Source organism: Perognathus longimembris, chromosome 6 (genome assembly GCF_023159225.1).
Source record: "Perognathus longimembris pacificus isolate PPM17 chromosome 6, ASM2315922v1, whole genome shotgun sequence".
Taxonomy (NCBI): domain Eukaryota; kingdom Metazoa; phylum Chordata; class Mammalia; order Rodentia; family Heteromyidae; genus Perognathus; species Perognathus longimembris.
In genome coordinates this window covers 1,986,558-2,058,276 of record NC_063166.1, presented here as the reverse complement: position 1 = coordinate 2,058,276, position 71,719 = coordinate 1,986,558, and the positions used below count along the sequence as shown (strand labels likewise).

Genomic DNA, 71,719 nt, shown 5'->3' with positions numbered 1-71,719 from the left:
ATGAAAAGCTGCCAATCACCAGGAAAATGCAAATTAAAACCACAAAGAGGTATGACCTCACACTAATTAGGATGGCTATTTTCGAAATGTCAAGAAACAGCAAGTGTTTGCAAAGATTTGGAGGAAAAGGGACCCTCCTATGTTGTTGGTCGGAATATAAATTGGTACAATCCCATTTCTTCATCAATATTAATAATATAACTGCTACCTGAACCAACAATCCCCAAACTGCATAAATGTCTGTCTGTGCTCATGCACAAATATACACACATGCACAAGGGACTAAAAAACTAGTATATCAAAGAAATAGCTGCCCTCACTTTGCAGGATTAATTCATAAAACCCAAGCTATGGGATCAACCTATGTCCTTCAACAGACGAATAGATTCTAAAAAAACAACACAAAAAACAAGGTATAAATGTGTAATGGAATGTTAATCCGCCTTAAATAGAAAAGAACTTCTGACCTTAATAGAACTCAATGAATCTTGAAGACCTTATTTGTTATGTTAAATAAAGTAAACAAAGGAAGAAAATGACTGCATGATCTTGTTTATAAGAGGAATCTAGACATGTGAAATAGAAGCAGGGCGTGGAGGGGCGATTACAGGGAGCCAGGGTTGCTGAGGAGTGAAATGTTGATTGAGGGGTTCACAGTTACTGTTTCTAAACCTATCCAGCTCTGTGCCTAGCTCAGAGACCGTAGTTAGTGATCTGTTGTGCACTTGGCATTTGCTCAGCTAGTGTGTCTCAAATATCTTAGGTGGTAGGGAGGGCTCGGGTACATGCGTGTGGTTCTCGTTTCCTAATAGATGCATACATCAGAATGTCGTGCTGGGTATTACTGCTGATGCTATAGCAGGTTGATAGTACCAAAAGCACCCACATCTTAGAGATACGTAAAGCTCAAAAAGCTGAAAAATGGAAGCCCCAGAAAGCACAAAACAAACGGTAACATTCCTGAGTTTCAAGACTATTTCAAGAATTTTTGATAGCATCCCATCCCATAAAACACGCTTCCCTGATTTCTGTCATTATCTTAATGACGCTATCATCTCACCAGATGGGCTGGCTTCGTAGGACAAAAGGCCAGGGGAGATTTTGTTCTGTTGTCACTGGTTGGGGCTGGGGGGAGGGGGGCGTGCACTTCAGGAAGATGCCGGCTAGGGGACTCCTGGGAATCATAGCTGTCTCCCCGAGCTTTACATTTCCTCTGATCACATTTTAATTTGGGGTATCTGTTCCTAACATCCGGTAGCCATTCAACAAAGCACTAGGAAAAACTAGGTTCCATCTCTAGAGAACAGTAAAAAATCACCACAAGAGTCGACGCAGGCAAGGATGGGGTGGTGTGATTGGAGGGCACACCCCAGGTTGAGGGGGGGCCCCCTTCTTCTTCCTCTGCTTCTTCTAGATGCAGGCCCAAGAATCCGAGCCGGGGAACTCGTTTAGGGGAAAGATGGTCCTTTGGCCCATTGTCATAAACAGGCTCAAATACCTTTGAGTGCCAGGATTCCATTTGGTAATATGAACCTGCTATTAATATCGGTAATTTTCACAGTGATGGTTTGAGTCATTGTAAAAGGTTTTCCTTCCTCCCGTGTGGCTTTTATTTAATATGCCACATCACGTGCACTAAAACGTGGCGTTTAATAAGAGGCAGCCTTGAGCTGCTAAGCTGCAGCAGAGGTGGCTGACGACACTCTCCGTGTCTACGAGGTGGCTGTGCGGTGTCGTCCACACGAGTGGGTTCTGGTCAGTGTGGTGTGTTGGGCTGGGTGGCCTGGAGGGCGGAGGGCAATGCACACAGCGCCCTGCACGGGCAGGTGCCACGCGGGCGTGCCGAAGGACTCATCGCCGCGATTCACGTTACCAGGCCGCGACACGGAGGCGGACTCGGCTCCCAGGCCTGCCCCACGGTGTCCAGGGCGTGGCGGGGCCTCGCTCCTGTCCCCTTTCCTGTGGCCTCGGCCTCTGTCGCTGTGATTTGGGGTGAACGCGTGCTGAGCCCCTCTGTGCCCAGCAAGCGTCGGGATGGGCGGCCATGCCGGCCGCAGGTCCCCGTGAGCGGAGGGAAGGAGGGCCTGGGAGGAGTCTGCGTTTCACAATCGCACTCGAGTCTCGCGTGGACGTGCAGCCGGAGAGCAAGCAGGCCCTGGGTGTCACGCTCGGAAGGGGTAAACTCTGGCTGTCATCTCGTGTGCCTTCACCGAGGTCCTGTCCCGGTGCCGGAGTGGGCGTGGGCGCGGGGAGGCGCGGGGAGGCGCGGGGAGGCGTGGGGAGCAGGGCCCCCCCCCCGCGTTGACTGCTTTGTCTCTGGGTGGCGGGTCATGGGGGACCAGCGCCTCCCCGGCGGCCAGAGCTCGTCCGTGCGGAGACTCGCCCCCTCTCGCGCTCGCGTGGCGTGGGGATCTGAAGGCCGAGTGGATCCGGAGGGTTTCGCGTGGCTTGTTCAAGGCCTCCAGGAATTCCTCTGCGCCCGGGCAGCTCCGGGGTGCCCCCCGCCCCGGCCGGGCCTCCGCCTCAGGCCCGGCTCCGAGGCTTCTGTTCTGGGGGGGGGGTCATGCTCGGGTCTCCTTTCTCCACAGAGCCCACGCGGCGTGTCTCCCGTTCCAACGTCCCGCCTCGGTGTCACTCACCTGCGCACTCACGAAACTCGACACGCCGCACCAACTTCAGGTGTGGGAAAAGCTGGTCAGTCCGGAAGAAAGTGAATTTTGCGGCTTGTACCTTGTGAGAAGGGGGGAAGACAGCCGGCGCTTACAGCAAGGCTTTGGTTTTGAGTAATAATACCAGGAACCAAATTCCAATTTCCGTCTTTCAGGTTTTCAGCTCAATTTCTTTGAAGTTGGTTCTTTGCTCCGAGGCCTTGAGTACTAAAAACCATTTTCCTAATTCATTTGCCTATTCACTTATTGGATTACTTTTCTTTGGTACTTCATGTTTTTCAGTTCTTGTATTCCAGGCATTAATCTCTTCTCTGATGAATGCTAATAAACATTTCCTTCCCATCCTGTGAGATTTTCTTCCTGTCCTGTGAGATGCGTCTCCTGGATAATTGTTCCCTTTGCCGTGCACAATTCTAAAAGCTGAAACAAATTAGTTCATTCGTTCTTGGTTTTATTTACTGTACTAGAACTCTATTTAGAAAGCTACTGCGTATCCTACACCTATAGTTTCAAAGCTTCAGGTCTGACATGGAGGTCTCGGATCCATTTTGAATTGATTTTTGCCTAGTCAGTTCTTTTGAGCAGTAGATATAAAAAGCTCATGCTGAAACCCATCTTTAAAAATGCAAAGAAGACAAAAGGGAGTGGGAGGGAGAACCAGAAAGACACTGCTCAGAGGACCCAGGTTCTTCCAGGCTTCTCCTTGCACCCATGGCTCCGTCATCACCCCCTCCTCAGTCCACAAGATGTCGGCACTTCTGGTGCCTTTCTCTGAGATGAATGCAGGAAAACGTTCTTAACGCCAACGTTTCTACAAGAACGGTACTAGTTATAGATAAAAATCTTCCCACAGCAGACTTCTTCCTGCTACGTTCACTTAAAATCTGACCAGAACTAGTGTGTTTTCCTTCCCAGCCATGAGGATATGAGCTGAGTCTTAATGGAATAAGGAGACACCGGCTGCAGGAAGTCAGCTTGCCTCTCTCGTGATGCTCACTAATGTTCAGTTTAACTTAATTCTCCTGAAGCTCTACGTACACACACCAGCTTCTCTACAGCTTTAAGTAAATGTTCCCCATGATTATAAGCTGGGTAAATTAATACACCGACTGCATGTTTCCCCTTCCTTTTGGGTCACTTATAAAGGTTTTCAATGTGCCATTTTACCACGGGTGAAAATCTCAGAGTGGCACAGAAACTCCCCCATCATTCGGAGAGTGATAATTCTGCCTCATGTGGGTTTCCTAGGCGACTAGCTTTTTCTTCTGGAACACAGCTTAGTCACAGTTTGAGCCTCTTCTATCACTTTTGACATCTGGATCTGGGAAATATATTTTTTTCAGGGGTTTGATTAACACCAGTCCCGAAGCAGGCAAAAAAAAAAAAAAACAAACAAAGATAAAAGACTGCCTTCTGGAAATTTGTTCCCACACTGACATTATTTTTTTTTTCAAATTTGGGATGTTTGTCTCTAATTGGGAAAGACAATCGCTGCTGGTTAGGTTCATGAGGAAGCCCCCAGATGCGAGCTAATCCCTGGTGCTTAAAGGTTCAGGATGATGGTTTCATCTACACTTGATCTGAGCCACGAAGGCTCGCAGTGACAGGGCATCTTTATCCTCCTCCACGCTGTCTGTCTCTTCATTGAGGTATTCCGCTGTTAATCATGGGCACTGGGATTGCGTTCCTCAGTTCCCCCTTTTGTGTCTCAAAAGGACTAGAATTTGAAACTCCCGTGCGGAGCTTTGCGAGGATCCGTTCCCGCCTGGGCACAGAGCGGCCGAGCGGACCCCGCAGCTGCCTTTCTCTGGGAGGCTGGGGTGAGAGGCAGGTGGGGATTTGATCTCTATGGAGATGAGGCCCCGCTGACTGGAAGAGTCGTTGAGTGTCTGTGCATAGAACTAGAGCCGACAAGAAACGCCAAAGGTTCAAGGCTAGTCGTTCTGGCCGGCTCCGTGTCGATCACACCGGCTGGTCGGCAGACGTGGAGGGGGCCTCAGAGGGGCTGGGCGGGCTGGGCGTGCGCAGCCCGCCCTGAGACAGGTGCGTAGGGCTGTGCAGCTCTCCCGCCTGTCAGGGTGTCCCCCTCGTGAGGGGGTCGGGCGCGAGGCAGACCTGTCTCCCTCACAATCCGTCCATCCGTCGTCTAGAGTTTGAATCTTTGCAAATCGCAGTTCCTAGCAGACTCAAACAGGTTTGTCATGGCCGTCGGGAACGTTTACGACGACGGGGATTCTGCGTGTTCTTGTCACCGCTGCACCCCGGTCAGTGCGTAGAACTGGAGCAGCGCGCATACCAAATCAATATTGTGCGTGAATGCAGGGGCGTTTGGCCCTCCTCCCACCGAGTCCCGAGGAGCCGTCGGCTCTGGCTCCACGTCTGTCCCCGGGGCTTCCGTAGGCGGCTGAGGAAAACTGTCCACGCGTGGATCCGAGGGGCGGGCGGTCACAAGGTCCTCAGAACCCCGGGGGCCGGGAGCCGGGGCCGGGCCGGATCGCAGGCAGCCCCTTCCTCAGCTGGGCCTGGTTCTCCTGGAGGGTCTGTTGTTGTTGTTTTTTTAACGAAGCCTGGTTTCCCAGCTTTCCTGTTTTGTCTCTTGGATACCTACGATTATTACCTTAGTCTTAATATCTTGGTCTTATTATCTTGTTAGTCTTAACCTTAGTCTTTGTATCTTAACGCAAGTCTTAATACTAGTCTCGGTAGCTTAGTGTTATTATTGAGTCTCTCTGTCTGTCTGTTCAGCTGCTGTGACTCAGCCTGGCGGTAGCTTCCAAACTCCAGGCCTTCGGCCTTCATTCCTCACCGTGCTGGACCTGGGGAGTCCACCCGCGAGTAGACTCCGTGTCACGCGTGGGAGCTTCTGGGGCTGGGGGGAGGGGCAGGCTCGCGCCCTCCCAGGCCCCCTACAGAGGCTTCCGTTCTGCTCACAGGAGGGCTCCGCCGTCATGGGGCCGGGCCCCAGCCCCTCCCCCCGCCCCCGCTAGGGCCGTAGCCGGGGAGCCGGGAGTAAGTGCTGGGCTCCCGCGTGGACGCGAGCATGCGGACCACAGAACCAGAGGTGCCCCAACTTCTCCGTCGACGACAAAGCCTAGAGGCAGCACTCCCCCTTGCCATCGGGAGAAAGCCAGACGTGCCCTGCATCCAGAAGGGACGGCTGACCGGCCCGTGGCGAGGGACGGGCCAGCGGGGACACTGGCCGCTGACTCCGGGCTGCAGCCGGCAGAGCCAGAGGAAGACTGACCGGCCACTTCCCTCGTCGCTTTCCTAGCCTGCGGTTGGCTCAGAGGACTTGTGTCCTCCACGTCCTCCAATTCAATCTGCCATGTTCGGAAGAAGGACTCAGCACGCAGCATGCTTTCAAAACCTGCTTCCTCCCTGCAACCCCGGCGCTCAGGAAGACGAAGCAGGAGAACCACAAGTTCGAGCACAGCTTGAACAATGTCCTGAGATCTTGTCTAGTCCCCCCCCCCCACAGACCCCGTGCCAGTGTTTAATTCTACTGAACATATACAGACTTTTTCCTTGTCATTATTCTGTACATCATACAGTAACACAACTACGTCATGGCACAAACATTGTGTCAAGCGTTGCATAAAATCTGGAGAGGATTGCATAGGTGATATGCAAATGCTAGCCACCTGCTCAGGAATGGAGGCCTGGAAGGATCGAGACCTGGGTGGACCTGGGCCGGGTCCCCAGGGGGCCGGGGCTCCACTGGATTTGGGGTCCGAGAGTTCTCACCCAGAGACGCCTCAAATAAACCCCTGGACAAGATGCATTTTTCATTTTCATCTGGCATGGTAATTAAAGCGACTGTCACCTCCTAGGAGCTCATGGTGGGAGCCCCAAGATCATCCCGTGCAAATTCTAGCTTCCACCATGTCCCTCCTCTCCCCCAACAAGCCATTTCCCCACCCCCGCTCCAAATGCCTTAGGTCAGCGAGCAGCTAGCAAGCGTCTCACCTCCTAGCAAGAATCCACACACCTTCCGATAACCATTCTCACACGCATCGTGTGTTCTCATCAGTTCCAGATTCATTATTCTACAGCCGTAACGAGGCACTTTCTTAATGCATTCATTCTTTTCAAAGGCTGTTTATCTTTCTTTTCTTTTGAATAGAAACCAGTAGGAACGCTTCATTACGACGTTTCACACTCCAATTCTCCCCTTCTCCACGGATAGGACCAGCAGAGCGCTTGCCCTGGTGAAGCGCGCGCGTGCTTTGCCCGGGACTGACAAGGACAAGCATCTTCCGCGTGCTGTCTGGGCTCGAGTTAGAACCGGCAGCCTCCTCACCTCCGAGGACCCGTCCCCGCCGGTCCACCGCACCGCGCGTGGGCAGGAGACAAACCGGAGCTGCCCTACGGCTGAGAAGACTGGCCTGTGGGGGATACCTGCCCCCCTGCCCCCTCCCCCGCCCATGGCCGCCGTGGCTAAGTCATTGGATCCTGGAAGTCTGTCTTCCTCGATGGACTAGCGCCCTGAGGGATTCACCAGGGGAATCACTGGGGGGGGGGGGCGGGCATGGAAGGACGCTGTAGGTCACTGGTGGCTTGGTGGGAAGGGAGTGCCTTATCGGTGCTCCCTCCATCGCTCTCTCTGCTTCCTGGCCACCATGAGGGAGAGGGGGCCCTTCCTCCGCCCTTCCCTTCCGCCATGACGGTCTCCTCACAGCACCACACACCGGGAAATGCCAGTGCCAGGCAGCCACGGACCTGAAGTCTGAACCCCTGAGCCTGAGCGCATCTGTTCTCCCTCATAAAAGAAGCATTTGTCCAAACTCATGTAAGTATCTTCCGCCTTCGTGAGCCTCATATCTAAAATAAAACAACCGGAGTGCTGGGAATTGTGAGGTGGCAAAAGCGCTAAGAGAGGAAGGAACAAAATTCTGAAGTAGAGGTGACCTTACTGATAGGAATTAGAATCCAATATACAATTATAAAAGAAGGCGCAGGATTATAGGATGGAAAAGAAGGTACGGGGAGCCAAGAATAAAATTACAGATAAAACTTGTATAACAAAGAAGGTAGGACTGAAATAGCCAAAGCAGAGCTGACAGAGGCACAAAGGCTGGCGATGTAATTATCCTATGGGGAGACCTAGCGCTGCTCTCCGAGGTTAAAATGCCTGAGAAAGCATAAAGAGCACTTGACTCCGTCTTCTTTAAGTTCCGATACTGTTAGAGACTGTGAGCTGTGTTGGTACAAATATGTTTGTTTTCCACACTTGTGTCCTTCAGTGCGGAAAAATTGCTTTGAGTGATTCGCTTGCTAGCTGGAGACTCGTGTTGTTTTGTGAGGGTACTGGGGCTGGGATTCAGGCCCCCCAGCACCTGCTTGGGTTTTTCACCTGAGGCTGGTGCTCTACCACTGGAACCACACCTCAACTTCTGCTTCTGCTTCTGGGTCATGAGGTTAGAATCTCACAGACTTTCTTGTCTAGACTGGCTGGCTTCAAGCTGCAGTTCTCGGTGTTAGCCTGCGTGGCAAGGATGATAGACACGGATCACCAGGCCTGAGGAATAACAGGCACTTTAAATACATCGTGGGTGCCTTAGTCTTATTGGTACACATCCCTATCTATTTTCATTTCCATATTTGCTGTAATTTATCTGTTCTACTTCCCGATTGAAATTGTTTTGTCTGAATATTGTATCTTAACTCTATTTCTTTTTTTTTTTTTTTTTGCCAGTCCTGGGCCTTGGACTCAGGGCCTGAGCACTGTCCCTGGCTTCTTCCCGCTCAAGGCTAGCACTCTGCCACTTGAGCCACAGCGCCGCTTCTGGCCGTTTTTCTGTATATGTGGTGCTGGGGAATCGAACCTAGGACCTCGTGTATCCGAGGCAGGCACTCTTGCCACTAGGCCATATCCCCAGCCCCTTAACTCTATTTCTTGACCTTGAACATCTATTTAAAAAGTAATCTATTTGTGTTTTATAAAATTAACCATTTTTCTGCTCTGCCTGCCTGCCTGCCTGCCTCCCTCTCTTCCTCCCTCCTTCCCTTCCTTCCTATACTTTCTAGGAGGTGGGTTACCACTGAAGTCATGTCCTGAACCATTAGAATGTCTTCTCAACAAGTATATTTATGAATGCGTGTGTACATGAATACATTCATATATGTATGTTATATCTATCGATCTATCCATATAGTTACACTTGTAGATAAATAAATAACATTCCAAATCATTTGACACTTTCAAAACACCAACAGCAAGAATGAATAAAATTATCCACAAAGAATTGGCCAAAGTATAAACAAATGTATGGACATTTCATATTTACCTGGTTTGTATTCATATATATATATATATCCTTTATATTATATAATATGTATAATATATTATGATAATATACATATTATATACTATGTATGACATAACATAAAGGCATTACAAATTACCCTGTGATCTTGGGACAAGTCCCTTCACGGGCTTAAAAACCTTCCCTTATGGTGAAACCTAATGTGGATGATTAGCTGTGCTAATAGGAGGAGCATTCTTAGGAAGGGAGTCAGCCATTCTTACATCTGCTAGTGTAACAATGTATATATCTTAGAACTTTTAGGGAAACAAGTAAAACTGAGATAAAAGGGTTACGTTCCATGGGGATTATCTTTTATGATTTTCTAGACTCAGAGATTTCTTAGGCTTGCTTTATGGCCTTAGAATTATAGAAATACCTCCAGAAAAGTGCAAGCTGGCAAAAAAGTCATAGAGTACATGAATAATTCAGGAGATCCAATTTCCAGTCTCATTCTTCACTGATTTAAGTCATTTTATAACCTGATAAATTAAAACAATTGTGCACTGAGAAAACGCATGCTATTCTTTGCCGTATTTGTGAGAGCCTTACTATGTGTGAGAGAGAAAACAGCCTCCACAGTTGCATTTCTTCTCCTCCTCCTCTTCCTCCTCCTCCTCCTCCTCCTCCTCCTCCTCCTCCTCCTTCTTCTTCTTCTTCTCCTTCTCCTTCTCCTTCTCCTGCTCCTCCTCCTCCTCCTCCTCCTCCTCCTCCTCCTCCTCCTTCTCCTCCACCCCCTGCTCCTCCTCCTTCTTCTTCATTATTGTTTTACATTTAAAGAACATGCTTTAAAGTTAAGCTTATTAATGTGTGCGCACATGCTTCCTTTTCATCTTGGTACTGATAGCAATGCACCCTTTAACACAGAAATTGAGTTAGTGGCACCATGCTTGGAATAGCAGAAGACAAAGGCCACAACTATTGTCTTGTCTAATTTTATGGGAAAAATCTTTAAAAAAAAAAAAAAGAATGTAACCTCACAACTAAAAGTAACTTTTCTTGGTTCTTGCACCTAGTAGTCTGTCGCTGAGGAGTTAGGTTGGAAGGGTAACACTGGCACTGCTGACATGGTCTGAGTCCTTGCTCACCAGTCACATTTCCCTGCGTGTATGTCCTGTTGGAACCTAATGAAATGTCTGCCTGGTGCGAGTCAGGCGTGGAGAATAAAAAGATACCCCGGAGAAGCGTAGACTCTGACCGCAGAGAAAAATCGTCCACTGGAACCATCAGTAGCAATTACAGAAGCTGCTGAGAACCAACAGACCGGGAGGAGCTTGTACCTCATAGGGATTGTCCACTCTGCTTGGGGCTATTGTAGTTCCGTCATGTTTTACAATTTTGGGTTTCCTGTACTTAATTTTAATGCTTACATTCAATTATCAGTGAGATGTTACAAAATGCAAAATTACATGAATGGCTGTCTTATCTCAAATGACAGAATATACTCGTGCATTTATTTATAAATCTGTTTCTTCAAAGAACTGAAATGTCTGAGATACTATGTGGATTATATATGTATCCTGTATGTTAAAAGGCTTTCAATAGCTTTCTGGTATATTTTGTTGAATAACTGTGTATTTTTTTTTATGCTGGATGTCGTGAAGTATTAGCTGCGCATTTGTTATGAGTGAGTGAATAAAACTTGTACCTTCTCTGCACTCTAATTTACCAGAAACTTGGAACCGTTTGGGATTTAAATTGTGTAATTAGTTTGGCTCTAGCATAAGCACGTTTCAGACACGAAAGCACCGAGCTCACCACGAGCAGCGACAGGCCGGGGAGCGGACAGATGGCGGTAATTCCGCTTAAGTGTCCTCTCTTGGCTGGCTTGGAAACCCAGCAGGGCCACGGTCCAGAGGCGGGTGGAAGCGCACCATCGCAGAGCTGCCCATTTGGTGAGAGTAACAAAGCAGGCGAGGAGGAGGCCACGTTTAATTTATAGGTAACTTTTGTGTCAGACCGAGCAATGGAGGGCTGCTTGGCTTGCAGCGGTTCCCGGAGTTGGATTTAGGGGTGGCTCAGTTTTGAAATGTCTCTCTGAATCTAAACCCTTAGACGACGACGTTGACCTTGCTCCCTCGCGTGTGCTCGCCGAGAAGCGTTTGGAATTGCCTCAGTGCGGCAGGTGTGGCCTGTGGGGCTGCGTGGCGGGGGACGGGCCCGGTCCTGTCTCCCTCTGCCCTCTTCCCTGCCTTGCACGCGGCCCCGGACAGTGTCACTCGGTGTGAGCAGACGCCACACCCCCAAGGTTTGGGGTCCACAGAAGGCTCAACCACGCGCCATAGCAGGCCGTCGGTCACATTGGTCAGCGTGAGGTTGTTGGTGACATGGATGGTCCCTGGAGCCGTGGGGGAGGGCCCGGGGGGGAGGAAGGGAGGTCCCAGGGCTCCGGCGGGGTTGGGGGGGGGGGTAAAGAGGGAGGGCAGGAGGAAGGCACTCAAACGGCGGGTGTGTTGCCCTAATCTGGATTAGAACACGGGCTCGAGCGGGCAGAGTCGGCTGAGCAGGAGGAAAGCCGCAGCCACGGAGCCTGGCTGGGGCCGAGCGGAGCCAGCAGCCGAGGGGCCACGGGGCTTCCTCCCGGGCACTGTGGGCCGAGGCCGAGCCTCTGCCCCTCCAAAGCACAGCCGCACGTGCAAAGCTGCTGGGCTGGGGGCCGCGCGTGAGCAGAAGCCCTGTGTCACACTCACGGGCGCCCTGTGAGTCCACTGGACTACGCCCTGTGTCACACTCACGGGCGCACTGTGAGTCCACTGGACTACGCCCTGTGTCACACTCACGGGTGCTGAGTGAGTCCACTGGACTACGCCCTGTGTCACACTCACGGGTGCTCTGTGAGTCCACTGGACTACGCCCTGTGTCACACTCACGGGTGCTCTGTGAGTCCACTGGACTACGCCCTGTGACACACTCACGGACGCCCAGTGAGTCCACTGGACTACGCCCTGTGTCACACTCACGGGTGCTGAGTGAGTCCACTGGACTACGCCCTGTGTCACACTCACGGGTGCTGAGTGAGTCCACTGGACTACGCCCTGTGTCACACTCACGGGTGCTCTGTGAGTCCACTGGACTACGCCCTGTGTCACACTCACGGGTGCCCAGTGAATCCACTGGACTACGCCCTGTGTCACACTCACGGACGCCCAGTGAGTCCACTGGACTACGCCCTGTGTCACACTCACGGGTGCTGAGTGAGTCCATTGGACTACGCCCTGTGTCACACTCACGGGTGCTGAGTGAGTCCACTGGACTACGCCCTGTGTCACACTCACGGGCGCTGAGTGAGTCCACTGGACTACGCCCTGTGTCACACTCACGGACGCCCAATGAGTCCACTGGACTACGCCCAGTGTCACACTCACGGATGCCCAGTGAGTCCACTGGACTATGCCCTGTGTCACACTCAAGGGCGCTCTGTGAGTCCACAGGACTATGCACTGTCACACTCACGGGCGCTCTGTGAGTCCACTGGACTACGCCCTGTGTCACACTCACGGGCGCTCTGTGAGTCCACTGGACTACGCCCTGTGTCACACTCACGGACGCCCAGTGAGTCCACTGGACTACGCCCTGTGTCACACTCACGGACGCCCAGTGAGTCCACTGGACTACGCCCTGTGTCACAATCACGGGGGCTCTGTGAGTCCACTGGACTACGCCCTGTGTCACACTCACGGGTGCCCAGTGAGTCCACTGGACTACGCCCTGAGTCACACTCACGGGTGCTGAGTGAGTCCACTGGACTACGCCCTGTGTCACACTCACGGACGCCCAATGAGTCCACTGGACTACGCCCTGTGTCACACTCACAGATGCCCAGTGAGTCCACTGGACTATGCCCTGTGTCACACTAACGGGCGCTCTGTGAGTCCACTGGACTATGCACTGTCACACTCACGGGCGCTCTGTGAGTCCACTGGACTACGCCCTGTGTCACACTCACGGGCGCTCTGTGAGTCCACTGGACTACGCCCTGTGTCACACTCACGGACGCCCAGTGAGTCCACTGGACTACGCCCTGTGTCACACTCACGGACGCCCAGTGAGTCCACTGGACTACGCCCTGTGTCACACTCACGGGTGCTGAGTGAGTCCACTGGACTACACCCTGTGTCACACTCACGGACGCCCAATGAGTCCACTGGACTACGCCCTGTGTCACACTCACGGATGCCCAGTGAGTCCACTGGACTATGCCCTGTGTCACACTCACGGGCGCTCTGTGAGTCCACTGGACTATGCACTGTCACACTCACGGGCGCTCTGTGAGTCCACTGGACTACGCCCTGTGTCACACTCACGGGCGCTCTGTGAGTCCACTGGACTACGCCCTGTGTCACACTCACGGGTGCCGAGTGAGTCCACTGGACTACGCCCTGTGTCACACTCACGGGTGCCCAGTGAGTCCACTGGACTACGCCCTGTGTCACACTCGCGGACGCCCAGTGAGTCCACTGGACTACGCCCTGTGTCACACTCACGGGTGCTGAGTGAGTCCACTGGACTACGCCCTGTGTCACACTCACGGACGCCCAGTGAGTCCACTGGACTACGCCCTGTGTCACACTCACGGGTGCTCTGTGAGTCCACTGGACTACGCCCTGTGTCACACTCACGGGCACCCTGTGAGTCCACTGGACTACGCCCTGTGTCACACTCACGGGGGCTGAGTGAGTCCACTGGACTACGCCCTGTGTCACACTCACGGGTGCCCAGTGAGTCCACTGGACTACGCCCTGTGACACACTCACGGACGCCCAGTGAGTCCACTGGACTACGCCCTGTGTCACTCTCACGGGTGCCCAGTGAGTCCACTGGACTACGCCGTGTGTCACACTCACGGGTGCTCTGTGAGTCCACTGGACTACGCCCTGTGTCACACTCACGGGTGCTCTATGAGTCCACTGGACTACGCCCTGTGTCACACTCACGGGTGCTGAGTGAGTCCACTGGACTATGCCCTGTGTCACACTCACGGGTGCTCTGTGAGTCCACTGGACTACGCCCTGTGTCACACTCACGGGTGTTGAGTGAGTCCACTGGACTACGCCCTGTGTCACACTCACGGGGGCTCTGTGAGTCCACTGGACTACGCCCTGTGTCACACTCACGGGTGCCGAGTGAGTCCACTGGACTACGCCCTGTGTCACACTCACGGGTGTTGAGTGAGTCCACAGGACTACGCCCTGTGTCACACTCACGGGTGCTCTGTGAGTCCACTGGACTACGCCCTGTGTCACACTCACGGGTGCTGAGTGAGTCCACTGGACTACGCCCTGTGTCACACTCACGGGTGCCCAGTGAGTCCACTGGACTACGCCGTGTGTCACACTCATGGGTGCCGAGTGAGTCCACTGGACTACGCCCTGTGTCACACTCACGGGTGTTGAGTGAGTCCACAGGACTACGCCGTGTGTCACACTCACGGGTGCTCTGTGAGTCCACTGGACTACGCCCTGTGTCACACTCACGGGTGCTCTGTGAGTCCACTGGACTACGCCCTGTGTCACACTCACGGGTGCTGAGTAAGTCCACTGGACTACGCCCTGTGTCACACTCACGGGCGCTCTGTGATTCCACTGGACTACGCCCTGTGTCACACTCACGGGCGCTCTGTGAGTCCACTGCACTACGCCCTGTGTCACACTCACGGACGCCCAGTGAGTCCACTGGACTACGCCCTGTGTCACTCTCACGGGTGCCCAGTGAGTCCACTGGACTACGCCCTGTGTCACACTCACGGGCGCTCTGTGAGTCCACTGGACTACGCCCTGTGTCACACTCACGGGTGCCCAGTGAGTCCACTGGACTACGCCCTGTGTCACACTCACGGGTGCCAAGTGAGTCCACTGGACTACGCCCTGTGTCACACTCACGGGCGCTCTGTGAGTCCACTGGACTACGCCGTGTGTCACACTCACGGGTGCTCTGTGAGTCCACTGGACTACGCCCAGTGTCACACTCACGGGCGCTCTGTGAGTCGACTGGACTACGCCCTGTGTCACACTCACGGGCGCTCTGTGAGTCCACTGGACTACGCCCTGTGTCACACTCACGGGTGCCCAGTGAGTCCACTGGACTACGCCCTGTGTCACACTCACGGGTGCTGAGTGAGTCCACTGGACTACGCCCTGTGTCACACTCACTGGTGCCCAGTGAGTCCACTGGACTATGCCCTGTGTCACACTCAAGGGTGCTCAGTGAGTCCACTGTACTACGCCCTGTGTCACACTCACGGGCGCTCTGTGAGTCCACTGGACTACGCCCTGTGTCACACTCACGGGTGCCCAGTGAGTCCACTGGACTACGCCCTGTGTCACACTCACGGGTGCCCAGTGAGTCCACTGGACTACGCCCAGTGTCACACTCACGGGCGCTCTGTGAGTCCACTGGACTACGCCGTGTGTCACACTCACGGGTGCTCTGTGAGTCCACTGGACTACGCCCAGTGTCACACTCGCGGGCGCTCTGTGAGTCGACTGGACTACGCCCTGTGTCACACTCACGGGCACTCTGTGAGTCCACTGGACTACTCCCTGTGTCACACTCACGGGTGCCCAGTGAGTCCACTGGACTACGCCCTGTGTCACACTCACGGGTGCCCAGTGAGTCCACTGGACTACGCCCTGTGTCACACTCACTGGTGCCCAGTGAGTCCACTGGACTACGCCCTGTGTCACACTCACGGGTGCCCAGTGAGTCCACTGTACTACGCCCTGTGTCACACTCACCGGCGCTCTGTGAGTCCACTGGACTACGCCCTGTGTCACACTCACGGGTGCTCTGTGAGTCCACTGGACTACGCCCTGTGTCACACTCACGGGTGCTCTGTGAGTCCACTGGACTACGCCCTGTGTCACACTCACGAGTGCCCAGTGAGTCCACTGGACTACGCCCTGTGACACACTCACGGACGCCCAGTGAGTCCACTGGACTACGCCCTGTGTCACACTCATGGGCGCTCTGTGAGCCCACTGGAGTACGCCCTGTGACACACTCACGGGTGCCCAGTGAGTCCATTGGACTACGCCCTGTGTCACACTCATGGGTGCTCTGTGAGTCCACTGGACTACGCCCTGTGTCACACTCACGGGTGCTGAGTGAGTCCACTGGACTACGCCCTGTGTCACACTCACGGGTGCTGAGTGAGTCCACTGGACTACGCCCTGTGTCACACTCACGGGTGCTTAGTGAATCCACTGGACTACGCCCTGTGTCACACTCACGGGCGCCCAGTGAGTCCACTGGACTACGCCCTGTGTCACACTCACGGGTGCTGAGTGAGTCCACTGGACTACGCCCTGTGTCACACTCACGGGTGCTGAGTGAGTCCACTGGACTACGCCCTGTGTCACACTCACGGGTGCTTAGTGAGTCCACTGGATTACGCCCTGTGTCACACTCACGGGCGCCCAGTATGTCCACTGGACTACGCCCTGTGTCACACTCACGGGTGCTCTGTGAGTCCACTGGACTACGCCCTGTGTCACACTCACGGGTGCTGAGTAAGTCCACTGGACTACGCCCTGTGTCACACTCACGGGCGCTCTGTGAGTCCACTGGACTACGCCCTGTGTCACACTCACGGGCGCTCTGTGAGTCCACTGCACTACGCCCTGTGTCACACTCACGGACGCCCAGTGAGTCCACTGGACTACGCCCTGTGTCACTCTCACGGGTGCCCAGTGAGTCCACTGGACTACGCCCTGTGTCACACTCACGGGCGCTCTGTGAGTCCACTGGACTACGCCCTGTGTCACACTCACGGGTGCCCAGTGAGTCCACTGGACTACGCCCTGTGTCACACTCACGGGTGCCCAGTGAGTCCACTGGACTACGCCCTGTGTCACACTCACGGGCGCTCTGTGAGTCCACTGGACTACGCCGTGTGTCACACTCACGGGTGCTCTGTGAGTCCACTGGACTACGCCCAGTGTCACACTCACGGGCGCTCTGTGATTCGACTGGACTACGCCCTGTGTCACACTCACGGGCGCTCTGTGAGTCCACTGGACTACGCCCTGTGTCACACTCACGGGTGCTGAGTGAGTCCACGGGACTACGCCCTGTGTCACACTAACGGGTGCCCAGTGAGTCCACTGGACTACGCCCTGTGTCACACTCACTGGTGCCCAGTGAGTCCACTGGACTACGCCCTGTGTCACACTCACGGGTGCCCTGTGAGTCCACTGTACTACGCCCTGTGTCACACTCACGGGCGCTCTGTGAGTCCACTGGACTACGCCCTGTGTCACACTCACGGGTGCTCTGTGAGTCCACTGGACTACGCCCTGTGTCACACTCACAGGTGCTCCGTGAGTCCACTGGACTACGCCCTGTGTCACACTCACGGGTGCCCAGTGCGTCCACTGTACTACGCCCTGTGACACACTCACGGACGCCCAGTGAGTCCACTGGACTACGCCCTGTGTCACACTCACGGGTGCCCAGTGAGTCCACTGGACTACGCCCTGTGACACACTCAGGGATGCCCAGTGAGTCCACTGGACTACGCCCTGTGTCACACTCACGGGCGCCCAGTGAGTCCACTGGACTACGCCCTGTGTCACACTCACGGGTGTTGAGTGAGTCCACTGGACTACGCCCTGTGTTACACTCACGGGTGCTCTGTGAGTCCACTGGACTACGCCCTGTGTCACACTCACGCGTGCCCAGTGAGTCCACTGGACTACGCCCTGTGTCAAACTCACGGGCGCTCTGTGAGTCCACTGGACTACGCCCTGTGTCACACTCACGGGGGCTATGTGAGTCCACTGGACTACGCCCTGTGTCACACTCTCGGGCCCTCTGTGAGTCCACTGGACTACGCCCTGTGACACTCTCAGGGACGCCCAGTGAGTCCACTGGACTACGCCCTGTGTCACACTCACGGACGCCCAGTTGTCCACTGGACCACGCCCTGTGTCACACTCACGGGTGCTGAGTGAGTCCACTGGACTACACCCTGTGTCACACTCACGGGTGCCCAGTGAGTCCACTGGACTACGCCCTGTGACACACTCACGGGTGCTGAGTAATTCCACTGGACTACGCCCTGTGTCACACTCACAGGTGCCCAGTGAGTCCACTGGACTACGCCCTGTGACACACTCAGGGACGCCCAGTGAGTCCACTGGACTACGCCCTGTGTCACACTCACGGATGCCCAGTAAGTCTACTGGACTATGCCCTGTGTCACACTCACGGGCGCCCTGTGAATCCACTGGACTACGCCCTGTGTCACACTCACGGGCGCACTGTGAGTCCACTGGACTATGCCCTGTGTCACACTCACGGGTGCTGAGTGAGTCCACTGGACCACGCCCTGTGTCACACTCACGGGCGCTCTGTGAGTCCACTGGACTACGCCCAGTGTCACACTCGCGGACGCCCAGTGAGTCCACTGGACTACGCCCTGTGTCACACTCACGGGTGCTGAGTGAGTCCACTGGACTACACCCTGTGTCACACTCACGGGTGCTCTGTGAGTCCACTGCACTATGGCCTGTGTCACACTCACGGGCGCTCTGTGAGTGCGCTGGACTACGCCGTGTGTCACACTCACGGACGCTCTGTGAGTCCACTGGACTACGCCCTGTGTCACACTCACGGGTGCCCAGTGAGTCCACTGGACTACGCCCTGTGTCACACTCACGGTGCTTAGTGAGTCCACTGGACTACGCCCTGTGTCACACTCACGGGTGCTGAGTGAGTCCACGGGACTACGCCCTGTGTCACACTAACGGGTGCTCTGTGAGTCCACTGGACTACGCCCTGTGAAACACTCACGGGTGCCCAGTGAGTCCACTGGACTACGCCCTGTGTCACACTCACGGGTGCCCAGTGAGTCCACTGGACTACGCCCTGTGTCACACTCACGGGTGCTGAGTGAGTCCACTGGACTACGCCCTGTGTCACACTCATGGGCGCTCTGTGAGCCCACTGGAGTACGCCCTGTGACACACTCACGGGTGCTGAGTGAGTCCACTGGACTACGCCCTGTGTCACACTCACGGGTGCTGAGTGAGTCCACTGGACTACGCCCTGTGTCACACTCACGTGTGCTTAGTGAATCCACTGGACTACGCCCTGTGTCACACTCATGGGCGCCCAGTGAGTCCACTGGACTACGCCCTGTGTCACACTCACGGGTGCTGAGTGAGTCCACTGGACTACGCCCTGTGTCACACTCACGGGTGCTGAGTGAGTCCACTGGACTACGCCCTGTGTCACACTCACGGGTGCTTAGTGAGTCCACTGGATTACGCCCTGTGTCACACTCACGGGCGCCCAGTGAGTCCACTGGACTACGCCCTGTGTCACACTCACGGTGCTTAGTGAGTCCACTGGACTACGCCCTGTGTCACACTCACGGGTGCTGAGTGAGTCCACGGGACTACGCCCTGTGTCACACTAACGGGTGCTCTGTGAGTCCACTGGACTACGCCCTGTGAAACACTCACGGGTGCCCAGTGAGTCCACTGGACTACGCCCTGTGTCACACTCACGGGCGCCCAGTGAGTCCACTGGACTACGCCCTGTGTCACACTCACGGTGCTTAGTGAGTCCACTGGACTACGCCCTGTGTCACACTCACGGGTGCTGAGTGAGTCCACGGGACTACGCCCTGTGTCACACTAACGGGTGCTCTGTGAGTCCACTGGACTACGCCCTGTGAAACACTCACGGGTGCCCAGTGAGTCCACTGGACTACGCCCTGTGTCACACTCACGGGTGCCCAGTGAGTCCACTGGACTACGCCCTGTGTCACACTCACGGGTGCTGAGTGAGTCCACTGGACTACGCCCTGTGTCACACTCATGGGCGCTCTGTGAGCCCACTGGAGTACGCCCTGTGACACACTCACGGGTGCTGAGTGAGTCCACTGGACTACGCCCTGTGTCACACTCACGGGTGCTGAGTGAGTCCACTGGACTACGCCCTGTGTCACACTCACGTGTGCTTAGTGAATCCACTGGACTACGCCCTGTGTCACACTCATGGGCGCCCAGTGAGTCCACTGGACTACGCCCTGTGTCACACTCACGGGTGCTGAGTGAGTCCACTGGACTACGCCCTGTGTCACACTCACGGGTGCTGAGTGAGTCCACTGGACTACGCCCTGTGTCACACTCACGGGTGCTTAGTGAGTCCACTGGATTACGCCCTGTGTCACACTCACGGGCGCCCAGTGAGTCCACTGGACTACGCCCTGTGTCACACTCACGGTGCTTAGTGAGTCCACTGGACTACGCCCTGTGTCACACTCACGGGTGCTGAGTGAGTCCACGGGACTACGCCCTGTGTCACACTAACGGGTGCTCTGTGAGTCCACTGGACTACGCCCTGTGAAACACTCACCGGTGCCCAGTGAGTCCACTGGACTACGCCCTGTGTCACACTCACGGGCGCCCAGTGAGTCCACTGGACTACGCCCTGTGTCACACTCACGGTGCTTAGTGAGTCCACTGGACTACGCCCTGTGTCACACTCACGGGTGCTGAGTGAGTCCACGGGACTACGCCCTGTGTCACACTAACGGGTGCTCTGTGAGTCCACTGGACTACGCCCTGTGAAACACTCACGGGTGCCCAGTGAGTCCACTGGACTACGCCCTGTGAAACACTCACGGGTGCCCAGTGAGTCCACTGGACTACGCCCTGTGTCACACTCACGGGTGCTGAGTGAGTCCACTGGACTACGCCCTGTGTCACACTCATGGGCGCTCTGTGAGCCCACTGGAGTACGCCCTGTGACACACTCACGGGTGCCCAGTGAGTCCACTGGACTACGCCCTGTGTCACACTCATGGGTGCTCTGTGAGTCCACTGGACTACGCCCTGTGTCACACTCACGGGTGCTGAGTGAGTCCACTGGACTACGCCCTGTGTCACACTCACGGGTGCTGAGTGAGTCCACTGGACTACGCCCTGTGTCACACTCACGGGTGCTTAGTGAATCCACTGGACTACGCCCTGTGTCACACTCACGGGCGCCCAGTGAGTCCACTGGACTACGCCCTGTGTCACACTCACGGGTGCTGAGTGAGTCCACTGGACTACGCCCTGTGTCACACTCACGGGTGCTGAGTGAGTCCACTGGACTACGCCCTGTGTCACACTCACGGGTGCTTAGTGAGTCCACTGGATTACGCCCTGTGTCACACTCACGGGCGCCCAGTGAGTCCACTGGACTACGCCCTGTGTCACACTCACGGGTGCTGAGTGAGTCCACTGGACTACGCCCTGTGTCACATCACTGTTAGCGCAGGTAGCTCTCCCGATAATTACCCGATGCTGAATACCAATTCTTAGATCTTTCTCTTGCGTAAACCTCATTAGTACAATGAGTAAATGTTTTGCTTTAAGGCTGCATTTTACATAATAAAATAGAAGTGGAAGTATTTGTGGAAGAACCTATTAGGCCACAAGGTGGAATGGCTTCTTTAAAAATAAAAGTTCAATAGCAGAAGTGTGTTCGTACAGAAAAATTCTCAGCAGGCACTTCACTAGCAGACGTGCCTGTTCTTGACATGTAAGGTCCCTTCCTATTTAAAATTTGAAAGACCTATTTTTATGCCCTTTGGGATATTACTGCAAGTCTCACTTAATGAAAATTAAATGGTCCATCATGAACTGATAGGCTGCAAGCAATATTATTTCAGCCGCAAATTGCTTTTTTTGTGAGTTAATATCTAAGTGGTGTGTTTGTGTGAAGCTACTAATTAAAGCAGGCCATTTTGATTTACATGACGATTACAGCTAGTGAGATTTATTATTTCTCTTAATCAAGCTAATGTCACAGCCTTGACCTTAGCACTAGAATGCCGGTCAGTCCTCAGCATGCCAACAAGAACCCCAAAATTCCAGGGCAAGGTCTTGCGTACGACGATATACATGGGGGTACAGACCCGGCTCTATGTCCTCCCTGATGACTCAAGGCGCCTCAGGGCAGCCTCTGGCCTCAGTTCCACCCGCAGGGAAATCCTCCCTCCCCGGTGACCAAGTTCTTTGTAACACGCACTCTCCGCGCGCGCTGTGCTCGGCCCGTTGTTCCCTCCGCGAGCTGTGTCGGACCTGTGAGGACACTTGTCCTGCACGCGCAGTGGAAAGCCTTCTCCGGAGTGCTCATTTCTATTCATTAACGTTAATTACTATGAAACCTTTCGAGCGATTGAGGATCGCTCACGCCGGGGCCCGCGCACACCTGTGCTCCTCCCTTTCCCCCTGTGGCTCTTCACGCGCTGCACCATCTCGCTTCCCCCACCTGTCATTTAGGAAAGAATCTCCCTCGGCCCCCGCGGCCCTGGACTAGACACAACCCCGAGGAAACAGCTCCTGAACTCGCGCCGACCACATGGCGCTCTCTCCAGTCCGTGGGTGAGGAGATGGGCGGGCAAGACTTTCTGACGCATAATTGCACGCAGGACTCACGTGCAGAAGGGCTCGCCCGGGCTGCACCGTCCCGCTCCGTCACGGCAAGCCGGCCGCCGGCCCCTGAGCTCCGGGGGGGCTGTGGGGCAGACGGGCGTTTGCCCGGGCCCGTGACGCCTTTCGTGGCTAATGCAATGGGGACCTCGCCGGAGGGGACGCTGGGCGGTCTCTTTGCCACGTGATCAGAGAGGAAAGCCCGAGGCCGAGCTGAAGTGAGGACTATGCAAACGCCGTTTCTACCTCACCCCCACACACTTGACACAACCGTGTCATCCAAGGTGGCCGCCAAGAAGGGCGTGGCTTACACCAACCCTGCAGAGGCGCAACACGGTCTCTGTTAGTACAAGAAGAGCCTCAAAGATTTGAGGGCGATCACAGCACTCAACACTCACCCCATCATTTCTGAAGTTGGTTTTCTTTTAAATTGCTGAAAATAGCAGCAAAAGCCTCCACGCCAGGCAAATCCAATTTATTTTATTTGTCTCTAGCCATCCATGCTTCTCTGACTACCCATCTTTGGCCCACAGTTAAGTGCCAATTATTTTATAGTTTTTCATTTATATATTTGCTATCCAACCCACTGTAATAATATGTAAATCAACATTATTTGACCAGCGTCCGCTGAGATCTCTGAAGTCTGACTCCCTCACTAGACTGTCTTTTCAATTTTAAAATGATTCTCTGACTACATTATGAGCAGTAACATTACTAGAAGTCTTGTTAAAGTCCAGATTGCTGAGGATTATTCCACAGAGCAGCTTTAAAATGTCTGAAATAAAGCCTAAAAATTCTCATTTGTAACAAAATTTCCAGATGTTGCAGATCTGACATGAAAATAACCATTGCTAAATTAACTTCATTGCTTTTCTACAAGGGACTATTTTAAAACAAATTCTGGTCAGCAGTGCAATAAAAAGAATTTGGCTACTAAAATCTATCTTAAAAATATGATCTGATGGAAGGAAGTTCCTGTAATGATAATAAGAGTTAATATATACTTAAAATTTCCATATGCTGCAAAGTGTTCTTAGTATCACATCTGCATTTTTACAACGATTCTGAGGTTGGTACCATTGTCTCATGTCATGGCCGAGGGAAGGGTATCACGGGGCATTTGCAGCACGCAGCTAAGAGGCAGAGGGATTATTGACCCCAGAGCTCCCATTTAACCCTGCTGAACTTGCTACATTATGTCCCCTCAAACTTCATTCACATGTTGAAGCCTGGACTCTTCACGCGGTTGCATTTGGGGATAGGACTTCCGGGTGGTAATTAAGAGCGTTCTGATGGATGGACCTCTAATTTGATAGGATGGTCAGACTTAGAAGGAAAGGAAAGGAGGGAAGAAGGAAGGAAAGAAGGAGAGAGGAAGGAAGGTGAGAGGGAATAAAGGAAGGAAGCAGAGAGGAAAAGAGAGGAGAAAGAGGGAATGAAAAGGAGGGAGAGGGAGAAGTGGAGAGAGAGGAGAGTAAAGATAGAATCCGCTCTCTTCATACCCACCCGGACACCTGGGAACACACAAGAAGTTGGAGGATTTGACTTATCTAGAGAACTAAGAAACACCTGCATTCCTCTTGTTTAAGCCATTCAACCTCTGATGACTTTTACATTTTGGATTGTAATTTAGCCTATCGGGCAGAGTCGTATTTGGCAGCCGTGCTGAACGGCATTCGTGTGTGTCTCGTTTCCGTGTCTGCGTCTTCAGGGGCGTGTGGCTGCCCGGCCCCGAGAGGCGGGGACCCGAGAAAGGATGGCATTAGGAGCACTTGGGTCTCACACTGCTGGGGAAAGATCAGGAAGAGATAGTACGGGGCTTGTCTTTTCTCTGTGATTAAATAGTGTCATGTGTACATTATGATTATAGGCACTGCATATATCACGTGGCGTTTTGGTAATTTTTACTCTCTGTGTTTACGTCTGATTCTTCGGTTGTTGTAGAAATGCTGGTTCATTCCAATGGATTTTATTGAGCTCAAAAATGCTGTCTTGGTTTCGGCAAATTTATTCAGTCTATTTAGAGCTCTAAGTGCTCCTTAGGTGGTTCAGAATTTGAGCAGAGCTGGGTAATGAAGTAGCAAAATGGCAGGTAATTAAAAAGTCTGGTTTTTATACTCAACTGAGTAGGAGGAAGAAGGCCCTCTGTAAAGTACAGATGGAAATTACTTAGAGACAATATAAAATGAGTACCTGCGTAGAGCAACAGGAAAGTTTAAGTTGATACTCTATTGGTCATAGATATGTGTGTTTATATACATACGTACACATGTTTACTATGTACACTAGTGTTTATGTAATGCCATTTAATATGTATTACAATACAATTTAATATGCACATTGTATATAATGAAACTATAGCACGTGCATCCCATTATGTAATGACATATGTCTTTATATGTCATTACAATGCGTGCATTTTTATCTATGACTATCTCATTTCCATAGTAATGTCAGTAAACCTTCAGTATAAGGATCAATTGATTTTGTGCCCAGAATGACGAAGGACACGTCCACAGAGTTACATCCAATAGGATCGTTCTTGTCACTGCTTTATGTCTTCACGCAGGAATGTTCAATTATTTGTATTTTCTCTGTTCCCTTACATTGGACTGCCTGGTTTTTCACTCTTTTCTTTTTCTTCCTTTAAAGTTTTTTTTCATACTTTTGCTGATATGTCTGGGTTCCCCATGGTGGGGAACTGCCAGCCCCCTGCCGGGTTCCACCCCACCCTCACCCTTCTCGGACTCACTCACCGGAAGTGAGCAGAGGCGGGGCAGCAGCACGGCCGCAGACGCAGGCCTGCGTGGCAGAACCCAAGCACGCGGTTCCAATCTGAAGACAGTGTGAACGCGTTAAGGCGGTTTGGAACCGTGTGTGTTCGTGAGTCTATGGTTTTGTATAAATTGTGATTTATAGATGGAGGTGCTATTTCATAACTACACAGTTAGACTTACAATATAGATATTTACACAGCAGGAGGCTTTTAGCTTCCACTCTCCTCTGTGAGAACCAAGCACTGACTAGGTGCCTAGAATTGTCATCCTTTTGACGAAAGAAGCCATTCTTACATTTGAGCTAGTATTATATTCCATAGCCCAACAAAATATAAGAATCATTTCTCCTAAGATAAATGTGTTAGCGCATAAGCTATTTCGAACCGCAGGGAGAGAAGCTAGCTAGAGGAATTTTCTTGATGTTGCTTCTTGCAATAATTGAAATTCAAGAAAAAATACTAGTTCCAAAGCCAGGCAGAAATGGTAGACCCATATATATGAGACAATTCCATCTTGTTGTTACTTTACATTTTGATAAGTGTTTGATCAGTGTTGTGATGGACGGGCACCCGGAGCTGTCTGTGTCGGCACAGAACTGCGATGGATTTGAGCTCCTCGCTGGAAGACGTTTCCCGGTGTTGATTTCTCTAGGATTGCTGCTCGTTCTCACCCCATCAACACCTTGCAAAACTGCTGGCTGTGTATGAGATGAGTCTTTTGTCAACTTTTGGCACAAGGGCCAGCCACCCTTAGCTTTCTTAGACTATACATAGTGAACAACAGAGCCAACCACCGTTATTTCAGACGCCACCAAGAGATCAGTGGTCCCCAGAGGAGCATGTGAAGAGACTCTCGAGCTCCGCTGGGTGCCAGGGACTCGTCGACTTCCTGACAGAGAGTGCTGTGTTCCATGTCAAGTGAGCCGGGATGACTCAGAAAGGGAACGTGGAACTTGGAGTCTGTCTCTAATTTTCTTCTCGTCGTTTCTTTGTACTTACTGTGCTTGCAAGCCATTATAAAGTAATGGCCGAAGCGGCATTGCAGTCCATAATTCTGAGAGGTATTACCGGTGCCTTCTCCCCAGTGCTCCCTCGCTCACTTGCCAGCCAGTCGGTCTAGCGCGCTGTTACTGTGCTGGGCACGGTGGCCGTCGCGTTCCTCATGCTGGTTACATTCTAGAGGGCGTGTAGGCGGCCGATAAGGTTAAAACCAGAAACCCAGAGCCCAAAGCAGTAAGAGACCACTCTGGATGAGGGCCCGCTTAGAAAAATAATGCTTTCAGGAGATGGCATTTAATTAATACGCCAAGTACTTCATTAGTCAAAAGGGGAAACAGCTCAAAGAAATGTGGCTCATAAAAGCTGCACGGATCGGGAGAGGGAATTTGTGGGTAGATGTTGGAAAAGAAAACATGGAGTGATTTGTTAGCAGTCTAACGAATGGCTACATGTCTCGTAATGGTAGTCCCCAGGCAGACATAATTAAGGTGCAAGGAAGAGAAATGGGACAGGAAGGCAAAGGAATAAATCAGTTGTGCAAATTCTGTTTGAAAAAAATCTTTTCAATGGGCTTACAGGCAGCAGTCATGATGAGAAGCAAATAATGCAAAGCCTACTGTTTTTTTCTAAAGGCTTGCTTTGCTCAAGAAATCACAAACCTAAGCTAAAATAAAGCAGCTATAACCCTTCAGGAGTTTAGCATCTACAGGACTCTGAGCTTACCACACACAGATAGACATGAATCGCACTGTGAAAGCACCAGAGACCCCCAGAAGCAAGTTCTCAATGCTCGCCGTAACCCCAGGGACAGGAAGATGGCGGAACCACAGGAAACGCCACTGCAGGTGACCAGCCGTCTTCCATTCATTCCAGTGTGAGCTCTCCGGGAAGACCGGGTATGCATGACACTGGTGGAGTGAGTGGTAATGTCAACCAGAGAAAGCATGGTAACTTGGTTTTAATGCACAGAGATAGGTGAGATCCCATCTCAGAGATCCAGGGCCTGAATTAAAGCTGGGAACAGCTTCACCGCTTTTTCTCTCTGGAAAGAAAAATCCCAGTATCACCCTGCCTTCCCCCACCAAAAAAAAGTTCACTCTGACCATCTGATGGGCTCTGCTTCTCACACCCGTGGCCCAGGCACCCGCTGCTCTGCTCTCTGTCGCTTTGCCATTTTAAAAGGCAGGCCATAGGAGTCAGACGGCACGGTGAGTAGACTCGTTCCTGCCTTCCTCCACTTGAGGAGTGCATTTCAGACACCGTCCATGAAGGTGCCCGTGTGCGGGCCTCTCGCTTTGGTCTCTGAGGAGTCAGGTGGTCCTGCAGCATCCTGTTCGTCTGTTCACCTACCTGACAGTCGGTGTCATGGGGTTCTTTCAAGATTTCCTCTCCTGTGAATAGGGCGACTGTGCGTTTTCATGCATAATTCCGAGGTGGGTGATTATTAGGCTTCACTGTTAGGGAACTTGTCAGTGTTGAGCTTTTCATGTGCTTCAGAGACTGTGTCCTTGTTCGTGGCCGTAGGCTATGTCTAAGAGGCCAGGGGGTCAGAACACTATAAGCTACCAGCAAGAGTTCACCTACCACCAGTAGAAGAGAAAGTCAAGAGAAGAATAATACTTCGTGATAGGTAAACACTCTGTGAACTTCAGACCAGGCATGCCTGTTTATTTACTCTTATAAAATAGCCAATAGTAAGTATAGAAGGATATATGGAATTAAAATCGCCATTTTACAAACATCATAATGGTAGTAACTTAAGGCATAATCCATCAATTCATGGTAAAATACATTTGAGAAGTAAGTGTTTACATAACCACAAAGATTCAGCCGAGATCCTCTGTTAACCTATACTTTTGGTATCTGTAGTATTTTTCTAAAGGATTCTCAATTCAGCCTGTCACCCAATGAGGACAACACGTCTTGATCAGTGTCACCTCATCCATCATTCTCTCTCCTCTCCCAACCCCACGCATCTTCCCAACTTTCCTACTTCCATTTCCACATGCAAGGAGAAGTAGAACCATTTTAGTGGGGATAACTGGCACCCACCATGCCCAACACGGGGTCTGACGTAAGGTAGTGTGGATGAGACCCTTCAGGGCCACACAGATGATGACGCTACCCCAGGGTTGTTGGAGCAGGATGGGGTGACACGGCGCCCAGGGGCAGTGGAGGGCAGGCATCAGACACACAAGAAAGGAAGTGCTTCCTGTGGAGTCGCCCATCCACAGCGCCCACCACACCTCACGACACGCCCATCTGCTCCAGATCAACTCAGATGAGAGAAAGACCATGAGCGACGGCGACGTGGGGCTGGCCGGTCCCTTCTGCTACAAAGAAGGACTTTTGAGAGAACTAAAGAAACAATACTCTACAGAATAAATAACTGAATTGTACCCGTAGTGTTCTTCTGACTTTTGAGGACAATCCTTTGTGTTTTATTTTCTTCTGACTTTGTTTTCTAGGAAAAAATATTACCTTCCAAATTGCTTTTAAGAAGAAGGAGTCCTCATGACTGTCAGTCCCTGTCAACTGGTTCAGGGGGAAGTTTTATGGAGAGAAAGAGGGTAAAAGCAGAATAAAGAAGAAGAGGTAAAAATATTTATTTTAGCATTTGAGAAACCTGGGAGAGGATGTGCGGAAACGTTGCCACTTGTCTTTCAGTGCTTTTGAAATTCTGATGTACATTACCAAAAAAAGTTAATAGAGGAAGGGAGAGCAAGAGCTGCCTTCCCCTGAAAAGCACCTGGCTGTCCAGGAGTCTCTGATAGGAGGCTGGCAGAGGTCTAGCCTTCGTACACACAGATTAAACAATGGCTTTGGGTATTAGTCTTGACGATATAACATTTGAATCAAGATTGTTGGCATCTCAAAGTGACCACAGGGTTTTCTGTAACTCCAAAGCCACGGGCAAGCCAGATTCCAGCAGTATTACATTATAACAGAGAACAGAGAAAGACTTTCTGTATTGAACACATTTCAAACAGAGCGTAGAAGACAAACACAGAGCTGTGTTTGGATAACGAAATACAGAGTGAAACACCAGGGCATGTCATTTCGAAGCACTATCGCTGAAGTGACATCGGATTACAAAAACATTATACACTGAGCAGTGGATGAGCTTTCCAAAAATAATAGTTGCCACTCTAATAATCAACATCGTTTGTGTTGTATCAACTCTTTCAATCCCCCTAGAGAAACCAAAAATACAGTGGAAGTTCAACATGTATTCAGATTAAGACATGTAAGCATTCAAAGGGGAATCTCTTAAGAGACATTAAAACTTATAAAAATCCTTTATTTTACTTTAAGCTGTATTCCTAGCTCTCATTTCATTAGGAATTTTCTGTCCCCATTCAGAGCCTCTTTTCCTCATTATCGCCACCCATGAAACAGAAGAAGCAAGCCCTGTTCATTTTATTCCAAAAGAAACCATCAGAACAAGATTTGGCTTTCTCAGGAGTGAATTGGAAAGCTTGGTGTTAGATCAGATCTCTTGTTCTTTTGTTCTTGTCCTCACGCTTGGTTTTGTTCTATTTCAATATCATACTTGGAATATAATAATCTTGATCACAGTTGGAGATATCCACTTTTAATCTACTTATTAAAAAAACAATTTTGAAGGTGGGAAAGAAGTTTAAAGGAAGAGGCATCTTAAAAGAAATACCGGAGGTTAGTTCTTGCTTTTTTTTTTTTTTTTTTTTAAAATGTGTAGCCACATTGTGAAACAAAGATCCACGTTCCAATTAATTGTGACATCGCCCATCTGCCCATGTCTTGGCTTGCAGCATTCATTTTCATATTAGATTTAAGAAAATCCTCATCAGTGAGTTTACATTCTAATTTAGCTTGATTTTGAGGACTGAAGCACTTGGTACATGACAAGTATTAAAATATGGAATGGCCACACCAGAGGCCAGCCCACCAATGGTTGGTACAACATCTGTGTTCTTTTTACACCACGTTTAGCAATGTCGTGTTTTAAAATCTCATCTGAAAAGCAGCACGAGTCATCACGAAGTCTGAGATCATATTCATAATTGGATCTGGTCTAACAATTAAATTGCCTCGTGTAGCCCACCATGCTCTGAGGTTTTTTTTAGTCAGGCTTTTCTGGGACCTGGGCTAAATTGCGTCTTTGTGTTGTGACAGGCTGTTGTTATTTATTAACGTATGTGGTGTTTGCAGCAGAGGAAGCAAAGAAGTATTAATATTGGAACAAATTTCTATGAAGAAATGTACCGCAAATCTCACTTTGGACAAGAGCTCAGGTTGTCTGCTCGCGATGCAGTCTTCGTACCTGAAGCGGGAACTGTTTGTGGACGGCTCTCCCTGCGAAGCCCAGGCTGACCCTGAACTCACGGCCCTCTTTCCTCGTCTTCCGAGTGGGAGGACTGCCGTGGAGGAGCGCCGTGCTCCGCTTCCCGGGGAGGAGTTCCTGGTCCCTCCCGTCTTCGCGCTGCCCGCCGCCGCCCTGGCGTCCCCGGTGGCTGCCGGCCGCTCCGTCTGTTCGGAGGCCCGGGAGTCCGCTCTCCGCTCCGAGTCTCCGCGTCCTCCGCTCCCCCTCGGAAGCGCATCTCAGGCTGGCGGCCAGCACCCCGGCCTCCTCTCCCGTGGGGGCTGCTGCCCGATCCTGCGCGCTCCCCCTTCCTCCACCTCACCGTGGACGGTGCCCGGGAGGCCAGCACGGCAGCAGCAGGGGCTTCTCGGCAGCGTCGCCGCCCAGGGTCTGAGGGAAGCGGGGGCTTCTTGGGCGGCCGCCATCGCTCCTGCCATGGCCGGCGCCCGCTGGCCCTGTGCACGCTCTGCGCCCTGCACGCCCACGTGCACGAGTGTGTGCGGGCGCCTCGCTCTGTTGTCGGTGCCGCTGGCACGCCTGTCCTGACCCAGCAACCAGCAAGGCTCCCAGATCCGAGAGCAGGAAAGCAGCCCGCACACGCCCTCGCGGGGAAGCACAGCCCACCTTGTCAGGGGCGCTGGTCCCAAGCGATTCCCCAAGAGGGGACCCCAGCGCCGTGCGGATGCGTGGCGTCGTGTCTCCTAGAGACCCCACCCCAGCTAGACCCAGAGAAGCGACCGGCGCGGCGTGCGAGGGATACGGGAGGATGCAGAGGCTGCATCTGATGGTGATGGAGACGGTAGGATACAGAGGCTGCATCTGATGGTGATGGAGACGGTAGGATACAGAGGCTGTATCTGATGGTGATGGAGACGGTAGGATGCAGAGGCTGCATCTGATGGTGATGGATACGGTAGGATGCAGAGGCTGCATCTGATGGTGATGGATACGGTAGGATGCAGAGGCTGTATCTGATGGTGATGGAGACGGTAGGATGCAGAGGCTGCATCTGATGGTGATGGAGACGGTAGGATACAGAGGCTGCATCTGATGGTGATGGAGACGGTAGGATGCAGAGGCTGCATCTGATGGTGATGGAGACGGTAGGATACAGAGGCTGTATCTGATGGTGATGGAGACGGTAGGATGCAGAGGCTGTATCTGATGGTGATGGAGACGGTAGGATACAGAGGCTGTATCTGATGGTGATGGAGACAGTAGGATACAGAGGCTGTATCTGATGGCTGTATTGTTACTATTTAGAAGTTTTAGAATGCTTTTGACATATTTCAGCAAGTCCATGCCACTTACATGTTTGGACTCTCTCTGGTTGTCTACATTTTTGAAACCTAAGCGCTGAGGTGAGCCATGCTGCTCTGGTTTTAACACTTGGGCACACTGCTGGTGACATGTATGTGGCCCACCATGGCGACCCCTTCCTATAATTCTGACTACTTGAAAAGTAGAAGTTGGGGGGCCCTGGTCCCAAGCCTGGCTAGTCATGAAAGATCACGAGACTCCGTCTCAACCCACAGGTGGGCACTGTGGTGCACAAGTTTCACCCCAAGCTCCTGGGGAAGCACAGTAGCTGTGACAGTGTTGTGAGCACGTGCGCCTCTGTCACGCCAGCCACAAAACGATGTACAAGCAGGACAGTCTGGTCTGGGCCTATGGAGACCCCATGTTGACACTCATGAACACGAGTGGGGGCTGGTGTGTTGGCTCAAATGGTAGAGTGCTTGGTGAGCAAGCTGTGAGTTCAAACCCCAGTAACTGTCACACACACACACGCACACACACGCACACATCACATGCCACATACACACACAACACACAAATTTTTCTTTTCACCGTGGAGCTTTCCTCAGTGATTTAAGGATGTGAACTTACTGTTCACTATTGATTGGAAGCCAGTGACTTTTTTAAGCTATATATGCGCTTCAATCATTTTATCCTCGAGGACATTATTGCAAGTGTAACGAATTACGCTACAGGTCAGGGCCTCTTGACATGTATTGAGCCTTTAGCTCAGAAAAGTTACTCTAATATTCCCCTTTAATACTGAGCCTCCCAAGTGTGTGGTGGGTAGTTTGTGTGTGTGTTGCGACAAAGCCTACGTTCGATGGCAGGTCCACCGTCTGTTTGCCCCCTCCGCTGCCTGGAAGTCCGCGTGGTGGGATGCACCGGGAAGTTCCGGGAAGGTCCGGCTCCCGGCCACGCAGCTCTGCGACCGCGCTGTGTCCGCGCGTGCTGACCGACGGGAGCTCCGGCTGCTTCTCACTGGGCGCAGTGGCTCCGCCTGGGAGAGCCAGCCTGGCTCTGGGCCCGCGACGGGTCTCCAGACCTTCCACGCGCCGCGGAGCTGTCCTGTCTGCCCTCCTTCTGCCTCAGCCAGACGGCAGGTCAGGCCCCGGCGATAGCTGAGAACGAGCGTTCCGCCTGATCACACTCCAACGGGAGCTGGAGAAAACATTCGAGAGGCGTTCGCTTCTCCTTAGTCAGAGACTCACGACGCGGCACACATTCATTCTGCAGTGGTGTAAAGTGTGCATTTGAATCGATGTGGAAAACCTCTCCTCCCAGATCCCAAACACAAGCAGCGCGCATCTTTTCAAAGTACCACTTTTCCTCCTTGTTTTCTCTTTGCATGTAGGTGTCACGGTGGCCTCCCAACATTTACGTCCACCTAGAACTGCAGAGACTGACAGGATTCGGGGGGGAAATAGCACGTGTTCATCGGTGTCATTAGATCGAGTCAGTGGCTTCACTAGAGAGAAGCGATGCAGAGAGAAGCAGCCATGAGAGAGAACGCAGGACGGAGCCCAGCCGCCGCAGCCCGCGGAGCCACAGCCACGGAGCCCTGTGCCCACCTGCGCCCACCCTGTGAGGAGGTGAACCTGGAGACTCCAAATGCCCCGCGGGGGACTCTTGTTCTGGCAGCGGCAGGAAGCCAGTGCTCGCGCTGGTCATTCTCCGTGGCTTCCTGGCGGCAGCGGTTCCCCGGTAGGCGTCCACCGCGGAGCCGTGGCTTTCTTACCGGTGAAGTCCACCGTGTATGTGGACAGAGCCACTGGGAGCTCATCAAAGCAACCCACGAGCTTCCCTGAACGGAAATGCCCTAAAGTCAAGCTTACAGGCAGGAATTCAGACAAAATCGCCAGCTTTCTTTTTTTTTCAATTAGTAACTTTATCCCAGTAGTAGTAAAAGTATTTTTTTTCCTTAACGACATTTCATTAACATCGTTTGCTTATGGAAATTCACAGTTTTTGGATTATTTGCTCTTACAAGCATTGTGAGGTACGTTGTGACTTGCTTATTTTCTTAAAAGGTATTTAGGGAAATGGAAAATAGTCTAACTGAACAATTTTAAATATCATGATTGATATTGCAAATGCTGTTTTCGCCACAGTGTATACCCAGAAACACTCAGTATTAGCATTTTAATTGCCTACTTTCTTTTGAAAAAGGAAATTGTGTTAAATATGCATTTAAAATTATCCATTAATTTAAAGACTTGGAGCTATTTACTAAGTGCTTGTATAAATACTTTTAAATGCATCTGTTCTTTCTTTTGCCCATCTCTGGTTTGGGGTCTGTACTTATTTGCCAGGGCTTCCCTAAGACAGCTCTGGCAGGTAGGGTGCTTCCAGGGGGCTTCTGGGGTCGCCCAGTTCTGGAGGCTGGACGCCTTGGACCACGGTATGGGCAGGAAGGCCCCTTTCATGGGAAGAGAGCTTGCTTCATACGCAAAAAGAGAAGTTCTGTCTCGCCTCTGCTCTTGTGCAAGTTTGTTTCTATGTCCCAAATTTACCCATCCGCGGTGACGTGGCATAGCTCATGCTCCGATGGCCTGTGCCGCACATTGCAATCCTTAGAGTCAAGAGAGAACATCGATCCTTTGTTCATAAAAATCAGTATAATTAAAATATCCATAATACCCAGATCAACGTGCATGCTCGCTGGAATGATCGTCAAATGCCCATGACATTCTTCAAAGAAGCAGAAATGAAATTCAAAAAATAAAAAATAAAACAGAATACTGAAAGAATCCCAAATAGCAGAAGCGATCTTTATCAAAGCATCAACTCAGAAGGCACGACTGGACTTCAAAGGATCACACGAGGGAGAGCAATCAAAGCAACAGGAGCCTGGCACCGATGCGGATTCCTCAACAACGAAGCCAAGTAGAAGTAAACGCACACCTCTGGCACCTTCTGGGTTTTGACCAAGGGCAGAAGGGCGAGCGAGTTCCATAAAGCGTGGTGGGAAGCCTGCGTCTGCACACGCGCGGCGCTGCCCCTCAAGCCCTCGCTCCCACGGGGATGAACATCCACGCGGGCTGGATGAAAGCCTTCAAGTGTGAGACCCGAAGCCTCCAAACCACCACGGTCAAATACAGAGGAGACAGGTCAACACCACTGGGATGTGCAAGGACTGTTTGATTAAAAACAAAACCAGAAAATAAAAAGGCCCAGGAAAAGAATGAATGATGCAATGACATCAAACCAAAATGCTTCTGTGCGGCAAAGAAAACAATCGAGAGCTTGATGCAGACTACAGAAGGGAAGGGGAGATCCACCAACTGTATGTCTGTCAAGGGATATCGATTCTGATGTCCAGAATATACAAAGAGTAACAACACTCAACAACAAAAACCACAACACAACAAAACCCCAAACGGCCCCCATTCAAACGGGCAACAGACCAAACAGACATTCTGAAAGAATAGACGCAACAGGTCCAGCTCCTAGATGAGAAATCGCGGGGCATCGCTGGTTATCGGGGAAATGCGATTCAAAGCCACAGGGAGAACGGAAGACTACGGACAGACAACCGAAGGCGCTCTTCTCTCGTGGGTGAGCCTGTCAATTCATACAGCTGTGACAGAAAGTTAAAAGCGGGCTCAGCCTATGACCCGGCCACACCGCTTGTGGGTTCATATCCACAGGAATTCAACGCGTTGAAGAGACGCTGCCAAAGACGCGCATGGTGGTCACTGTGGCCCAGAAACGAAACCGCCCAGATGTCCATCCCCCGACACGTGGTAGGAGCGCGCGGTGGTCTCTCCTTCGCCATGGCGGTAATGGAAATCCATCGCGGGCCACGAATAGACACCAGAGATGGCGACCTTGGCTGACAGGGGCCGGGAAAGAGCGCCGGGCCCGCGCGCTCCGCCACCCCCGTGGCACGTGGAGCGAGACACGGGCCTTCCGAACCGGCTGTTGGCGCCATCGCGCGTGAAGAAATTGACCAGGCTCCCACGGAGTTATCTCCTAAGGCGTGGGATTCACAATCCCGTCGGAGCGAGGCGTGTCCTCCACGGGAGCTCGGGGAAGCCCGCCTGCCGACGCCGGCGCTCCGCCAGGGTTGGGCGCGGGGTGTTGCACGCGTGTCCCCGCCACTTCAGCCCTTCCACCCTCGCCCCCCCGCGGCGGCCGTGAGCGGTTTCCAGCACTGTGATGGAGGCGGGGGAGAAGTCGGGGTGAGGAGGGGGGTCCCTGCAGCGTGCGCTCCCTCGGCTGCCATCTTCATCAAGCATACGTGTCTTCTGCCGGGCGACACGCCTGTCCGGCATGAGCAAGGACCGATGGCGGGCCTGTCACGGACGCCATCAGCTCTTAGGAGATTAGACAGCCACGAGCCGTGGCTTTCGTTTGGCGGCTCCAGGGGCAGGAGGTAGAGGCGAAGGGGCACGTGTGTCAGCGGGCGCGAGCGTCCCCCTCTGCCGTGCCACCGTGCGGAGCAGGGCTTGGAGCCTGACGGGATTGTGCACACCCAGGGCCCACGGACTCGCGAGGCTGAGGCGGGGGATCGCGTGAGGCCGTGCGCGTGAGACCAGCCGGGCAACAACCAAAACACACCAGCAGCCTTGGGAGGGACGTCCCGCGCTCTCCGAGCAGAGGAGGACAGCGGGGCAGCCATCGGCCGTGCCCCACGAGCCACGTCCTGGGACAGAGCCAGCTTCCCGTGCCCCCCTCTCTCGGCCTTTCCTCCCCTCTCACCTGCCCCGCACCGAGTGGAGAGCCCTGGAAATCCCGTGGCAACGATGGTGAAGTGGAGGAGCGTTTGCTTCCTCGTCTTCTTGCTCAGCTGCTTTTTCCGGTTATCACTGACATATTGTTTTTGAGGTTATTTTCTTTGTTTTCGTCTACCCACACGAAGCCAAGGGGAGAAAAAGACTGGGGGAAAATTCAGCCACACTTATGTCTTTTTTTCTCCTTGTTTTGTTTTGTTTTGTTGGTGCATGACCTTTCCTTTAATCAGCATTCGATCAATCATTTTATACTTGGTGGACTGCGGGCAGAAATTAGGATTTATTGTAGCAAAAATGAAAAGAGAAGGGAATAATTTAGACTCAGCTTCCAACACCCACAATAAGATCTTCAAAACTTCAGCGAGAGCATTGACTTGGGTGCCTTGATTGTGTAGGTATAACTTCTCATCTATCACATCAAGAAATGGACCCGGGAGACGGGATTTTATTCAAGGGAGGCTGTGGTTAGGGAGAGGGAAAAAAATCACGGTTTTAATGGAAAGAAGGTGCAGAAAACTAGGTTAAAAGTAATGATGTTCAACGTTCAGACTGCATTGTGGGTAGTCTCATCTCTAGAAATGTGTTTGTTTCTTTTCCATGTTCTTTCTTCTTATTACTGTTAACATAGTGATTGCACAAACTAGTGGGATCGCTGTAACAGCCTCATGCCTGCGCTCATCATTCGCGGCTTGTGTGGTCCCACTCTTCTCCCTACACCCTGACCCCAGCACGGCACCCCCATTTGGGTGGCCATAGTTCCACTTTCAAGTTATCTTGCGTTACTGTATCTGAGACAGAACATGTGGCTCGTGTTTGGCTGCCCCTGGCTTATTTTGCGTAACACGATGACCTTACATGACCTTACAGTTTACCTGCTGCCAGTGTATACTTGGTAAACTCCATTTCTTTCTTCTTTGTGACTAAATAGGACACCCGTGTATGCACATACACTTGTTGATGGACACCTAGTCTGATTCGTTCCTGTTATGAACAGTGCCACAGTAAAAATGGAATTGCACGCAACTCCGGATGAAATAATTATGGCAGGAAACAGCGGAATAACTATGTTATCATGATCTCTGTCTAGCCAGATCATCACGTGCACTCAAAATCCAGGACGTCTCAATGTTAAGAGTGGAAAAAAAAATGTTAGTAATTTTTGCATGAATTCTAATTTTCCTTGAACTTGTAGAGCATTTAAGCAATTTGTGGAACTCAAACACAGACTCGCCCGAACTGTGCCTTGATAGACACTCACGCCCACTTACGACGGGACGGAACCCTCACCAGGGCGGTCAGTTTGGGGGTGGATTAGACATCGAGAGGCTCACAACGCCTCACCACAAGGCTGCGCGAACACAAACGAGCCCCGCCAGAATCTGGAGGGACGCCGTTCCAGTTCACCTCCCAAATAACGTAACATTTGGGCCACATTTAACTTAGACGAGTACCACAAGCAGGCCACAGATCCGTGCCGCTTCGGCAGTGTTTTTAAACGGACGGGCCCAGAGACTTCGGGGTGAGCACGGTAATAAACGGATCGACACTTTCTGCACAAAGTCTGCGTTCTGATGGAATAACCTCCAGTTCAAAAGAAATTTCAATGCAAGGAAGACACACGGTGAAAGCCCAGCCCTGGTCCACATTTCCCATTCCTGTGGCGGGACACACTCGTGTGTCTCTGGGACAGACACTCTTGTCCTGATGTGAACGCGTGAGCACAAATCCAAAACAAGAGGCACCGATACCACAGCCGGGCACAGAACTCAGGTGAGGGCGGCACGCGGGTCACAGGTCGGCCAGGCCTGCTTGAAATGGCCAGGGAGAGTTCACATGCGCGCACCGCCACAGGGCCATGCCCGCACCGCGTGAGAGATCAGCCCGCGCATCAGAGGTGGCCCGGCGTTCCGAGTGAGCGGCGTCCTGCGTGAGGTCGCGCGGTAAGAAGTCTCTCGAGAGCCTTCCACCGTCGCCACGTCTTTGCTCAGACGTGAGCCCTGACGCACCACAGACAGCGCTGGCGACGTCGGGCAGCTCGCTGGCTTAGCAGGTGCACCGCGGAGCTGCGCGCACGAATGAAGATCGACCCTGGGCGTGGCCACAGAAGTCCGTGGCCTGAGTGGTAGACCGCACCCTTCCTGTTTCCTGCAGAAGCTTTTCTCTCGCTGCTGGCGGCTGGAAGGAAAGCCCCGGAGGGCCTCGGTCCTTCCTCCGGCTGGAACCAGGGAGGAGCGTGGGCTGTGAAGCTGCTGGGTGCGGTATTTATCAACGGGACCAAGCGGGGTTGCCGGTCGGCCTTGGGGAGCAACAACGTCCCCTTACTATTCGGGGAGGACTTGGGAGGCCTGGCAGGGGCTGTGTTTGGATTGTCCTGTGCGACGCGGCGGCCGCGGCACAGGGGCGAGGGGGATCGGGTCCTGCCTGTGCCTGGGTCCTGCCGGCTCACGGCGATGGAGGGCGCACAGCCTTCCGGCCTTCTGCTTAGGTGGCGTGGCGCGTCAGTCTCTGTGTACAAAACAGGGCTCAACACGACACAGAAAGGCGGCCGTAAAGATAACGCGTACACAATACGCAGGAATGTTCTGGAAATGGAGAGTATTATATTTTGTTATCGACACAAGGAAACTGGAGCTCCTTGGTCGTAATGAGACTGAAGGCAAGCCAAAACAGAAGGCAAAGAATCTCTGGTGAAGGCTGCTGTAATTGCTTTTATATGAACCACAGCACTTTATCTTTTTCAGAAAATTATAAAGCCACATAATTACAATTTAGGGAAAAAAAAGTACTTTGAAAGTCTTCAGCCATTGACCCAGCAGTCCCCGGAGGCTTAGGACAGCGAGTGATAAATGATGCTGAGCTTGTCTCGCGGTGAGGACACAAGAGGTTCATCCTGTACAAGTCCCTGGGCCCCCAGTTCAGGAATAGACACTTACACAGGTACCTCGTAATTGAAAATAAAACCAGAGTCCCAGACCCCTAATCCAGAGCTTAGCTGATGATGGATGGATCTATGATATTAATCGCCGGGAGGATGCCGCCCGTGTTCCTTCTGTTTGCTAAATCTACAAGCCCAAGCAACCTTTTATCCTAGGAAATTTCCTTGACATTTTAATCACCAATGAGGTGGGAATCTATTGGCTCTGTTTGCCTTCTCGAGTTTGGTCTGGGAAAAATAATAGTCCTGGAATATTATCTCAGTTTACCACAAGTTTAATAAATGGTCGGTTCTTTTGGAGCAGACTAGATATGGAAGCTGTCTATTGCAAATTAATTACTAAGAATAGGAAGCTCGGCAGGGCGCAGGGCTCCCATCCGTAATCCTAGCTGCTCAGGAGGCTGAGATCTGAGGATCAGGGTTCAAAGCCGGCCTGGGCACAAAGGTCTGTGAGAATCTTATCTCCAATTAACCACCAGAAAACGGGAAGTGGAGCTGTGGCTCAAGTGGTAGAGCACTAGCCCTGAGTTGAAGAGCCCAGGGACAGCACCCATGCTCAGAGTTCAAGCCCTACACAACCAACAACGACAACAAAAAAGAACGGGGAGCTCCTCTTCACCCCAGCACCGTTTGGGTGTATGAACAGGAAGCTCTGTGTTAAACACAAAGAAGTGAGAGCGAAAGTGAGCGACGATCAAAAAGTAAGGCCATGGGAATCAATGTTTTAGAAATGTTTGTGTTCACCTGGAGATCTGGACCTAACGGGACCCTCTTCAGAGGCAAGGACGGGTTGTGCGCCCTTAATTTAGAAAAGGAAGAGCATTGCTTTGGCCGTGCCTTGTCTTCCTTCCAGACTGCCCTCGCTGCTTCGCGATGTCCGTGGGCTGTTCCCCCACGGCTCTGGGCGTGCTCCCTAGAGCCCTGGGAGAAGCTGAAACCAGCGTGGCGTGGCGGAGGAAAGCTCTCCCGCCGAGCCCCTGGGATAGCAGGGATCGAACCCCACCACAAGGCTCCGAAGCAGGGCAGAATTCTCAAGTGAGGAAGCTCACAAGGAAGGCTTCCCTCCTCCCTCGTTCTTTTTTCCTGATGTGTGGGCAGAAAGCCCTTTTCTTCTCTTTGAGGAATAACATTTGAACGACCCCACGCCTCTCGTGCACAGACTCCGGAATATGAGACACAGAAGCCCAGCAGGTGGATGGGGCAGGTCTGAAGGGGCTTTTACCTGCCCCCCCCCGCCCCCCCGGGACGTTCCTCAGCAAACACAGAGGGTCTGTGACTCGAGCACGGGACATGCTCTCCTTTTCCTCTCCATTCATTTCCCGCGTGGGGCTCACGTGCGCGTTCTGCTTTCCTCTCACCACGTCCACGGGATTACAAAACGTTTGTCCACTCGATGAGTGAAACGTCCCGAGAGGTGTTCGCGGGGAATTCACCACGCTGTCATGGCGTTCGTCACCCATAGCTACGTTGTGCAGCATTGAAGATCTCTTAGGAGTAGGCTGCCAACCCCGGAGCGAGGAAACCCTTGGCTGAGAGTTTCAATAGACATACTTTGAAGTAGACTGCGCCCTAACGCCTGCCCACCACGCAGCCTTTCCCCAGCACTCCCCCACACAGCTGAAAACATTCATACAATTCGCCGTGCTTAAAGCATATTCCTTTTTGTATGTTCAAAATCAGACATCTTTCACACATTTCTAATGGAATAACTTTTGTGCTTGTGTCACTTGAAAGAGGAAGATAGGTACCCTTATACAGAAAAGCCAAGCAAACTACATTTTTAAAATTGCAATCTGAGCAATTAAGGAATTTCTTTCATAGCTGAAATTGAAATTGATCTCAACAAAGGACAAAGCTCTGCCTGAATGAAAAGATATTCTATTAATTTTTCAGAGGTGTTTTTCTCAGATATTTAATTTCTTTCCTTAAGTGTCCATTTATGCAAAGTAGTTAGCTAGGCGCCATGAAAGAAATAAAGATGAATAAGATGTGGTCTTCTTTATGAGGAGATGTTTCAGTGTCCTAATCATGATTGATTAATTAGGTAGCTTGTAAAAACTTGAAAAGTGATACTGTTCCTAGTTATGGGAAGATAAATTAAAAACAATTTTTTTCTCTACAGAAAGGATTCACAATGGACACTTTTGTTCCCTTTATTGTATGGAAGACTTGTGTATAGTTTTTCTTATTTAGTTTTTTTTGCCATAGAATTTTGTTGATTTTTTAAAAATTAAGAAACGGTACAAAAGGTTTTGATTCAAAGCATCAGCCTGTGAGTACAATGCATCTTGATCAATGTCATCCCTTCTATTGTTCTAGAATAGTGTCTAATGAGTATAGTTTTGTGGGATGAGAAAGGAAAATCTATTTGTAGATAGATTAAGTGCAATGTGTCGCATTGTTGGAATTTAGTGCTACTGAACTACATCCTTAAAAATGGTGGAGATTGTACATGCTATGTTATTTGTATCCCACTACAACTTAATCAGCCAGTAGAGTTAAGAAACAACCTCCAGTCTGTGAACTATATCTATAAATTTTTTCATATTCAAGAAGAGATTATTATCCAGATTATATAAGAATCTCAGGCAACGTGGCTGCCTAAAGCAACCTAAACAAACAAAGGAACACAAAATCCTCAACAAATTAAAAGGGAGAAATACCGCCTATGGTGGTACATGCTATAATCCCAACCTCCAGGTGGACCAGCTTTTGAGGCCATACTGAGATACATATTCAGACTTGTTCTCACACAGATAAACCAAGAAGTAAGGGTGGGAAAATAGCCTGAATAAATATCCTGTCACTTCATGTATTCTCCAGTGTCCTCTCCTACTTCATATCCATCCACGTAATTATCTATGTGGTCTTGCACATTTCTTGCAAGATGATTCTGGCCTTCTTATTAGCCTTTATTTGAGAAAACTGTTTATTTATTCTTAAGCATATGCTATTCTTTTTGCAGTGTTCCCTTTACTTTTGAAGTTTCTTCCCCACTCAGTTCGGACCACGGACTTGTGTCCAAGCTCACTGATCCTTTCCGCATCTCTGTCCAGTCTACTGATGATGCCTTTGCAGGCACTCTTCAGCTCCCCTACAGATTCCACTGCTAGCATCTTCTCATGACTCACTGTAAGTTTCCGGCTCTCTGTAAGGAACACTCATCTGCTTGTGTTTTGCCTAGTTTTTTTTTTTTTTTCAATTACGTTTCAGGAAAGAGTCATAGTTATTTTCAAATCTCCTGTATGATGCTTTGAAAATCAGTAAGTATAATTAGAATGTGTTTTATCTTCTCAGATTGTTTTTTTCTGAACTTTCATCAAGTCTTACATTGTTTTTTATTTTATTTTATTTTATTTTTTATTGAAAACCAGGCATGCTCTATAAAGCAACAGGAACTGGGTGACATAGTGTAAAGATATTTTGGTCTGTGTTTCGTGTTTCAGTCATGGCCTCTCTGTGTATCTCTGGTTGACATCAGATCCATGATCTTCCTGCTTCTGATTGTTCAGTCTGCCATTATAGGAAATGTCACCATGCCCAGCAATAGGGCAAAGTTTTAAGATGGTCTGTCTTGGAGCTGGGCTCTTTATATTGCTTGTTGTCGCTGTAAGTGGCAGGGACTTCAAATTACTCACTGTCCTTATTTTGTTTGGTTTGGTTGGTAATTCTTTTCTCTCCTCTTGTTCCCAGGACTTTGAAATCCTCTCTGTAGAATCTGCCCCGTGGATCCTTGAGTTTGGAACCGCTCTCTCGAGCTGTGCGGCGCGGGCAGGAGAAGGCTTAGCATTCCTTGCCTTACAGGTGAGTTTCAGGTTTCCAGTGGGCCTGTGTCAGGGGTGGGGCCCTGTACAAGGTGGAGAGATACTCCTGGAGAGAGGGGGAGGAGAGAGCCCTTCCCCACACGGATGAGGGCCTGACAGAGTGTCCTCCGGAGCTCGATCTTTGTTTTACACGATTCTCTATGTGTGCTTCACAAAGGATACTTTTTACTTTCTCCCTGCTCGGAAGATTGGTGAATCTGTCAAGTTGTTGAGGTAAAACGCACGAAGGCCTCGGGTCTATGTAAGACTATAGCCCTAGAACTTTCTGAATCTCATGCCAAACCGCACTCAGCCTCCAGTAACTCACCAAGTTCACCATACAAGTGTGGCTGCTAGCACTTAGCTGATACCCTCTTGCCCCTGGCAATACCTTTATCTCTGATGGTGTTTCTCCTCAGCCGAACCCTGATGAGTCCAAGAAAATTAATTGATTTTCAGGCTTTAGCTTTTTCCTACTGTAAGAATCGAAGTTGAAACCCGAGGGGAGAAAAAAGAACAGGAGGAGGAGGAAGAAGAAAAGAAAAGGTAGGAGGAGGAGCAATAATTTCTTAAAGCAAGACAAGTACATTCCAGTTTTCATATAGCGTGCAGTTTTCTTTTTTATAGATCATTTGCCTGTTGGCTGAATTTTAACTGACTCCTGCCTCCATCTTGCTTTTCCTAGTCCATGATGATACAAAATAAGAATCGAATAGTTGCTTTTCCCCAGTGAATACAGTGTCCAGTTCTCACTAGGGCCAAATTGTAAGGCCCCAGTGTCATGCTTCATCGACATTTTTCCTGTTAGCATTTGTTTTCAAGCTTGAAGCTTCACAGACAAAGGAGGCAGAATTGGCTGAAGATGTCTATATTTGAGAGAGTGGCGAGGGAGAGGCCCATCGAGTTGTATGTCCAATCTTTTATGAGACTACTTGCATCTGCAAAGGTTGCAAAAATGAACACTTAGCTGTGTTTGTTGTTACTCCAAATGATACTGAAATTTTGTTGGCAAGATGGAAGGAGGGAATAGATAAGACAATCCACAATGCCTGCCACAAAAGCTTAAGGATCATTCATTTATGGAGGAAATGCAGATTTATCAAGCAAACCTCAGTAAAATACATTGATCATCCAACTTCAATATGAATTAGGAAACTCATGAATGATAAGACTGTGTTATGAAAGAACTAGCAGTGTACACTGACTCCATTTGAATAACAAAATGATCGAAAGAATAGAGCAGTGCTTAAGGCCACTACATTGAATACAAATGTTAATTTTTAATAAAAGGAGATAATATCAAATGCTAATCAATGTTAATAGGATCAGAAAAAAAAGACAGATCCAAATAGCACATAACAGATAGAATGGTAGCAAGAAAGATAACTCAATGTTTACTTAATTTGAGAAATGTAGTTGTATTCAAATAGTTATTTTTAAAAAGGAAGAGAAAAGCAAGAGGAATTAAAACAGATTTAGCTCAGGAGTAGGTGGCTTGCTTGGTGTGCATGCGATCTGGGCTCCAGCCCCAGAACAAGGATGGTGAGAAGGGTTGTTTGCCCCATAGAGTTTCTGTGGCTTGGCCTCTCAGTGCATATGTGTTGAAACTGTATATATGCAGGGTAGTAGATGTGGGCGCTGGTAGATGCAGAACTCAGAAAATTCTGTGTACAGAGATGAAAATCCAAATCACTTAGCAAATTAAAGAAAGGGAAAAAGGAGGAAGCGGAGGAAGAAGAGGAGAAAAGAAAGGAAGAGATAAGGAAGAGAAAGGAAGAGGAAGATAAGAGAACAAGAAAGAAGGGAAGAAGAAAAAAGAGGAGGAGGATGAAGAGGAGAAGAAAAGGAAAAAGAAGGAGGAGCAATAATTTCTTAGAGTAAGAAAAATACATTCCAGTTTTCATACAGAAAGAACATATTTGTTTGCACAATATCCCGCCTTTCCACACACTTGTATTACCTGTAGATATGGGAATATATAACAGTAGATGAACTTACAACTTCAGCTAGAAATAAGAGACCAGAACTAGCGTGACAGTTGGTTAACCACTGGCCTCATTTATTATAACACCTATTATAACATTATAAAGCTGATCTCTTACTGTCACATTTCAGGTCTTATCATTAATGCTGTCACCTTTGTTAGTAACTGTAGTAGAAATGATTGGTGGTACAACTCCTGGGAAAATGCTGTGTATGCTCCTGTGCTAGAAAGATCCAGAATGAAAACTCAGAACAAGAGCACTGTCTGCCATCTTCTTACAGGAAGGAAATAGATGGGTTTTTTTTTTCTCCTATAGAAAGAATGCTTTAACTAATGATAAAATAAATATTAGGCTTCAAGTTTTCTCTTTTTTTCTTAAATACAATAGTATTTCGCTCAATGGGCATTACAGATTCTTAAGAGAGACAGATTTTCATACACAGATAATAGATATCCAGACAGACAGACGGACGGACGATGGGATGGACGGATGGACGGATGGACGGATGATGGGATGGACGGATGGACGGATGGACGGATGGAAGGAGGGGTGCATTGCCTGTGGGGAGAGTTGAACTCCTGTTTGTGAATATGGGGTGGGACTAGGACGATCGTCCCAGAACCCCTCCTAACGCAGTACCCCGTTAACAATCCGCTGCACCCTACAGCATGTCCTCGTGGCGGACGGAAGGAGACGGCAGATTGTTCTTCGGGGAAGGTTCTCTTCCTTCTGTTTGCCGTGGCTCGTGTGCTACCCCGGGATGCCCGTCGGGAAGGGAAAGCCAAGCCTGCGGCAGTCAGCGTCTGCGGCCTCGCGGTCCGTTCTGACCGCCCGGGGCCCCGACGGCCCGGCCGGAGCAACGGGGCCTGCCCCGCGCCTTCGCACGCTTCCACTCTCACCGGATACGCCGTTCACAGACTCGGAGCAAAGGCGTGTTTCATTCCAATGCTTTGGGCTGATCCCGCCCAAGCGTTCCTGCAGATGGCGTGGATGACCAATCCTGACCGTCGTGGGCGTGGTACTCCGTCAAACTGCGGCCACAAAACAGAAAACAAAACCACTGTGCATGGTGAACATAGGAGTAAGATATCAGAAGCATGTCCGCCAAAGACTCGGGAGATCCTTCTTAGCTGAAGGATGACACAAAGCACGTGGCGCCGTTAGAAGTCTGGCAGTGTGATTTTGAACTACGGAAGTGTCTAGAAAGCACCTGCCCCGTTCAACACGTGTAAAACAAAGAAGCAGCTTCTAGTTCCAGCTTCCATTTCCTCCCGGCCCACATGCTACAGACAGCAAGTCAGCCTTGTGACTTCAGGAAGGCCCTGGCCACCCCGGCACTGATCTTGCGTTTATTTTAGGAAAGGCTCCTCAACCATCTGTGTGATGGGACCTGGGTTCATAACCAGCGTCAATCTTTATTGAAAATGCAGGTCTATCAATCAAGTAATTCCTCTGCTGTGATGTACAGCGAGTTTGGCAGTTGAAGACTAGTATTTTGCAAATTGGTGTTCCGTAGATAAGTACTTTTATTTATTAATAAACATATTTACAGTAGGACACCAAAGATGAAGTCATTTATCCTGTAGTCATGTTTTCCAATAGACCTGATATTTATAACCCATGTGAAGTTCATTACAACGTAGGAGAAAAATCCCTAAGTCTAGCATTGAAGTCTGAAGTCATCCCTCAGTTCAACCAAGCCATTCTCCTTTGCTCCGTGACCACTAAGCTGTTTGGACTGAGTTATCTTTATTTGCAGCATTGGAACAAAACTCCTAAATGCCTCCTTTCTAGTACGGGGCTTTTAAGGCCCTCATGTGGCATTTGAAATTGTAGGTCTTGCCATTAATGCTGTCACTTTTGTCAGTAATACTTCAGAAATGATGGATGGGAAAGAAATGGTGTTGAATATTCTATTCTGACCAACTAGGATACGTTATTTAAAATTAAAAAAAAAAAAAGAACACCTCAGCCTAGTTTGGGCAAACTATAGCCCTGTGGTTCCCTTGAGTTAAGCATCCGTGTCTTGACTTCTTCTGAGCTACTGCTCTTTGCTGGTTCTTTTCCCATGCTGGGGTTGGCGTCGCGGTCAATTGCTGAGCTGTCAAAGCTGCTTAGTCCTCACGCGTGGGATTAACAGCCTGCCCTGCCCCGAACCCCGCTTCACGCCCAGGGGCGTCGTCAATCGGAGCTGGAGTTTAGCTGAAAGCCCTCTCGGGGGAAGCTGAGAGGCAAGTCTGTTCCCGGAGCGAAGGGCACAGCGTGAGATGGACTCAGCCCTGCCGTGGGGCCCTGGCTCCCCAGTGGCCACCTGGCCGTCTCTGATGACTACAATGGCTCACACTGGGGAGGCAAGCCCCGAGGGAGCTGGAGAAGGGCAGGGCCTTCCTGGGCAGGAGGAGGGGCAGGCCCCCAGGACACGCCAAGGGCAAGGCTGGGGCAGATGAGAGCCAGGGGGGTGGAGAGAAAGGGAAACTGACGATGACTTAATAGTGCTTGCGAGCCAAGAACCAGACCGGAACTCTTCTGAATTCCCCCGTGGAACTCTTTCCGTGTGTGCCAGTTGTGAGACTTGAACTCAGGGCCCAAGCACTGTCCTTGAGCTTTGGTGCTCACGGCTAGTGCGCTACCACTTGGGCACAGGTCCACTTCTGGATTTTTGCTAGTTAATTGGAGATGGGTGTTTGCTGGACTTTTCCTGGCCAGGCCGGCTTTGGGCCGTGCTCCTCAGGTCTCAGCCTCCTGCGTAGCTGGGAGGCCAGGCCCCGGCCCTGCGGGCCCAGCCGTCCCGTTGAACACTGAGAAGTCTGCACTCGGGCAGCTGCTGGTATCTCACAGGTGAGGAAATTCAGCTTCGGGAAGCAAAGTTGCCATGAGCAGATGACACAGCTAGAAGGCAGCCGGAGGAAGGCGTGGTGATGTTGGCCCCTGTGGCCCGCACCCCTCCTGCCCCAGGCTGACACCAGACCTAGCGAGGCTTGGGACAGTAAGTACCGGGCCCAGAGTTCAAACCCCAGGGCCAGCAAATAATTAACCCATCAATCAATAAGATCATCCCTGTTTTTAAAAATGTTCATTGTCATTCAACTGAAAACATATTCTGGAAGAGTTTTAGGGTTTTATTTGCTGTTTGCTTGAGTTTATTTCCAGTAAAGAGAATGCCCAAACATTTTAAAATATTAAGAAAAAAACATTACACTCTGCTGCAAATCAGGACAAATGCCTTGGTTTTTCTTTAAGTAGTTCTAGCAAAATCGAATAGAAAAATAATAGAAAAGAGAGTGCATTCAAGTACTCAAAGTGCAAAAACCAATTAATAGTGCTGTCCTGTCATAATGGTTTAGCACAGCAGAGCGGTTTTGTGTTTCTGAGGTGAAGTTACATTTTATGAAATGAAATGGAATTCTTAGCAGTTGAGTCAAAGGAGTTCCAAACGGTGGCCTTCTCCTACGTTCCGGCTGTTGTAATGTGTCTTCGTGGCTCCAAGAAATGAAGAAGAAAGTGCTTTCATGTGAAATATGTCACGGAACTTGGCATTTTGTAATAATTGCCTCTCTCCTGAGCTGGTACAAGGCCAGATATAAAATTTATAGCAAATTTGCATTTTTCCAGGTGCCTGTCCCGTTGTGCGTGCTTCTAGTTCTACCTACTCATGAGAATGAAATCCTGAGGACTGGGGTTTGAAGCCAATCTGGGAAAGGATTTAAAGGATTCTAACTTCAAAATAACCAGCACAGGGCAAGGCTGGCGGCGTGGCTCGTGTGGTAGAATGTCAGCCGGGCAACCCTGAGGCCCCGAGTTCAAATGCTGGCACCACCACCAGCAGCAAAACTGTACTTCCTTTTTCCTTGTATTTTATTTTTAATTTTTTATTTTTCTGAGGACATGGAACTGAACTTGGGGCCTCATGCTTGCCAGGCAGGTACTCTAACATTTGAGTCACATCTCCAGTCCACCTGGAATTTTATTTAAACGAACTCCTTAACATGTGAATATTTTCATGGAGTCTGCTCTTCAGTCAGATAAAAATGAAGATAATTAACTTAAACCAGAGGGGGAGGCTCTGGCCTGCAGTACCGGCATTTCGAAGATCATGAACTTTATCAGGGGAAAGGAAAAAGATGACCTTGTAATCCCCTTGGGTTTTTGCTGCAGTTCTACCAACTTGATAATAATTCTTTCTGCCTTGCAGGGCAATAAAACGCCACATCCTTCGTATTCACCGAGTGATTCAGGGCATAGCATACTTTGTGACGGTAAACACTTGATTTCAAGGAAAGTCAACTCTGATCATGGGAAATGCAGCAGAATTTGGAAGGCAAAGATGCTCTTGTGCACCGAGATGCCATGTGGTGTTTGTTGCGTTTGATTTCACTTGCTACTCCCTGAGTGTTAGGCTTTTCGTTTGTAGAATGAATAGGAAAATGCTCCAGGGTGTTGCGAGAATGCATTTAAGTGATATTTGTAAAAACAAACCATATAGGCAAAAATGGCATGTTTTGCTTATAGTTATGTCTTATTAACTTCTAGCAAGTTTGAACAACTACATATACTTCTTAAATGTCTTTCTGCTATGAAAGACCTGATCATGGTCTTTGTAGAGTACTGACTTGAAAACGAATTTATAAGAGCTCTTTAAGTAATAAGGTTATTGACATATTTAGTATATTTGGCAAATATATGTGTACTTCAGTCCTAAGAATTGAACCTAGGGATTCCTTCTTGCTCCTTGCTGCTCCATCACTTGAGTTAGGGCCCTGGCCCTTTTGTCTTCATTTTGTTTTTGAGATGGTGTCTTAGTAACTTTGTGAAGACAGGCCTTCAAGTTTTATCTCTTCTGACATCACCTCCAACATAGCTGGAATTACATCTGCACATATGTACCTTATGTAAGTAATAGATGATATTAATTATTTGCCATCAGGAGTTTTCAAACCTACAAAGGTTAAGTAAGTGTAAGCATCCGCTTGCCTGGGCTGAGGGGTATTCTGATAGCTGATAAGTAGGATTTCTGTCTGTGTGTACTTGCGAGCATGCTTCGGAAGACTCCATTGGAGTCATCGACCGGGTGAAAGCAATGACCTCACTCAGCGCCGTCAGCCCTTGAGGTCTCCAGTAGAACAGGAAGTGGAGGAAGGCCGTGTTTGCTCTCTGAAGCTGGAACATCCATCATCTGTAGCAGCAGACAAAGGACAACAGAGCTGTTTGCACTCAGACCCTGAGCTGGCGTCACTGGAAGACAGCTGCGCACGCTACCCCGTGTGATCTACCTAGACTATAAACACGTGCAGCTGGATCTCAGTGCCCTCCACAACAACATGCTTGAACCTTACATGCGCTCGGGCAACCCACTTGCCCTGTTGTGTATGTCCTTTTATGCATTTCTGCCATTTGGCCCTATTGGAACTATTTGAAGTGTCTTCTGTTGATAAGCACATCAAATATTAGCATATCTGTGTGGTGGTAGGCGTACAACGAGGAGACTGCCATCACGTATAGCTTCTAGCATGTCATCTACGTTTTTTTCCCCCCAGAAGATCTAGTCAGGATTCCTTGAATGCAAGATCATTGAGTTCTGAAAATTCTTACATTTCTCCAAGAATCTTGACGTCTTCACAGTCTCGGAGTAATGCAGCATCCGCTTCTGAAGCAAATGATAATAGGGCATCTGAAGCTTCTCAGGGATTTCGCTTTCTTAGGCGAAGATGGGGTTTGTCCTCTCTTAGCCAAAATCATAGCTCGGAGCCAGATTCAGAAAGCTTCAGCCAAGAATCTGAAGGAAGAAATACAGGACCATGGTTATCTTCCTCACTTAGAAATAGATGCACACCTTGATTCTCTAGAAGGAGACGAGAGGGAAGAGATGAATCTTCAAGGATACCTACCTCTGCTATGCCATCTGGATCTCATATTTTCAGAAGAGGAGCAAATGCAATAGTTCACCTTGAAACACCAAGTGGTCCACCTGGTGCTGCTGCCAACAGACCACAACCGTCTGGAGCATCAAATGATGCCTGTCTAGGTGGTTCCACATCAGATTTGCCTCATGGTGGGAGAAATACAGGAATAACAGGAATTCTTCCTGGTTCCTTGTTCCGATTTCCTGTCCCTCCAGCCCTTGGAAGTAATTTGGCCGACAATGTCATGATCACCGTAGATATTATTCCTTCAGCTTGGAATTCAGCTGATGGAGAAGGTGGTAAAGGTAAAAGTGCACCTTCAGGAGATCCAGAAAGACTGCAGAAAATAAAAGAGAGCCTCCTTTTAGAGGATTCTGAAGAGGAAGAAGGTGACGTATGTAGAATCTGTCAAACGGCAGCAGCATCTAATTTGCTGATAGAGCCATGCAAGTGCACAGGGAGTTGGCAGTATGTCCACCGAGAGTGTGTGAAAAAGTGGTCCCAGGCCCAAATCAACTCTGGTTCTTCATTAGAGGCTGCAACCACCTGTGAACTCTGTAAAGAAAAGTTGCAGCTTAACCTGGAGGATTTTGATATCCATGAACTACATAGAGCTCGTGCAAATGAACAAGCTGAATATGCATTTATCCGTTCTGGTCTCTACCTAGTTGTGTTACTGCATTTGTGTGAACAAAGCTCTTCTGATATGATGGGAAATACGAATGAACCAAGCCCATGTGTCCAGTTTATTAACCTTGCAAGAACTCTTCAGGCACATATGGAAGATCTCGAAACTTCAGAGGATGATTCTGAAGAAGATGGAGACCATAACAGAACATCTGACATTGCCTAACTTCATTTAAGACAAATGGATGATCTGTGAACAAGTGTTTATTAAAACTGGCAATTAAGTGTGAAATAATTTTGTGGGGAATGCCTATTAAATATATTTGACTATTATATAAAAATGAATATATATATATACATACATGTATCCATGTAGATATATACTCATTCTCAAGTGTTGCTGAATTAAAATTCTGCTGGACCCTTCTAATATTGGCCAGCAAATCTGATGTTTATAATATGGTAATCAAAAGCAATTTTTCCTTTGGTGGGTGGGGAAGCATTACCTTTGATTTAAATACCTAAGCACTGTCCATCAACCTCTGTTGTGTTCTGATTACTGTCGTCATGTTTATGGGGGAAACGTTTGTATTTTAGTCTCTTGCTAGTGAGGAAGGGTGGGACAAATTACTTTTGAAATGAAATGCCAAATGGCAACTAATGAGGTTTTTTAATGTCTTAAAGTTGTAGTCACATTTGCATAATCACTTACTTCCAGTGTTTTTTTTTCTTATTTATTGTCAAAGTGATGTAACTTCCAGTGTTCTTAAAAAAAAAAAAACTTTCAAAGAATGGGGAGAAGTTTATGAAAAACATTAGGTTTCCAAATTTAGTTTCAATTCTAAATTCCTTTAACTTTAAAACCTAATTTTAAAAAAAGTATAGAAATGATGGATAAATTTTACATTGATTTGCAAAATGCAGATTATATTTGATAGTCCATGATATGTAGGTATTCCTTTTTGGGATATTTTATAACTGTAAGTTATATCAGAATTACCAGTGAAATAATATTTGGTTTAAAAAAGTATTGCAATCTCGAGTTAGTGGAATATATTTAAATCCCACCTTCAAAGTTTAAAACACTGATTTTCAATGTACTTTTTAGTGTTGTCACTTCTTTTCAGATAAATATGATTAAAAAATAACCCATTTGGATCTTGGTCATTTTTTTTTTTTTTTTTTTTTTTGCCAGTCCTGGGGCTAGACTCAGGGGCTGAGCACTGTCCCTGGCTTCTTTTTTTTTTTTTTTTTTTTTTTTGCTCAAGGCTAGTACTCTGCCACTTGAGCCACAGCGCCACTTCTGGCCATTTTCTGTATATGTGGTGCTGGGGAATCGAACCCAGGGCCTCATGTATACGAGGCAAGCACTCTTGCCACTAGGCCATATGCCCAGCCCGGATCTTGGTCATTTTTAACTGTTCCTTGGTAATTCTGGGCATTTATTTGATGATTACTAGTATTTTTCACTACCTTTGGAAAACATATGAACATTACCTTGTCAACATGAATGTGTTTGCACTGTGGTTATAAGTTGTTTGTATTTTCATAACATTGTATTTTTCCTTGTCAACACCCTGGTATAAATGGTTACAAACACACGCAATTGGTTTCAAAAATAAAGTATGATGTGTGGCAACAACTTTTTCAAAAACTGCCTAGAAACCATGTTATTTCTCAAATGTGAATGATCAGTTTGCCCACACTTTGTTTGTTGCTCTTCTGTAAAATTTTGGCTTGAAATAAAATACATATTGATTGAAAAAAATGCATTTGCTTATGAATCAGAAAAACCAGACATCACAATGAAGACTGGAAACAAGTCCAGCCAGAGTAAGTTGCTTTACAATTTCTTGGTGGTTTTAGGGCACCGGAGGGAAGAATTTAGGCAAATGTCTGTGTTTTGAGTAGTCCCTAGCAAATTATTGCATGATAGAAATATAAAGATCACTATCGTGCCTTGTGATAATCTGCTTCATTCATCCAAAGTAAATCTTTTAAATTGTTCTGTATATAAGAATATCTTACCTTTGACATTGTCTGCAAATATCTGTAGGAAAACACAGCCAGATTTCTGCTGATGGAGAAAACTGCTAGTGTCACTGAGAAGAAAATCCTATCTTATACACATTGTTGCATTTGGCTCAAACAGGCTGTGAGATTTCGGATCAGAATTTTTTTTCAAAGTTCTCGTCACCCATCATAGTACTCCTTAAAGATCCTGGTTAACATATGTTTATTCTTTACTCTTGAAATATGGTTGCACACAGCATATTGGCAATAGCAAGTCTCGTGGCAAGAGTTAGGAATGAACGAAAGGGGAAGTGGTCATGTGATTATCCAGCCACTTTTCCTCTGAGAGCTCGGCTCTTAGGCCGACTTAGGTGCTGAGACAGTAACCTGCGGCGTCCGTACCGTCTATGGTAGTGTTTGCACATCCCTGCTCTCGCCCGGGGTTCGTTATGTCCCTCCCTCGTGTTGAGCAGGCCCGTCTTCATTAGTTCATTTTCATTTTTATTAATTCTTAAGAACTACCTTTAAGTAGCTGTACGGAGGGGTTTCGATTCCACACCGCGCTGCCCTGTGAAATCTTCCTCGTTTCGTTAGAGCTAGGTTCTCCCTGAGCCCTGATTGTTTTGTTTACTTTTCCGTCTTTCATGGACAAATTCAGCAACCAGGTCCCTGGAGGCTGCGGAGAGTCTTGCTTGAGAGGTGGAAAGAACCAACGCTCAGCTTATTTCTTCCCTCCCAGTGCCTTTGGCTGTCATTTTATTTCTGCCAAGAACGTCAGCTCAGCCTAGGGCCGCAGGCCTTGTCTTACTTGTGTAGCTCTGTGGGATCCCAGGAAATAAACGAGTCGCCACGAGCAAGCCATTCCCATTCCGCCATGGTTCCGTACACACGCCCCAGAGCAGTGTACAGAAACTTGGGATGGCTTGCAAGTTTTAAAAGGCTAACGAGTCATCGCGTGGCCTAAGACCGGTATCTTGGGCTTTGTCTGATCAGTGGTGATGGGAAACTTCATCCAGCTGGAGTTTGTCTCCTTGTTGGAAGGAGACAATGCCCATCCTTCTGATGAAGTGCGGTATAATGACCAGGCCTCCGGCCAGTGTGCTTCTGGGAGGTGTTCAAAGGTGTAAGCCACCAGATCGATCAACAGATTGCGTAGGATGGATCGATAGATCCATAGCTAGATAGAATTACTATCTTCAGATAGCTGTGTGCAGAGCTTTCAATTTAACAGGTCCATATATCTGTGAAACATGTCTCAGTCAGTTGCCTCTCCCATCTTCTCTGTGAGTGGCAAGATCAATAAGCAGAGGTCAGCCAGGAAGACAGCAGAATCGAAGTGCTGCAGAAAATGAATTCTGCCAACAACCTGATGAAGAATTTGTTTTTTGTACTAGTCTTGGGCTTGAACTCCGGGCCTGGACGCTGTCACTGAGCTTTACTTTTGCTCCTGGCTAATGCTCCTGAGCCACAGCTCTACTTCTGGCTTTTATTTTGGTAGTTAATTAGATATTAGAGTCTCAGGAACTTTCCTGTCCAGGCTGGCTCCGAGCCACGATCCTCATATCTCAGCCTCCTGATCAGCTCGGATTATAGGCGTGAGCCATCAGCGTCTGGCTCTGAGAAAGTTCTCCAGTGGAACTTGCCCTGGTCGCGTCTCGGAAGGAGGAGAGTCAAGCCACCCTCTGACCTTCCCTTAGGAGCCACTGAGCCGAGCACCCAGCCCAATGCCAGGCTCTGGGCTGCCAGGGGGAGGAAGCCCTGGGGTCCTGCCACAGGGGTCATGGCCCAGCTGGGATGGGCACTCCAAGCTGCTTCTAGAACTGGGGGCGTCGGTGAAGGGGCCACCGACCTCCGAGCGCCACGGCCCCGTGATGGGACCCGCGGCCTCCGGGGTGCCTCTGCGCTCCGGCTGGCCGGAGGGGTCCCCGGAGAGTCGCGTCGGGCTTGGCTCGGCTCCCACCGTCTTCTAGGGGAACGCGACCAGAGCAAGCAGCGCAGGGGTCGCGGGGGGTCTAACTCGGTTCTGATAGAGCAGCACCCGTGGGGGCTGGGATATGGCCTAGCGGTAGAGTGCTCGCCTCCTGGTTATCTTTACTGCCACCTTCTTCTTTTCAAACGTTGAAGTAGATACAGTCACACCACGTGTGTGGAAGTTACGTGGGAAAGGCATAAGAGCCTGAATCTCTGTTACAACCTGGAGAGAGCCCTGCACTTTCTATCATTCTGGAAAACTCTCTCTCTCTCTCTCTCTCTCTCTCTCACACACACACACACACACACACACACACACACACACACACACACACACAGGCTAAGCCATGGCCATTGTTTGACTACTTGACAAAGCCAAACACCATTCTACAGTGCAGTGATGACTCAACACAACTGAATGCTTGATTCTCCAGAGAAAATTTTAATAGTTGTGTAATCAAGAGATTTTAGTGTGTAACCCTCTTGCCGAAATAAGCACATCCATTCCCATGTACAAAATGTTAAAAAAAATTTACATTCTCTATTTTAATCTGCTTCAACTGAGAAGATAACATTGAGATTGCTTTGAACACTCTGAGATCTCCAGTCTGTAATTTGCACGGCATCTTAAAATCAAAGTTGTATTTGTTGCTGCACGAGGGAGCATTAAATTATACTCCAATCAGGATTTGAAGAGCTCTGTATTCCTCTTAGAATATTTGATTAAAAAACAGATGCAGGCGTAATCAATAATGCATATACATTCCATCAGGACTCTTGATTTTTGCTGGTTACTTGGAATCTCAGAACTGGAGGCATTTCTAAAGTTCTGTGGTGCTCGGAGTCAAGCCTCGCCTTGCAACGCCCTTCGAAATGTCGTTCTAAGGAAAGGTGCGCACAGCCTATGCTAACGAAACCTCCAGCCGTCTGTGTCACGTCAGTGGAGTGATCGCAAGGTGGAGGGTTCCGTTTGGACCCTGCTTCCGCAGGCGTTGCTATTCAGAGAGGAAATCGGACCTGCCGGAGTGTCTGGTTAGGTTTTTAAAGAAGAAAGTCCTCAGGCCACAGGAAAATGGAGAGCATAAAAAGTCAAAACTGGTTTAAAAAACCCCAACAAGTTAAATCTCCGTGGCTTGGGGTCCATTCCCCGATACTGAGGATTTGCCAGCGAGGAAGGGCGGTGGGCAGAGCCTCCTGAGCCTGGAGGGCTCCGTGCCCCCCCCCCCGTGCCCCTGGGGAGGAGCACAGCGAGAGCGCCCTGGGGCTGTTCACCGGGAGAAGAGCTCCTTCCCTCTGAAGTCGCTGTGCCCTCCCCTCCGCCCGCGCAAGCCCTCCCCTCCTGCTGCCCGGTGCGGGGGAGCGCAGCTCCACTGGCGGGCTGCACCCCCTTTCCGCGGCGTGGGAAAAGGCTGGCCTTGCCCAGCGCGCTCGCAGGCAGCGGGAGCACTCCCAGGCAGCGGGAGCACTCCCAGACAGTGGGAGAGCACGCAGGCAGTGGGAGCACTCGCAGGCAGCGGGAGCACTCGCAGGCAGTGGGAGAGCACACAGGCAGTGGGAGCACTCGCAGGCAGCGGGAGCACTCGCAGGCAGTGGGAGAGCGCACAGGCAGCGGGAGCACTCACAGACATCGGGAGCACTCGCAGACAGTGGGAGAGCACGCAGGCAGTGGGAGCACTCGCAGGCAGCGGGAGCACTCGCAGGCAGTGGGAGAGCGCACAGGCAGCGGGAGCACTCACAGACATCGGGAGCACTCGCAGGCAGTGGGAGAGCGCGCAGGCAGTGGGAGCACTCGCAGGCAGTGGGAGCACTCGCAGACAGTGGGAGAGCGCGCAGGCAGTGGGAGCACTCGCAGGCAGCGGGAGCACTCGCAGGCAGCGGGAGCACTCACAGACATCGGGAGCACTCGCAGACAGTGGGAGAGCACGCAGGCAGCGGGAGCACTCGCAGGCAGTGGGAGAGCGCACAGGCAGTGGGAGCACTCACAGACATCGGGAGCACTCGCAGACAGTGGGAGAGCACGCAGGCAGTGGGAGCACTCGCAGGCAGTGGGAGAGCGCACAGGCAGTGGGAGCACTCGCAGACATCGGGAGCACTCGCAGGCAGTGGGAGAGCACGCAGGCAGTGGGAGCACTCGCAGACAGTGGGAGAGCACGCAGGCAGTGGGAGCACTCGCAGGCAGTGGGAGAGCGCACAGGCAGCGGGAGCACTCACAGACATCCGGAGCACTCGCAGACAGTGGGAGAGCACGCAGGCAGTGGGAGCACTCGCAGGCAGCGGGAACACTCGCAGGCAGTGGGAGAGCGCACAGGCAGCGGGAGCACTCACAGACATCGGGAGCACTCGCAGACAGTGGGAGAGCGCGCAGGCAGCGGGAGCACTCGCAGGCAGTGGGAGCACTCGCAGACAGTGGGAGAGCGCAGGCAGTGGGAGCACTCGCAGGCAGCGGGAGCACTCGCAGGCAGTGGGAGCACTCACAGGCAGTGGGAGCACTCGCAGGCAGTGGGAGCACTCACAGGCAGTGGGAGCACTCGCAGGCAGTGGGAGAGCGCGCAGGCAGTGGGAGCACTCGCAGGCAGCGGGAGCACTCCCAGGCAGTGGGAGAGCGCGCAGGCAGTGGGAGCACTCGCAGGCAGTGGGAGCACTCGCAGGCAGTGGGAGCACTCGCAGGCAGTGGGAGAGCGCGCAGGCAGTGGGAGCACCACAGACATGGTCACGGGCTCCGGTGGAAGAAAGTCTATGTTGTCAGCTGACTTCCACGGCTGCCGGAGGGAAATGGTGGTGATGGTGGTGATGGTGATGGTGGTGATGGTGGTGATGATGGTGGTGACGGTGGTGATGGTGGTGGTGGTGGTGGTGGTGGTGGTGGTGACGGTGGTGGTGATGGTGGTGGTGGTGGTGGTGGTGGTGGTGACGGTGGTGATGGTGGTGGTGGTGGTGGTGGTGGTGGTGGTGACGGTGGTGATGGTGGTGGTGGTGGTGGTGGTGATGGTGGTGATGGTGGTGGTGATGGTGGTGGTGGTGGTGGTGGTGGTGGTGGTGGTGGTGGTGGTGACGGTGGTGGTGGTGGTGGTGGTGGTGGTGACGGTGGTGGTGACGGTGGTGGTGATGGTGGTGGTGGTGGTGACGGTGGTGGTGATGGTGACGGTGGTGATGGTGGTGGTGATGGTGGTGATGGTGGTGGTGGTGATGGTGGTGGTGATGGTGGTGGTGGTGGTGATGGTGGTGGTGATGGTGGTGGTGATGGTGGTGGTGGTGGTGGTGGTGGTGGTGATGGTGGTGGTGATGGTGGTGGTGGTGGTGGTGGTGGTGGTGGTGACGGTGGTGGTGGTGGTGGTGGTGGTGGTGATGGTGGTGGTGATGGTGATGGTGGTGGTGACGGTGGTGGTGATGATGGTGGTGATGGTGATGGTGGTGGTGGTGGTGATGGTGGTGGTGGTGGTGGTGGTGGTGGTGGTGACGGTGGTGGTGGTGGTGATGGTGGTGGTGGTGGCGGTGGTGATGGTGGTGATGGTGGTGATGGTGGTGATGGTGGTGGTGGTGGTGGTGGTGGTGATGGTGGTGGTGGTGGTGACGGTGGTGATGGTGGTGGTGATGGTGGTGATGGTGGTGGTGGTGATGGTGGTGGTGATGGTGGTGGTGGTGGTGATGGTGGTGGTGGTGGTGATGGTGGTGGTGGTGGTGGTGGTGGTGATGGTGGTGGTGGTGGTGGTGGTGGTGGTGGTGGTGGTGGTGGTGACGGTGGTGGTGGTGGTGATGGTGGTGGTGGTGGTGGTGGTGATGGTGGTGATGGTGGTGATGGTGGTGATGGTGGTGGTGGTGGTGGTGGTGGTGATGGTGGTGACGGTGGTGATGGTGGTGGTGATGGTGGTGATGGTGGTGGTGGTGATGGTGGTGGTGATGGTGGTGGTGGTGGTGGTGACGGTGGTGATGGTGGTGACGGTGGTGATGGTGGTGGTGATGGTGGTGATGGTGATGGTGGTGGTGATGGTGGTGGTGGTGGTGGTGGTGATGGTGGTGATGGTGGAGATGGTGGTGGTGGTGGTGGTGGTGATGGTGGTGATAGTGGTGTCGGTGGTGACCGTGGTGGCCTCTTCTGCTGCCCGCGTTCTGCCAGCCCCCGGCGCCGCGGCGTTGGGCCAGCGGGAGTGCGGGGGAAGCGGACGTCACAGACAGCCCAGGAAAAGCAGCCTCTCCTCGCAAACTCACTAAGCCCCACGCGAGCTGCCAAGGAGCGAAGCAGGCGGCGCCGGTGACGGCAGTGTCATTTCCGTCTAAAGCCCCAGCAGAGAGAAACCCAGCTCCTCCAGGGAGGACAATCAGAAGAGAGCTTTCTGCGCAGGTTTATTTCTCTTCCTGCCGTGGGGCCAATTCACCTCTGGGAACCCAAGTGTGGCACATGAAGAAGAAAATGTGTGCTCGCTGAGGGTCCGCTTATGACCGTAGCTGAGTCGTGGTTTTCTCTCAGACGATTGGTCGATCATCTTTTTAAATGTTTCCTATGTTCCAATAGGAAAATGCATAATTCATACACATTTTAACGTCTTCTTGACTCAGGCATTCGTGGGGATTTCCCCTGGACCCCCCTCCTGCCTTACTCTTCCCGAGCGGGGTGCAGAGCGGACCTCTCACGGGGGGGAAGGAGACCGACGGGGACAGATGGGGACAGACGGCCACGGCCTCTGTTTCAAACCCGTATCCACGGGTTTCAGAGCACTTGAGTTTCATCTTCATGGCTGCGTGGTCTTCGATACCTCGTGAAGTACTCTGCTGATGTGAGTGGAGAACTCTGCCCTAGATTTCTTCCTTCGTTTCTTTTTTAACTGTAGCAATCTCAGTTTCCTTTTCATTATTGTCTTTAAGTAGTTGCACAGTGGGGGTGCCACTTAACAAAGCAGTTTATGAGTAGGATGCATCTTGATCTGTGTCACCCTTTTGCACACTTTCCCCTGTCCCTCCCCTCCACCCCTTCCCTCACAATTCTTAGTTTTGTAGGATATGCATTCTCCTCATCTTCTCTTCCTAATCTACCCCTCTACCCTTGAACCCCACCCCCCACCCCTTTGGAGTCCCTCCTGCCCTGGATTTCCGATTGGGTCCTCCTTCATGCCGAACACGGAGCCAGTCCACAGATAAATGACTGGACAACTGATCTCACAAGGAAAGGAAGAGGAAAAGGGGAAATGTCACCGTGTCTCTGGCCAGCCCACCGTCCCGCACCCACTGGCCAGGGCAGGGTCTTGCCTGTGTTACACAAGCCAACCACGACCCGACCAGCTGCCTAAAGGGGGGAGAAGACGAAGGAGGTCAGTGGTAACGTCAGACAATAGCCCAACAACCCCGGCCAGACGCCGCTCCCAGCCCGCGCTCCCCCGCCGGAGGGGCCTCTGCTGTCTCTTGGTCAGATCACCTCGTGGCTGCCTTGCAGTCTTGCTTAATGATGCCCGTCCTTCCCGGGGAACAGGAAGTCACCGGGCTGGCGCGTCGCGCGTAGGACACGTGGACGGAGAGGCACAGAGAGGAGCGGCGTCCCCGGCACGTTCCGCTGCGAGCTGAGCAGTGACCGGGGGCGCGGAGGAGAGCGGGGGGCACCGCGTCTTCCCGCCCGCGGCTGCTTCGCACTCAAGCTCATGGCTACTTTGGTGCCACGTTCGTCTCGGCTTCGGCGTCGCTTCTCTCTGGCCCCGTCCACAGAGAGCGGCCATTCCGCGCTGCAGAGGAAGGGGCCGCACCGCCGAGCGCCGAGACCGTCGGGGAACTTGAGCTCGCACCGAATAACTGGAAGGGGGGCTGCGGAAGCAGCGGGGCCCGGAGACCCCGGAAGGAAACAAGAAGCCAACTCAGGGCTGACTTGGGCCCCCGAGACGAGCGGGCGTGGGGAGGGGGGGAGGGGGGCCAGGATGTGAGAGGGGAGAGGACGTGAGGACAGCGCTGCAACTTCGGGTTCACTGAGTTCTGTGCACCCCAAAGTGTCAAACCGACAAAGCGAAGAGACGTTCAACGCCCAGCGAACCCTGCCGTGACATTTTCTCCCGGAGAACGCGGAGCGCCGAGGGGGAGCCGGGCAAATGCGAATTCCGCACACGGTGGCTTGTCCCCACTTCAGCGCCGTTCCAGCCTGGTGGACCCGAGGCCGAGCCGGCCAGGCCCGCCCGCCCCCTCCCCGCCCCCCCTTCCTCCCCTCCCCCCTCCCCCCCACGTGAGCCCAGGAAGGCGGGGAAGCAGCGGCCCAATCACAATCCGTTTCCCCTTGGAGCGCGCTGCGGCCCACTTGGGAATCCTTTGAATATTCTTTTCTCAACCTCCCGGCGGTTTCCCGTCAGAATGCAAGCTGGGTGTAAGCACTTCCTCCTCCTGGGCCGAGAAATGAAAAGGAAAGGATGACTCGATGAAGTTCTCGGAACAACCTGCACGTGCTCCCCGTGGTGAATGAACGCTAGGGGAACGGCCTTCAAGCAGCAGGTGCCTGCGTCGGGAGGGACAACCCCGCTCTCTATAAACCCTTCATCAAAGACCTGTGTGATCCCCATTTTCTTTTAAATGTGTTAAACTCTGGGCCTTCGACTTGAATGAGCTCACCTGATATAAAAACTCATGTCTAATGAATACTTTTAACTAAAATCGAACAAAGTACAGAAGGCCATGGTGTTCACGAAACGCAGTGTGATAACAGAAACACAAGGCTTCACAATTGAGCACACGCGTGGCCCAGGACCCGCAGAAGAGAGACACTGAGAAGGAAGACACCGAGTGGAGCATCGTTCCAAAATTTCCATGCCTCGCTTGCTGCCCCAGTCACCCATGACTGCCACGTTGTGATTCTACAACTGCAGATTGATTGGTAGTGTCAGAACCTGTGTCCTTGGAATCGGGCCAGCTTGCTGAATTAGCATAGCAGCTCTGGCTGCCAAGTGCGTTTTGTACCATCAGTCAATACTGTTGGCATTGGGAACAAGAATGGTTGACGCCATCCTCAAGAGAACCGCTTTGATCGCTAGCGTCCACCCAATTAGGAGTAGAGGAGGTCGCCCTCCGTCAGTGAGAGATTCTGGGAGACCGGAGAACCACGGCGAGCCAGAGTGGGTAGAACCACCGGCACAGATCTATCCAGGACTCTGCCTTGTTAAAGGTATGCGTTGGGCAGCCGGCCTCAGCTAGCTGTGGAAGATGGGAACAGTTCAGGACAACACAGGCAGGGTTTCCCCCCACGGACTCTGGGCAAGAGCTCGCGGTGTTCAAAGGCACCTGGAACTCGCGGTCACGGCTGTGAATCTTGGCGTTTGTGGCGAGTGTGTCTCAGTCCCCTCGGTTGTCAATTGCACACAGTAGAAACAAGAATGCATAGAACTCACTTTTTATTTGCTTGTTTTCATCTACTGGGCTTGAAGAAATTATCTAGTAAATGACCTTCTTCAGGAATCCAAAGATGGAAGGAAGAGCTTGCTTTGCGATTTTCTTTGGAATCGCAGAGACCTATCGGTGACCGCAGCCCCATCTTTATTGTCACTTACAGCCGGACGCCTGAGAGAACCTGGAAACGTCTGTGAATGACCTCGGAATCTGAGACGCAGGGCAGGCAGTCCTCAACCGCTCTTTCCTTCCTAGACTCGCTTGCTTTGATGAAATGACATGGCGTTTCCCCCACCCCTGCCCCGCGGGGCGACCGGAGCAAAACCACCAGCTCTGGGGCAGCTGCGCATCGCTGGGTTTCAACGCGGTCACGGGACCACGTCTAAGGCCGTTCATGGATTTCATCCTTTGATGGGATTTCTCTGGGGGAACGCACTAACTTTATCACAGAATTGCATTTCCCCTCCGTGGCTCCACTTCCCTTCTTACCTTGGGGGCGTCCCCCCACAGAGCTGTGGTGGGGGACAGTGAACGAAATGCAGGGCAGGTACCATGTGCCCTGTGCCCGGCACGAGGCGAACGCCCCGCCGCTTGCCCTCTCGAGAGACAGGAGGAGAGGAGCTTCGGTTTCCATTGTGTGCTCGAATCTGGGACCGTCCTTCCTGCTGAAAGGCCGAGCGTGGCTTCGCCCCAGGGCAACTCGAGAGTGCCAGGCTCGAGGCCCACGCGGTCTGCGGCATTGCTGGAGGAGGCCCGCGTGCTCGAGCTCGCTTCCCCTGGTGACAAAGCGCAGGGCGGGGGCCGGCCCGGCCTCTGCGCTGGTCGACAAGCCACGTTTCCAGACGGGTATCTTTAGTACGGAAGGACATGCTAGACGTTTCCCGCACCAAGAGAAAACGCGGATTACGCCTGCTGTTACAACGTCCGCGTGCGCTCGGCACCCCGTGCAGAATTAGTTCATTCCTGGGCTTTGATTTCTACAGACCTCTCGATGCTGCGAACGTTCCGGAACCTGCCGCCGACGGGGGACTGGCTTGGGACGGCACAGAGCGCCTTTGCCGGCGAGTCTCTCCGCCTCCGGGGTCTTCGATTCCTCGGCGCATTGCCTGTGAGCCTTAATGGGCTCTGGGGTGATCCCGGTCCCCACAGAGGCCGTCGGGAAGCAAGCGAACGGGCTCTCAGCAGCGCCGTCCCTCCCTCCTCTTTTCTTTTTAACCTCTGTTTTTTAAACGCAGCCACGTATTTGCTCTGGGTGTCTCGTGTCTCGGGAGCAGCGTCGGGCGGCAGGAAGGGAAGCCGTGTGGCCCCCCAGCCTAGAGAGAGGCTCTGCCACAGGGCTGTCTGGAACACCGCTGGCTGATGGGGCTCTGAGCACAGACTTGGGGAGTCTTGGCATGAGTCTGGAGGAGGCAGTGTGGGATCCAGAGGACACCCCAAGGGCCCTTGTCCCTCCCGACGCTGACACCTGCTGTTGAAACCCCCGGCGGCCGGGGAAGGCCGTTCCCCCAGCGTCCATTCACCAGGGTGAGCACGCGCAGGTTGTTCCGAGAACTTCGCCCGGCTCCTGTCTTCCTTGACGCCTGGGTTACGCATCCCCATCCCTGTTCTAGCCGCTTGCCTGGCCTCGGCTCGTCCTGGGGCGGTGGGGGGAGCACCCTGAGCTGCCCCCCGCATGCCAGGGGCTGCAGGATGAGGCCCACTGCCCAGGGAAGCCCCCTCCCCCCCCCCCCCCGCCAGCAGCCCCGGGCAGCCCCTGGGCACTGCCTAAAGGCTCCCGTGGCCTCCAGATGCTTAGGGAAGAAGGCGGGGGACAAAGACCCTGACACTGCTCCACCAGCTGGCACCGGAGACCTGAACGTGGGGCTCGGCACGAATCTGCAAGTTGGGGTACACAAGAGTGTTCAGACTCCATCGGACCACAACACCCCAGGCTCCTCAAACAGTTGTTTAAATAACTCTAGACCAACAGTCAGGTCCCGCCTGGACGGCCTTCCACAGCCCTCCCTCCCACGGCCCTCCCCCTCCCCCCACGGCCCTCCCCCTCCCCCCCTCCCTTCCCCCTCCCCCCACGATCCTCCCCTCCCCCCACGGCCTTCCCCCTCCCCCACGGCCTTCCCCCTTCCTCCCACGGCCTTCCCTCTCCCCCACGGCCTTCCCCCTCCCCCCACGGCCCTCCCCTTCCTCCCACGGCCCTCCCCCTCCCCCATGGACCCCTCTCATGCAGGTATGTGGCCCGATCTCACCTGTGCCTGGAATCCCTGGCCTGGGCTTTTACCTCATCAGAATCGTGGCTTTCTCGGGCTTACAGAAGTGAAAGGCTCAGGGTGAGCATTGACACGCCGGGGGGCGGGTGGGGAAGGGGGGGCGTGCAGCGGGGACACGCAACGACCGCGTGGGGAAATGGAGCCAGGAAAATGACGGGGCGGCGGGGTTGGGGGAGATGGGGAGACGGCCGTGAAGGTGCACTGGGCTTACAAGCCGACCTGTTGAGTTGACGCCTCTTCCTACAGCTACTGAAAAATAAGGGCGAATGGCACACGGACCCGCCACCTGCCCCTCGCTCCCAGGACGATGGCCTGCTCCTCCCGCGTGCGCGGGCCGCGGGCGTCCTCCTCGCGGCTGCCCCCCAGTGCGTCCTCGCGCCAGCGCCCCGCGGGGGGCCCTGCGGGTGCCGCGTTGTCACTGGACTGACCTCTAACACCGAGTGCCCGGTACGCGCGGCTCCCCCGCCCCCGAGGGGTGACATCGCACCGCGCCGAGCCGTGGCTGCTCTGTCCTGCTGCTGGGTTTGCCTCGCACACGGTGGTGGATTCGCTCTAGTTTCCCCGACTGCGCACTTCCGTGACCTCTCCGGGCACTGCTGGGCGTCCTCATTCAAACGAGCCTCCCTATAGCAGCCCGCTCGGCGGCCTTGCGGGGGGCAGGGACCCCGGGGAGGCTCTGCGGGCCCCCGGGGAAGCGCTTGCCTTGGGCCAACGGGTCACCTTGAACTCACTCGCCGCTTTACAGTCTGCCAAAAACACTCACGAAGGCTGCCTTCCGCCTGATTTATCTCCCTCATGGGCTATTTACTGACGCTGGAAAACAGTTAAGTCATAAGATTTAATTTTAATTTCTAAGACAAAAAAATAATAACCCAGGATTCCGAGAAAGAGATTGGGCCTGATCCTCGTCGCATCTCTCTCTGTGGGAGCTGAGGATGGAAGTGCTGTCTGTTGTCTAACCTTACCTGGCTCTTCTAATGGTTGCTCTCTGCAGAGCAGACCCCAGGCAACCACAGCACGAGACGCGGGTGACATGGTGGGTTCTGAGGGCTCTGGCTTCCGTGAATCTCCAAGACTCAACGCTGACATTTATTCAATTGCCTGTTAAAACCCGAGTCTTCATTTGGGCATTTTCAATTCCCAAGGAATAAATTCACTCAAATCTGCCCAAATGAGCCTTTTTAAAGCCTCCGTGAACAGCTGCTCACAGCAGCTGGGCCCCGGGGCAAGTTGGAAAACTCAAGTCATCCTGTTCTTCCCATCGGCATTCTGTCTCCAGCGGCCATGGTCTGCGTCAGAGCAGACGGGCTGAGCTGTGGTTTTGAACTTGGAGCGTCTCCATTTTAACACCCATTCATATGATTTGTTTAGAAGATCAGAGTATTGAGACAAAGAAAAAAAAAACCTATTATCAATTTGGATGTCCAAGAAACAGAATGTTTCCCTGAAGAATAAAGTCCCACTGACAGGCTTTCATTCACTTAAGCAGAAATTCTTGAACACTTTTTGTCCCATACATTTTACTACTCAAGGGATGAGCATATACATAAGCCATGTTAATGTATTTGCAGGCACTGAGATACTCTTTTTCCTCTAGGCAAATGGATCATTAACATTGTCCATGCATTATCATAAGAAGAGAAATGTTATCGACCTACAAAGAAATATCTAAAGTGTTCAATATTTTAGATTAAGTCGCACACGCATCCAGAAAGGGAATTGGACTTCATTATTGACCAAGGCTAAGTAAGCATTTGCACAGTTAATGAAGAGGTGAGCCTGATAGAAATCCTAAGATGGAGAATCTCATTTTTAGTAGGTACATCAGGATTATAAATGGTTTATTGGAAAGATAATGGAGGCAATTCCACAAAGGCACTTATTCCATCTTGAGAGAATGAGCTGTCTGTGAGTTGCACATTTCTGCACCTAGAGCTTGAGGAGCCAGGGGTACGGAAGCAGAGCACCCTGAAGCTCAGAGCCATTTTGCGGATAGTCTCATTCCAGTGGTCGCAAAGTGAAGGAGAGGGAAGTGTCCATTCGTGTGTGCTTCACACAAGCTCACGCCATCGCAGACACTGGGAGAGATGGCTCTGTATCGCTCTGCGCCACTGTGAACAGGGAAACTCCTACACACAAAGGAGAGTAAAATGTGATGGAGGAGAATAGGAAAGAGGAAGAGGGGGGAGGAGAAAGATGAGGAGGAGGGGGAGGAGGGAGGGGAGAAAAGGGGAAGGAAGGAAGGAAGGAAGGAAGGAAGGAAGGGAGGGAGGGAGGGAGGGAGGGAGGAAGGAAGGAAGGAAGGAAGGAGGGAGGGAGGAAGGAAGGAAGAAGAAAGGAAGGAAGGACAGGAACTTTAGGGGCCTTCTGGATTTGAAGGGGAGAATCTCTACCCCCGGCGGCTGGGAATGTGAGCTGGTGCAGCCACCGTGGATACCTGTGTGGAGATTTCTCTAAAAACTGACACCGGAACCCCCACATGCTCCCGGCGTCACTGCCGGCATGGACCCAAAGGCATGCAGGTCAGCGCACAATAGAGAAGCCTGCACAACCGCCTCCATCGCCTCGCTGTTTGGCATGGCCAGGGCGCGCGACCAGGCCAGGTGCCGAGGCGCAGATCAGCGGATAGAGATGGCGTAGCGCCCTTCCACAAAGGAGTATTCTTCAGCCACGAAGAACGAAATTCTGTCATTGGCAGGGAAGACAAACGTGATTGGGGAGCATCCCATTGAGTGAAATGTCAAACTTAAAAAGGCAATGTCATGTGTAGGAAATTGTCACAGTGAGACTCTTTACTCTGAATTATTCATATGTGGCCATAACGTTTTATAGGTGAATAAAGCTCATCGGCCCTCTCGGGAGACGTGGGTGACGGTCCTTCAGGTTCTGCGGCCGAGGAGCTCCTGGCTCTCTGCATGGGTGGCGTGTCTCCGCTTACGAAAGCGGTGAACTTCCCCGCCCGTCTCCAGCTCCTGTCTGTGGTTCATATCACGTTCTTCCGGCTTAGTGCTGACTCCACTGGAAAACTACTTTCTCCTCTCTACCTTTGTGCGGTGCATTTACCGAGTTGACAGAGCACTTGGGCTTTTAATTGTGCTTTCCCAACGCCATTTAGATAAAAAGCGGGGACTAAAACATTATTACCAGAAACTCACACCTGTAACCCTGGTTACTCAGGAGGCTGGGCTCTGAGGATCATGGTTCAAAGCCAGCCCGGGCTGGGAAGTCTCTGACCTCCTAGCAGCTCATGCCATCACCCTTTCCTGCGTGGGCCCCGGGGTGAGAGGGAAGTGGCTTTTGCAGAGGCAGAGCAGCTCATCTGAACTGTTTTCCTGAATCTGTGATTCCATCAGGCCCTGGGTGGGGCAGGAATGTCCCATGCTCCAGCTGGAAGGCGTGAGGCAGCCACCAAACCTGCTGTGCCTGCCCGGGTTCTCATGGAGAGGGCAGGGCGGTCGCCTGACCTCGCGGCTCCACCCACGGTGAGAACTCACCCCAGAGCCAGTGCTGACTAATGGGGCCTCTGCGGGCCCTCGGCCCTCCCAGTCCAGACCAATGAATGCCCTTCACAAATCACGACCTTCACCAAGGTCACTGGTGACCGTCGCTGGTGCCATCCTGTGGAAAGCTGTAACTTCACTGTGACCCTGGACAGAAAGGACCATCTTGGCCTAGCATGAAATTGACGGGTTTCCCTTCTGTTCACTGGTAAATACATAGCCCAGCTGTGGTTCAGTCCTATCCACGATTAGATACTCAGATTTTATTTTATTGTATTTATTATTATTTTTTTTTGGCCAGTCCTGGGGCTTGGACTCAGGGCCTGAGCACTGTCCCTGGCTTCTTCTTGCTCAAGGCTAGCACTCTGCCACTTGAGCCACAGCGCCACTTCTGGCCGTTTTCTGTACATGTGGTGCTGGGGAATCGAACCCAGGGCTTCATGTATATGAGGCTAGCACTCTTGCCACTAGGCCATGTTCCCAGCCCTAGCATTTTATTTTTTAAAGGCAGCTCTCAAGCCAATTAACACACGAGAAACACAACCCATCTTCTCTTTTCTCAGGTGGTACACATTATTATATTAAGTACATATTCAGGTATATCTGTAGTTTAGTCAAATGCTTTACAAATATTTCTCATAACATTACAAGAGTTTTGAAGGAAATCTTATTGTGTTTTGCTTTGCATTCGGATTATCTGAGTGAGGATAGAAGATGTATAGAAGGTGGCATACATGATTTAGCGTTACCTCTTGCCTTACTCCCATATTTGTTGTCTAACTAACCGGTTAAACTTCTGTCCAGTGTTTAGAGAAATACATTTGGGCGTTTCTTAAAAGGAAGAGAGGCACACAGAAAGAGAGGTGAAGAGAAATCGGAAGGGAGGGGGAGAGAGAGAAGGGGGGAGAGGGAGACGGGCCGAGTCCTTGCCCCGGAACGGGGAGGGAGCTCTGTTCCCGGCAGCCCACCCCCGATGCGCCCCGTGAGCAGCCGCGAAAGCCACTTCCGTCATCAGGCACAATGATGCATTTCATCTCACGAACCCTATGCTGACATAGCGTCCATGAGTCAGCTGCTTCTTCAATAATGGTTCTCTAAAAGCAGCTCTCTTTACTCTGAAACGGATAAAGGCAGTGGGGGGGGGGGATCCCAAGCAGAAACTGAAGTCTTTCCAGCACGATGGCGGAGTCGCTTCCTCCCGGACAACCGCCCTGTGATCAGGGGACATCTTCACACCCAAGAACCCAATGGAGGATGAACATGGCAGCACCTTTGAGAAACTTCGCTTTGGTTCCCCAGCCCCCCCCACCCCCACAAAAAAAAGAATGATATTTTTTAAATGCCATTCAGTAAGGAGGAACTCTGAGTTTCCATTCAGGGGTACAGAGATGGTCTCCTCCTTTCAGTGATTAAGCGTGAGCAAGCACGCTCGATCTCACGGTAACTCTAAGACGCTAAGGTCATTTGAATCATGCTCCTTTTCCTTTTCTTTTTTTACCTTTCTGAGGTAGGGAGGGTAGGTCATTTTGTCTTGGTGGCACAGTCCTCGGAGGGAGAGTGCTCTCCTCATTTTACACATACCTCAAACACTTCAGAGCTGAGGCCGAGGATTGGGATTGGGCCGGTGGAGGGGGGCGGGGGCTGACAGGGTGTGAGTGCGGGGTTCTTGGAGGCAGGACGGGTGATTGGAGGGGAGGACCAGAGGAAGGAGAGATGGGCAGACCACGAGGAAGCACACTGATGAAGCCGTTTCTGAAAGTCTGCGGCCAGAAACGACTAAAGCCATTTCTTCTTAAACGTCAACCACTTCTCTCTTCAACTTCCAATCAGTGGCGTGATTGGAGCTGCTGTGTGCGGAGAGCGAGTGACAACTGTCCGTGGCGTCCGCGGAGGAGGAAATGAGCGGGAACAGGGCCGAAGCCCGCACTGAGCTCAGCGACCGGGGAACGAGGAACCCCGCGGCTGGTGGGGGGGGGGGGGAGAAGGCAGGCAGGATATTTTTGTGGCAATGCATTTTTGTGGAAATAGAAGAGCAAGAACTGAGGGGGGCAAGGAGGTGGGGGGTGGGAGAGCGTGGTCAAAGGAGAGGCCGGCGAGGGGCATTGCACTCACCGACTGGCGGATTGAAGTGGAACCTCCGTGTGCAACAGCTCCGAGGTCATCGCCAGAAGAACCCAACTGCCTAAGGCCACCAGGACGAGCTGAATTGGAGTGTCAATGTTGACATCGCCCAGCTCATTGATAGCGAAACAAACTAGATCTTGTCAGATGGCGGAAGGAGCAAGGAATTGCGGGCATCTGTTTAGCTTCATGTATGCTCCCAAGAGAATATGCTGAATTAGTGTGCATTTGACTGCTAGTTTTCATGATATTCTAAATAAATAGTTGGGTGATTATGCGATGATTCAGCATAAGCCGTTTTTATACGAGGCCCAGAGAGTAATAGAGAGAGAGAAACAGACACAGGAGAGAGAGAGTCACAGTTACAGGGAGAAAGAACGAAACGGGTTTCCTCGAATTCGGTGACGTCTCGCAGTGACTGGCGCTGCCTGGGCGCGAGCATTCCCATTCCGGAGCTCCTGCTCAGCGGCGCTGTGGGAAATCAGAAGTGCTGTCTGGGGCATCACGGGGAGGGGGGGGTCCCCCGGGGTCCACGGGCAGGAGCTGCCACCCAGGGCCACCGCCGCCCCCTCGGCCTTCGGCCGCACCGAAGGCTTCCGAACCACCGTCCTGCTGGAGACTCGAGCCGGAGGCCGCGGCGTGAGCGTGATCCTAACGACTGTTCCCACGCCGCAGACGGCGGTGCGTGCGTGCGTGT

General features: G+C 51.4%; 2 protein-coding genes across 2 annotated transcripts; one reads left to right on the top strand and one right to left on the bottom strand.

Moving 5' to 3' along the window:
- The first annotated feature begins 33,301 nt into the window (after nt 1-33,301).
- Nucleotides 33,302-52,282, top strand: LOC125352442 (E3 ubiquitin-protein ligase MARCHF7-like). Its single transcript, XM_048347533.1, is given in 7 exon segments — nt 33,302-33,524; nt 35,471-35,566; nt 38,000-38,075; nt 42,493-42,569; nt 45,947-46,160; nt 50,747-50,810; nt 50,812-52,282. Coding segments are annotated over 7 exon segments (1,971 nt in total). The 3' UTR covers nt 52,033-52,282.
- Nucleotides 52,283-58,524: 6,242 nt separating this feature from the next.
- LOC125352441 (basic proline-rich protein-like) lies at nt 58,525-59,715 on the bottom strand (the record flags this gene model as incomplete). Its single annotated transcript, XM_048347532.1, has 1 exon — nt 58,525-59,715. A coding segment is annotated over one exon (1,191 nt), but the record flags the coding sequence as incomplete, so codon positions are not given.
- Nucleotides 59,716-71,719: the final 12,004 nt, after the last annotated feature.